The sequence below is a fragment of the Sorex fumeus genome, unplaced genomic scaffold (genome assembly GCF_029834395.1).
Source record: "Sorex fumeus unplaced genomic scaffold, SorFum_2.1 ptg000007l, whole genome shotgun sequence".
NCBI lineage: Eukaryota > Metazoa > Chordata > Mammalia > Eulipotyphla > Soricidae > Sorex > Sorex fumeus.
In genome coordinates this window covers 49244375-49315171 of record NW_026606064.1, presented here as the reverse complement: position 1 = coordinate 49315171, position 70797 = coordinate 49244375, and the positions used below count along the sequence as shown (strand labels likewise).

Sequence of the window (70797 nt, the reverse complement as noted above, 5' to 3'; positions counted from 1 at the left end):
AGGCCTCCTGCATGCGAAGCAAATACCAAGCCCATTGCACTATCTCTCCAGTCCCACGAGCCCTTCCTGGCTCTGTGCTCAGGAATGAGCCCCAGCAATGTTCATGGGACTGTGTGGCACCAGGGATTGAACCAGGCACACTGTATTGTGAGGCACGTTCTTTTTTTTTTTTTTGTGCACATGCCTAGAATGTGCCTGATCTGTGTTCAACTTCCAGCATCACATGGTCCCCAGACATTGTTGGGTGCAGTCTTGGGGACCTGCGAGCACCACCAGGTGTGGGCTCAGCACTACAGGGCCTGAGCAGCATTAGAAACCTCAGGTCCTAATGCTGAACCACTGGACAGTTAGCCAAGAATCACTGATGGGCTCCTTGGGGCCCCCTGAGCACTTCTTGGACCACATATCCCTGGCCCTGGGATCTCTACTCTGAAAGTAGCTGCAAGGGCGGTGACCAGGCATTTGACTCTCATTTAAATCATCAGTCTAACCAGGCTGCTCTTAGTAAGAGTAGGACAGACACATACAGCCAATCTCTCGATGTCTCTGTCTCTCTGTTTCTGTCTCTGTCTCTGTCTCTCTCTCTCTCTTCCTTAATTTCAAACAAACATCAAGTGTTTATTCTATGCCAGGCAGAGTTCTAGGCACTCAAAAAGTGAAGCTGGAAAGATAGTCCAACAGACTGAGCACATGATTTGCACGAGGGAGTCCCAGGTTCAATCCCAAGCACAGAGGCAAAGGTCAGGAGTGATCCCTGAACACAAAGCCAAGAATAGTTCCAAGAACCTCTGGGTGTGTCCTCTAGATATATTTTTGTATCTCCATGAAAGACTGAATTATCTCATCATATTTCCATTGAATCATCTGCAAAAATCAGACAGAACCTGGAAAATAACAATAGATTCCTCTGTCTTCTAGGCAGTAACCTCATCTACAGCTGAATTTAATGTATCCTCAGGTACATAATACAGGGCCCTGACCCAGTGAGAGCATATTTGCGGGGAGCAGAGGGGAGGGGGCAGCACACTTGTTGGTCCTCAGGGCTTACTCCTGGCTCTAGGCTCAGGGATCACTTCTGGTGGTGCTCAGGGGACCATCTTGGGTGCCAGTAGTCGAACCTGGGTCAGCCATCTGCAAGGCAAGCATCATACCTGCTGTGTTATGATTCTGACTCCTCATGAAAGCACTTTTTCCTCACCCACAAAAGGATGAGAGCAGTGATTCACTTAAGCACACATCTACACTTACGGTCTTGCCCAGAATTGTATTAATGCTCCTGCTGTTGGCATAAAACAGTCCCAAGAGATTTGATCTGAGTGCATAGTGATCATCTTATGCTCATTGAACCAACTGAGCAAGAAGTGACCACTGTCTGGGCAGTTTCTAGAACACATGCTTTCCCAGAGAGTGGAAGAAAAACATTGTGACAACTCAGAGATCGAACAAGTCAGTAACACTTTTAGAATTCAGTGACCTGGGCATCCTGAGATAGCTCCCAAAAGTACAAGACACAGTATTCTAATTTTTTTGTTTGGGGGCCACACTTGACTGTGCTTGGGAGCCACTCCCCCTGCTCAGTGGGAAACTGTCGTGCTAGGGGTTGAACCTGCCCCTCCTACGTACAAAAGCATGTGCTCCAGCCCTTTGAGCTACTCTCTGGCCCCCAAATTACCTTACTGACTCTTGCACTTCCCACTCTGAAAAACTCTTGGTAGTCTTGCTGCTTGGAACAAATTATCTATTATACCACATATTATTGGAGGCATAAGCGAAGGGGAAAATTTTATGTGGACTTCATGATGAGTCCCAATGGGAGAATCACTAGCAGATTTCCCAGATTCTGGATTTGGGCTTAAACACTTAAGTGATCTGCACGAACTGGTAACCTAGAGACACATGCCAACCTTCTTGGTTTTACTAGAACCTCACTCTCATGGGACCCTGGAACAACTAGTTACATTCACTTATGACCAGTTAGCACAAGAAAGAAAAGTCCCGGGGCTGAAGAAATAGCACAGCGGGTCGGGCGTTTGCATTGCACGCGGCCAACCCGGGTTCAATTCCCAGCATCCCATATGGTCCCCTGAGCACCGCCAGGGGTAATTCCTGAGCACAGAGCCAGGAGTAACCCCTGTTCATTGCCGGGTGTGACCCAAAAAGAAAAAAAAAAGAAAAGTCCCAAGTATGGTTTGTAGGTGAGTTGATTGCTGTGTGAGTACAAACTGAAAATGGATGGTAGATACATTCCTACCACCTAAATGATACCACAATATCATTTAAGGGTCACCACAAAAGACCATGGTAAGCCAAAATCCTTTCAGTGGCCAGACAGTGAATCTGCCATCCAGTTTATGTGAAAAAAAAAAAAAGGTAATGACTTGAGTTTAGGTCCCAGTGGTGACTGGCTTAGTCAGAGAGCTTGAAAGAGAAAGATTTGAAAATTGAAACAAAGCAGCCAGAGGTAGAGGCCCCTGATTAGACAGATGGGAGTGGGAAGCAGACTAAAGATGTTTGGTCAGCATGTCAATGCCCATTAGAAAGCACCTCCAGGTACAACAGCCAGAGTGCAGGGGGGAGAGTGTTTGCCTTGCACACAGCTGACCCAGGTTCAATACCCGGCATCCCATATAGTTCCCTGAGCACCACAGGGACTGATCTCTCAGCGCACAACCATAAGTACTGAGTGCCACCATGTGTGGTCCAAAAAGCAAATCAGGATGAAAAAAAGCACCACTAAAGGCGAGGCATTAAAAAAAACAGGAAAGTCAAAGTGACCCTTGACTACCACTTTCCCTTCCTTCAATACCCCAATACTGGCATAATGGGTGCCTGAGCGATGGCTGCAGGCACAGTGGCTATTCACAGACCCCAGCATAGGCCCGCACTCTCCAGGGACCATCAAACTACTGCTGTGTTTGATCCACTGGCAACAGACACCACCTCTGAGTCTTTTCTTTGCTGTCATCCATTGAGGAGACCAACTAGCCACCTCAGAAGGAGTAAGACCTACATTTTTATAGTATAATAATTAGCAGAAGGCTGGAGCAATAGTACATCAGGTAGCAAGCTCTTGCCTTGCACGTAGCAGACCTGGATTCAATCCCTGGCATTCCATATGGTCCCTGAAACACTGCCAGGAGTGATTCTTGAGTGCAGAGCCGAGAGTTTACCACTAGGTGTGACACAAAACCCAGAAAGAACAAAAGAATGGAAGAAAGAAAGAAAGAAAGAAAGAAAGAAAGAAAGAAAGAAAGAAAGAAGGGAGGGAGGGAGGGAGGGAGGGAGGGAGGGAAGAAGGAAGGAAGGAAGGAAGGAAGGAAGGAAGGAAGGAAGACAGCAAAGGAAAATTAGCAGAAAATATCTGTTTATTGGGTCTGTACAAGAGAAGCACCCAGTGAGAAAAGATGAACAGATTGGACCATTTTAAAGTTTTATGCAAAAATGAAAAGGAAACAGATTGGAAAAGTTTGCATTAAATTTGTGACTCATAAATGATTAATATGCATTATGACTTTAACATAAAGCTTACTTAACTAACACATCAGAAAAGGTCTGGAACCCAATTAGATACATGTCAATATAATAGCTGCCATTTATTGAATATTTTTCAATGCCCACACTAATTTACAAAATGAATTTATGTACAGAATGTAACCACTATTTTTCACATGATAGCACAGACTATATTACTGACGGGTCTTCTAAAGTAGAGTTTTCAGTGACTATGTAAGGAAATATGTCTTTCTTTTCTTCTTTCCTTTCACTCTTCCTTCCTTCCTTCTTTCCCTTCCTCCTCCCTTTCTCTCTTTCTCTCTTCCTTCCTTCCTTTCTTTCATTCTGCCCTTCCCACCTTCTTTCTTTCCTTTCTTCTTTCTTTTTTTGCAAGAGTGAGACAGGCGTCCTAGGGATGGCTTTACCTTTTCCCTCCATGTAGGGCCTCACCAAACACCACTAGAATGTTCAACCCACCAGCAAAGGAGCCCACATATATTGCATTAAATGAAGGAATCAATTTTATAGCACAACATGGACAAGATCAGGCCAATAATCAAAAATACGCATACACACACACACGCACACACACACACACACACACACACACACGCACCTCTCCATCTATACATAAAATACATATACATATATATATATATTTGGGGGGGGGAGAGAGAGAGGAATTTACTTGTTGAAGCATTAGTTTGGAGAGATTGTAAAAATGGCAACAAATGTTCTCAGTCTGGCAGACCAAGAGGCAGAAGCAAGAAGATTCAACTTTACTATCAAACCCATTGATATGCTTAGGGAAAATGATGCTCCAGGTCTCTGCAACCTTGAGCCCTGCAGAATTAGGGATCGTTGTCATAAAAAGAAATATTTTGGTCAGGACAGTTTTTCAAAGAACTGGAGCCTTACATGTAGTAAAGCCCAAGTTCGATCCCTGGCACCACATGGTCCACACACCCCCCCCAACCCTGAAGCACACTGGAAGTGATTCCCCAAACACCCAACTGGGACTAGGCCCTTGAGTACTGCCAGATGTGGTGCCAAAGCCGAAATTAAAACTAAAAGGGAAAAGTTCTTCCATTAGGGGACACAGGGAAAGAAAAATCTCACTGGACCATTAACAATGGCTGCCTCTTGGGTACTTCATGAGTCTCTTTTGCCAAACCAAGCAGACAAGGGGAGATCTGCTGTCATGGGAGAGGTGATGGGCCAATTAGTAGGAGAAAGAAGGACTGCTGCCACAATGTGGGGTGGGGGGCAAGGAAGAGCATGTCTGGAATACTGGGATCCAGAGCGGTGATGATTGGTACATTCTCACCCAGTTCTGATGGTTACTATATAAAGTGCAGGTGTTATGACTAAAAAAAAATTAAAAAATGAGACTAGAGGACTAATACAGGAGTTGAGGCAAGAGAGAGGATCCCTCAGAGATGAGGGTTCAGACCACTCCCCGATAAGCTGCTTAAACCAGTGAGTGAGGTATTTAGCAGGGCCTAGGATGACTACTGAGGCAAGGAGAAGATGAGTATCAAGATCATCTATAATGCCGGGAGCTGGAGTTCCTTTCCTTAACCTCATCTTAGATGTTTCTTCTAGGAGAGAAGCTGCCAAACACTTGAGGCACTGCTTTCAAACGTCCATGGAAGAGCAGATCTAAATGAGCGAGTGGTGGACCACCGTGGAGGTGGTCATGAACCCTGGGTTCGGCATCCCATATGATCCCCTGAGCACCACCAGGAGTGATTCCTGAGTATCACCAGGTATGGCCCCAAAACAAACAAAGAATAAAGAGCTTGACTCTCAACTGCCTCAGAGTGCTCCCCTCAGCTCGACCCTCAGGGCTCACCTCTGTGAAAGGGAGCCATTTAGCTCCTTCCTAGGGTTGTCCTCCTCCAAGGACTGGGCAAATCAAGGATGGAATGTCTTGGTTCTTCACCCTAAGTCAGGACAGCAAGACCAGCCAATTCAGAGCTCCGTGTGGAGGTGGTTGACAACTTTGTTGAAACCATGTCACAGGCTCCCTCACTCTCTCTTCTTACCTGCTATGGGGGCTGACCCCCAGACGCATCTTAACCAACTGCCTGCATGTCACCCTCCTGCTCTATTTTGTGCCTGAGGAACCCAACCAGTGAGAGTGCTTTCCAAACTGACCTGAGGAAGATCTTTCAGGCAAAAGAGAAGCTAGTGCTGAAGAAACAGAAAAAAAAGTTACAGATACTGTAGTAGGGGAGGATGGAAAAAGATGGAGGTTGGGGAAAACACAATCAGAAACAAGATCTTAATAGGACCTGGAAAGAAACTGCCAGGGTGGGGCTATTTGAACAGAGTTGATATCATGGCAGAAGGTGACATAATTGGAATTAAAATTTAAAAGAACCATCCTGACGATTGCCCTGGGAAATGACTGGGCAGGGGTCCAGGAAGGACAGGGAGGGACTAATTAGGAATCTATTTCAGTAATCCAGGTAAGACAGGATCAGGACTGAGATGAGAGTGATAGTGATAAAGATGATTAAAATAGAGATTTGATTCCAAATATATTCTGCTGGTCAAGTCAGGAGACTTCTTGAGAGGTTATGTGCAGGGTGTGAGAGAACAAATGAATCAAGGATGACTGAACAAACTGAAGAAGAGAATGAAGGGGGAGTGCTCTGAGAGGAGCACGTGGGGAGTGCATGATGAGGGTGTAAATTTTCTTTTCCATGTTGATTTAGAGATGTCTATTATGCACTCAAGTGAAGAGGTCAAATAGCTGATTGGAAATACCCATTTGGATTTTAGGGATGATGTCTGGAATGCAGATACACATTATAGGTGGTCTTGAAACTAGATAAGACCATGAAGATGTAGGAATGTAGATGGAGGAGAGAAGACCAAGGTCTGATAGATGGATCCCAGATGCTCCATATTAAAGAGGGCAGGAGGACAATAAAAGATCCATCAAAGGAGATGTACAAGTGATGGGTTTGAAGCAGAACAATCAGTCAAGAGTGCAGTGGGATACTGGAAGCTAAGAGGAGAAAAAATGTGTCAAAAATACCTAAGTCTATTATTGTGAATTATATCTCCAGAGGTAAAGCTGATGAGAATATGGTGTTCCCCTGAACTTAGTGTTGGTGACAGTAACATCAATTTCACAGGAGGGCTAAGAACAGATAGTAAAGTGCGGAAGACTCATTAAAGGAGCTTCATTGCCAAGAGATGCAATGATATGGTGCATAATGGCAGGGAAAGTAGTTAAATAGTACTTTTATTGGGTTCATTTTGCAGATGCAGAAACCAAGGTTCTAAAAGGTTGAGGGGATCATCAGGCAGGATAACCCTTACCTGTTTCTCTATTCAGAGGGCAGATAGAACATGATGATTGCAGTTGGCATGATTCTTGATTAACGTATCTGCGTGATTGGGGTTCACAACACCCTAATTGCACCTAATTCTTAAAGACATAAATAAATAAAAGGTTGAGGAATTTTTCCAGGTTCTTTCAGTACAAAGTTGTGCCTGAAATTAAAAGTTAAACTCTATGTTTTCTTAATCAATTTAATCTGCTCAGTGGAAGCTTAATTATTTGTCACTAGTGGGGCAGGGTGTGTGTGTGGGTGGGTGTGTGGGGGAGGGGGTGCGGGGTTTGGCCACATCCAACTATTCTACAGGCTCTTTGCTCAAGGATCATTTCAGGGGTTCAGGGTGGGGCTCAGGGGATCAAATGGGGGTGCACAGGATCAGACCAAGATTAGCCACATGCAAGACTAGCACCTTAACCACTGTATTCCGGTCTGGAAATTTTACTTGTTTTATTTTCTTTGGGGTCATACCCAGCTGTGCTCAGGGCTCACTTCTGGCTCTGCTCACAGGGATCATTTCTGGTAGTTCTCAGGGCACCATATGGGATGCCGGGAATCAAACTTGGGTTAGCTGTATGCAAAGCAAGCCCCCTACCTGCTGTATTTATCACTCAGACCTCTGGAAAACTTACTTTTTAAGAAAAAGTAATTATTTATTTGGGGAGACAGTGCTCAGGGAACCCTGGAGGCCATTCTGGCAATTCTCCACCAACTGGACCCATGGTTCAGTTCCAGGGCACAAGGATGTGTTGCTGCTCGGGCAGGCCCTGCAGTGCTCAGGAGCCTCCAAGGCTACAACAAGTGATGCTTGGGGGGCTGGAGGTCACATGGTTTGGGGGTATCCAATCAGGGTCACACAAATGCAAGGCCCTAAACTTTGTACTGTCTCCTAACCCAAAGCTGACTTTTAAGTGCTCTATTACTCACAGGGAGATGAATATCATTAATAAGCATATAATTGCACTACTGATTATTTTCATGAGGTGAATTTCTAGAGGTGGAACTCCTGAGTCAGAGGTACACACATGCTAACTTATGAATCCACATTGCCAATACCTTACGGAAAGGCTTATACGTCCATCAGTCACACGTAAGGTCTGCTTCCCAGCACTAATGTCAACACTGGCGCCTGTCCTTTCCACTCCTTCAATTGCATAGGTGTGAATAGCATTTCATTTTGCACATGTATGATCATTGGTTATGTCTGATCATGTTATACAGGTCGATTTCCCAGCAGCTTCTTTGGCTTCTGCGGTGTTTTTCCCTCTCAGATCTGACTTCCCTCACCTGACCACTCATCACAATTCTTATTTCTTGCTGCAACATGTCTAACTTAGAAGGTAAATGGCACAGAGCTAAATAGAATGAAAAAGCTACAATAATTTTAAAGTAAAAACTTAGGTCTCGGGGGCTGGAGTGATAGCACAGCGGGTAGGGCATTTGCCTTGCACGCAGCCAACCGGGTTTGATTCCCAGTATCCAATATGGTCCCATGAGCACTGCCAGGAGTAATTCCTGAGTGCCTGAGTGCAAAGCCAGGAATAATCCCTGTGCACCGCTGGGTAAAAAAAAAAAATATGTCTCGGGTGGTTTTCCTCCCTGATAGATTGTGGAAGATTTGATTTTATGATGGGAAGGGGATAAAGAGATAGTACAGCAGGTAGGGCACTTCCCTTGCATGCAGCAGACCCAGGTTCAATCTCTGGTGTCCCATATAGTCCTCCAAGCCTGCCAGGAGTGATGAGCACAGAACCAGGAGTAAGCCCTGAGCAAAGCTGAGTGTGGCCCAAAAGAAAAAAAATTTTAAAAAGTTGGGGGAGGGCAAGGTAGATGTGATTGCTTACAAGACTGAATGTCATCCAACGTATATGACCCATGACCTAGGAGAAGATGACCAAGAGTGTTCAATTCCAGAGAATTCCCCAGGGTGCATGGAAAGGCTGCAAAAAAGTTTATTTATTTATTTTCAAATTTATTTGGGAGTGGGCTGCACCCAGTATGCTCAGTGACTATTTGATCTGCTGACTCTGCACTCAGGGAATCACTCCTGACAGGCTCAAGGACCATCATGGTGCCGGGAATTGAACCCGGATTGGTGTGTGCAAGGCAAACATCCTACTCACTGTAGTATAGCTTTGGCCCCTTTTAGGGGCGAGTGGGGAGACGGTTGCAGCCACACCTGGCAGTGCTCAGGTCAGTGACTGTTCTTGACTCTGCTCAGGGGTGACGCACGGATCTGCCAGAGAGACCATATGTGAAGTGGTTATGCACAGCAAGCCTGACCTCCTGCACTATCTCTCAGGCTCCGGGAAGGTAATTATAAAATTATAAAATACTTTGTGGGCCACACTTTTCAGCTTAGCCACGTCTCCGTCCGCACCCCCACTCCCACCATCTTTATTGTACAGCACCGTTTCTATTCTCCTTTTCTCTTCAGCCCTGGTACACAGTTGATAAATGGGTCTGGGTTCATATAAATTAAGTTAACTGGCACATTTACTTATGTAGTTAATCCAGTGTTATACTGTTGGTTGGAGAAAAATTCAGAAATGAAGACTAACAGAAAAAAATTCTTCACTGTACTCTCAAATAATTATTATTTATATTTTATTGAGTTTTGTTTGAGTTTCCAAATCTTATAAAAATGTTTTATATATAAGGATAACCTTCCAGTATCTGTATTGCAAATCATAATGCCCAAAAGGGAGAAGTGGAAGAGGAGGAAGAGGAGGAGGAGGAAGAAGAGGAGGAGGAGGAAGAATGCCTGCAATAGAGGTGGGGGCGAAGTGAGGTGGGGGTAAAACTGGGAACATTGATGATGGAAAATGTACACTGGTGAGGCATGAGTGTTGGAACATTATAAGACTGAAACCCAATCATGAACAAGTTTGTAACTGTGTATCTCACTATGATTCAATTTAAAAACTAATTTTAAAAATTTACATGCTTTACATAGTATATAACTTCACGTAATTATTATTTTCAATGAATAAATCTTGATTCTTTCTAACTTTCTAATTGTCGATATAGTTTATGTGCATCGTCATTTTAAAGTTCTTTATGTGCCTGCCACAGAGTCAGGCTGGGGGCTGGGAAGGAAGCTGGGGACATTGGTGGAGGGTGGTGGGCACTGGTGAAGGGATTGGTGTTGGAACAATATATTCCTGAAACTCAATAATAAATATCTTTGTAACTGTGTAATTCATGGTGATTCAATTTAAGAAAAATAAATTAACTTTCTTTTTTCCTTTTTTAGTTTTTTGTTTTTGAGCCACAATCTGTGGTGCAAAGGGCTTACTCTTGGCTCTGCACTCAGGAATCACTCCTGGTGGGCTCCGGGGGCAATATAAGTGCTGGGGATTGAACCATGATGGGCTGCGTGTAAGGCAAGTACCTTACCTATTGCACTCTCTGGTCTCTCCCTCCCTCCCTCCTTCCCTCCTTCCCTCCCTTCCTTTCTTCCTTCCTTCCTTCCTTCCTTCCTTCCTTTCTTCCTTCCTTCCCCCCTTCCCTCCCTTCCCCCCTTCCCTCCCTCCCTTCCTTCCTTCCTTCCTTCCTTCCTTCCTTCCTTCCTTCCTTCCTTCCTTCCTCTCTACCCTCCTTCTGCTCTCCCTCTTTCCCTCCCTCCTACCCCCTTTCTTACTTTCCTCTACTCCCCACTCTGTGCTTGGGGTTGTTCCTGGCAGTGCTCCAGGTACCATGGGACCCCGGGAGCAAACCCAGACTCCTGCAGGCAAAGCTCCAACCTCTGAGCCATCTTGAATTTTAATTTCTGTAAAATTTTCATTACTTAATCTTTTATCTTTGGACATATAGGTTATTTCTTACTGTTTTCATGTGATAAGGAAGGTCAACAGTAATTCTGTCCTTGTATATTTGCCAGCTATTCCTTTAGAAAACATTTTGACACGTGGATCCACCAGGCCAAAGAGCATGTACAATTTTAGAATTTTTTGAGATATAGTTCTAGTTCATAAATGAGCATTAGTTCTCAATAATATCCTTGCTAAAATAAGAAAGGAGGAAATCACAAGTTTTCTTTAGTAGAATAATTAGTTCTCTGGGCAAGGATATTACTTGAGAAAGTAAAAACATGACAAAGTGAAAACAAGAGATAAATGGATGGAGGGAAGCTTAGCATTTGGAACCAAAGAAGCAGGTCTCTAGCAAGGAAATCTGAGCTTCCAGAAGCTTCTGTTTAGCTTGGCTTCTGACTTTTTGTGGAGGCAGTTCAAGGGCTCTTGTTTATGTCGTGTCTACATCAGCACCCTGCTAACAGAGCGAAGAAATAGAGCAGATCAGAGGTAGACATGTGTTGGTACTCACCAGTACCTGGAGTTTTCTTAAGACACAACTGCAAGTCACAGAAGAATGCTCTGCAGGAACTCCCTTCCCTTCACTCCTTCACTCCCTGAACACCAAACCAAATTCCTTAATAGTTCCATGGGCTCATAACCCTACTTAAAAAAAAGACACCATTCATATGTAAGAAATCTCCTTTGTCATTCACAACTCTTTTTATCTCCAATATCAAAGCCACCAAGAGAAGTAATTCTCTTTTGTCTAGTCTCCTCTGTCCATCCACCTCTCCAAACTCACAGCTCCAGAGTAAGTTTTCATTGCTCTTTTCCTATAAGAAGGTGGCAGCCGCTTGAATGTGCTTTCTAGAAGGTTCTAAAACTTTCTCACAGCTCCACACAGTCTTGGGAGAGTAACATTTCCTCTCCCAAATGACATCCCTTCCAACGCGCAGTCCTTGCTTTGCTTTACAGCGTCATCCCTGCCACCTCCTTTCTTCTGTTCCACAGGCTTGAGCCTCCCCAGCAATTGCCTCCATATGCTTTTGTTCCAGTGTTTTCCCCCACTGTCCTCACTCTGCTTTTCAGTCTGCCAAAGTTCTTGTCATCCTCACATCCCCAATGCAAATCTTAATCCTCTGAAGCTTTCTCCAGGCAGAATTACTCACTCTCTGCTCTGTTCCCATCGCATTTTGTATACACTGCTAGGGAAGCACTTATCATGGTATCATGGTACCTTCATAACAGACATGGTATCATCCTGATAGGCTGGAAGTTCACTGAAGACAGAACGTGTCTCATTCTCATCTTTGAAATCCTAGAGCCTAGCCCAGGAGTTATATGCATGGGCTCCATGGCCTACCCTCTTAAAAAAAAAAAAAAGCCAACAACACTCATTCCCCCTGGAAATCAACCTTCTTTAAGCAAACAAACAGAAAGCATCCCCTCCCCCAACTGCATCTAAGGCTACTGACCCTTTCATGGTTTCAGCATCCCATGGGTGGGGGATTTGGAGGGCACAATATGGTCAACTTTGGGAAAGGTTGATCTCGCTGGGTGCCAGGGATTTAGGAGGTGCTTGGTAAGCATTGGTTGATTGTTCAGAAACAAATTAGATCCCTGAACTCTTATCTAGTGCCTCCTATACTTTTGTATTTCACCCGTTACACTTCATCTGGCCAGAATGAGCATTACCATAAGGCAGAGGTAATGCTCCAGCTCCCCACTCACGATTTCTGTTAGCTGTTGATATCCCAGGGGAAGTGCATTCTTTGAGGGAGGCTGATATCTCAAATTATAAATAAATATGAGGGAGTAAATACTTAAGGTATTTTGCCCAGTTAAACCTACTAAGATTCTTGAACTGGAGAGGACAAAGTTATTCACTTCGTTCCAAATCAAGTACTAAACTACAAGAGTCCCTTGCAGAAGGTGAGAGCATGGTTAGGGGTTAACGCGAATGTTACAAGAAAACAGGAAGATACAGGGCAAGATTGGAAGGGGGCTGGGAAGGACCAGTCTGCAAGGAAAATATAGGGCAGCCAGGGGAGGGGATGCCCGGAGGGGAAATGAATTTTGTGGTGGGAGTGGGGAGGTTGTGAGGAAGACACCCATTCCCGCTCTCCCTTCCTTCAAATATCCTCCTTGCATGCACAGAGCACTAATCCCTGATTCTGGAATTTCCAAACACCTCTGGTGAATCTCCTTTTCAGCCCGGAGTGTCAGAAATTTCTCAATTTCTCAGGTACTTTTTCCTGAGAATTGAATTCACCTGAATCTTAGAAATAAATACATACCTCGTGGCATTTTTAAGAGGGGTGGGTGTTTGATGAAATCAAATGAGTGACAATCGGGTGTCACAACTCCAGAAAGGTTTCGTGTATTGCCGGCTGAGAGTTTCAGTGAGTAGGAGTTTGATGAACTGAAAAAACGAAATGGCTTCCCAGTTGCTCTGCCCTACTACGCTGATTTGCAAACACCAGGCCTTCCTACACTGTTGAGAAGCTGAGAAGCTCCCAGGGTGAATGAACCTGCACAGCTAGTACACGGCATGCACCAAGCGCTTAGGAAGAGAGAGATCAGCTGTCAGTTTACAGTGGTGGCATCTGTAAGGAGGTGGCCAGGAGGGGACAGTCAAGGCCATTTGGACAGATGTCCAGGTGACACTACAAAAGCCTTCCTGGGAACTCTCTGCACCATGGCCCTGAGAGGCCCGGCCTCATGTTTCACTCTAAAAGAGGCCACCACGGAAATGGGCCAAGAGGCTCCTGTTTGGCTTCCTGGAGCCAGAGGTTCCCGCTGTTGAAAATAGAAATGGGCCCATTTGCCTTTTGGGCTTTAATGCATCTTGGTTTCTTTTTGGCTGGACAGGAAGCTGAGTCTGATGGCATCTCTCAAGAAGTTAGATGCATCTTCCTGTTTTTGAAGGCAATTTCTCAGTTCATTTCTCTAGTTTTTAGCCCTGTATTATGGAGGACTCTTTTGTTGTCGTTTCTATTTGGGGGCCACACTGGGTGATGCTCAGGCCTTGTTCCTGACTCTGTTTAGGGCTCACTCCTGACAGTGCTCTGGGAACCAAATGTGGTGCTGACAAACGGACTAGGATTGGTGAAATGCAAGGCATGTGCTTTAACCCCTCCCTGCACTATCTCTCTAGCCCTGCAGGAGTCCTTCAGGTGAGATTGTTTTTATCTCAAATGAGTATTTCCCATTACAGTTCTCCTGTTGTCCAAAGAAGGGGCCTCTCAGGCCAGAATAATCCACCCTCTCATAGCCTGTGGGAAGGCCGCTGAGGACATCCCAACCAGAAGATCTGTTAAGGCCCACACAGTTTTTGCAGCCTGACCTCAGACCCCAGGAAGATCTATCTTCCACTCTCTATTAGCTACCAAATGTCAGGCTAATGCAGGCCAGAGTTCTGTAAACACTCGCCAAAAACCTAAACTCTCAACCTCAGTCTATCAAACCCAATCAAAGATCACTCAAAGGTCCTTTGGTTGATGTGGATCGGAGCCTGAAGTCTGGATCTTCTCCTCAGCCCCTGGGGAACCATATCTGTCCCAGATTTCAGAATCCTGCCCTCATCCAAATCATAATTTCCCAATCTCCGAGGGAAATCTTGTCATCTGGCATTTCAATGGCTGCTTTAAAATGTTACAAAAGGTTTGGCGGAAAACCAAATGGGACGTGCCTGCTTCTGTGGTAGGGCTGGGAGGCCAGCGAGGGCGCCCTGAGGAATCAGGGGCTCAGCCAGCTGGGCTTGGTGGCACCTGTCCTCCCGTCCTGTGTTCTGTCCATATCCTGTGAAGCACCTGTCTGAGAAAGGTCTGTGGAAGAAGCAGAGAACAGACTATGATGATACATGCTTCCTTGGGTCAGAGGCGTGTCAGCTCTTCCCGCTGACTCAGGACGCCTCCCAGCAAGCTGCTTGCTTGCTGAGGCCTGTCTTGAAAACTGACAGAAGATGGTTGTGACTAGCCAGTTCCACCCCGCCCCCCCCCCCCCCCCCGACACCCTCACTTCACGGCAGTTAATGAATGTATATGTCACCCTTGGACTCCTCCCAAAGACTCTAGGTCAGGGGAGAGGGGTTGTCTCTGTGTCTGCTCAGCCCTGTGAAGCCAGGAGCAGATCCCATACTGGGTCAGCTACAGCACCCATAGCGGGTATTCCACGAGCCCATGCTGGGAAAAGAGAAAGAAAAGGACTCTAGCTCCACAAGCTGCTTTGGTTAATGGGATCAGAGCCAAGTGAAATGTCTGCTGGCCACAGAAAAACTCTATTCTCAGGAGAAGGAAGGTGTGAAGTCAGGCCTGGGTTTAGGGGCTCATTCGGTGTTCACTGCTTTGGTGAGGAAGGGAAGTTCTTCCAAACCCTCACCATGGGCTCAAGAGGTGGGTAGGACATTCAATGGGTAGGCACAGGTTCTATCCCAGCATCCCATATGGTCCCCTGAGGTACTCCAGAAGCAGTTCCTGAGCACAGAGCCAGGAATCACCCCTGAGCATGGTCTGGTGTGACCCCAAAAGAAAAATTAAAACAACAACAACAACAACAAAAATCCCCCTCCCCATCGGGGTCCACCACACCCCCTGCACCATTTAAGCTCACAGAATGTCCTGACCTCTTGTAGCTGACCAGTCCAGAGGGTGTGAACCAAGAGTGCTTCTGTCTGGGGCAGGGACAGATTGTGCTACAGCTGGGATCAAGGGCATGAGTACCTGGATAAGGAAACATCCTGATCACGACTGGGTGCTGGTCAGGCCTTCCCCATCAGAGGGGCTGGTTCCCAGAGACTGAGCCCAACAGTGTGTAACTTGACGGAATCACAACTCATTCCTGTTCAACGTTTCTGAGAGATAGTATGCAGGGGAGAAGTGGTGACTGTGGAATCTGGAACCCTGTTGTCTAAGTTCCAGTAAAAAAAGAGGCTAATGCTAAAACCTCCCCTGCAGATCATACCAAAGAAGATGTGAACAGAGACATGAGGCTTTAGAAGAGTGCTATACACAAGGTAGCTGCATCCTAGGTGTCAGATGATGCCATTATTTCCTTTTATGTATTGGGAGTCAGAGGGTTGGACACACCTGGAGCAGTAGAGACTACTCCTGGCTCAGTGCTCTGGGGTAACTCTCAGTGGTACCAGGGGACCATGAAAACTGAGGATGAAACCCGGAAAGCTGAGGATGGAAGCTGGGCTTCCCGCAAAGCACACGGTCCAGCCTCTTGAGCTCTCTTCCCAGCCTGAGCTGCCTTTATTTTGATGCCAAGATCTGCCTCTGTTCTTTGCCTCCACCCTCCACCCCATTGGAGCCACATCCAATTAATGATCTTTCTTTTTTTTTCAGGGGGGGGTAGGAGATGTGGGGGCACAGCTGCCCTTGCTCAGGATTTACTCCTGGTTCTGTGCTCAGAAGTCCAATGGCAATGGCAGGAGCTAAACCGTTGGCTGCATGGAAGGCAAGTGCTTAACCACTGAACTCTCTCTCTCTCTCTCTCTCTCTCTCTCTCTCTATCTATCTATCTCTATCTCTATCTCTCTGTTTTTGGGCCACACCTGGCAATGCTCAACGGTTATTTCTGGCTCTGTACTCAAGAAGTACTCCTGGAAGTGTACAGGGGACCATATGGAATGCCAGGAGTCGAACCCAGGTCAGCTATGTGCAATGCAAATGCCCTACCTACGCTGTACTATAGCTCCGGCCCCTGCTGAACCATTGCCTGAGCCTCACTTATGATTTCTTTCAGGTGCTGAAAACTGGAGCTGTCATGGGTCTCTCCCCTCTGTGTCCCCACCTCTACAGTGTGTCTATAGTGTGATGTTTGTCCTGGAAGGATTCCACCATCCCGGTTTCTGGCAGTTCACTTCCATTTGTAATTTTGTTGGAAAAGTCACTTTTCACTCTCTTCTGAAACTTGGAGGGAGTTCTACAGTCCAGATGTCCATGTCTGCATTTCTCTGCGGATGATGATGTTGATGAGTGATTGAGCCGTGTAAGTTCAGGGCCAGCAAGGCCCCTCCGGGGAACCGAAGTGGGTTGCTGGAGCTTACTTGCCTGTTGAGGAACAGTGCAGGCACTGAACTTTTCACTGTGCTTCTGTAAGGGAGCTCAGCGGCCGGTGACTTCTATGTTCTGTCTGTCTCCAAGGGAGATAAGCTATCACAGCGCTTATTTTCTGAAAAGACACTAATGAAAACGATGGCCCAGGACCTCCCTGGAGAGCGACACGCGGGGTGTCAGTGCTCTGTGCAGTGAAATCCAGCCTTCCCTCCTCTCACCGGAAGCACAGAATCAATAATGTTTTTGCAAATGCAGAGTCTCTAGGACAAGGCGTGAATGGCAGCGGGCCGCCCTGGGAGGGGGAGTGACCGTGTCCCCGGGAGCCTGGTGGTGCGGGCGGCGGCGCACTTTGCTGCAGCCAGTGCCCATCCCGTCCTGGGCTGCCAGCCAAGATGCCAGGGTTGCAAATTTCTCTCGTTTCAGAGGCAGCTTTGTTCCTGGGTTGAGTCCTCACAATGCTGTTTGCCATCTATCTCCATTCTGGTTTCTCAGATGTAAACTCAACTCTCTTTTACGGGGCCCCAGATTGTACCCCAGGCACTGCCCGAAATGCACTGCCCTGCGTGCGGTCTTGTTCCATCTCTTCACCCCCACCCCCCTCATCCCCTCGCCCAGCTCTGTGCAATAGGTGTCCTATTTTAGTCCAGGACATGGACACACAGGAGAGTTCAATAAGCCAGTCAGGGAATGTAGGAAAAAAGGGGCAGGTCGGGATCTGACGCAGAGCCTGGATTCCACCCGCAGGACCCCTTTCGCAGGCTGTGTGCCATTCAGACAGCTCGGAAGGAAGGGGGAAACCAACTGCTAACTCGGCTGGTCTGGGGCAGCGGGGCCTCTGCCCAGGTCAAGCGGAAAAGGCCTGAGATGTAGCTCAAGAGGTCCCTCTGTCCTGGGTGAGAGGGTGAAGAAGAAAGTGTCCCTTGTCCTCCATCTCGTCCTGGAACCCAGCGCAGGGGCCTGAGCTGAGACCTGGCCCACGCCTACCCATCGGAAATGTGCCGGCCTGGGCTGACAGTTCCACAGCCAGGCCCCACATGGCCTGGGTTCCTCCCCTTTCTGGCTCAATCATCAGGGAGAGATCTCCCTTTGCCCAAGAGCCTTTCTGCAGCTCGTTAGTGCGAACCCAAGGCAGTCCGCTGCGTGCACAGCGTGCAAACAAGAAATGGCACACAAAGATGCTCCTGGCCCGCCATGCCTCTCTGCGTTTCATTGTTAGAAGAGGCCACTTTTTTTTAAAAAATTTTTTGATAGCTAGACCCTATGTAGTAAAGGAGCTGAGGTGTGAAGAAAAGTTGAGCCTGCATAATTGCTTGTCACTTGTTTTTGTTTCCAGGTGGAAACAAAATTCCAGCAGATCTAGGGCACTGTTCCTGGCAGAGGTAGGGACCCTATGTGCAGTGCTGGGACTCGAACCCAGGCTGTGAAGAATGGCTCGGTCCATCAAGCTAGCTCACTGGCCCCCCACAACTATTAATTTTAACATACAAAGAAGAGGGGGCCTTTCCTAAGAGTTTTGCTTGGGGAGTAAGGCAAAGACTAGAGGTTCTAGCATAAGATCTGCTCTCTTTTTCCCTCTTGATTATAAAAAAAGCCAGGTTCATTTGGTGGGTTGCCATGTGCCATCTAATAGGTGCTTTCCTGGACACTGAGCTATGAGGAGAGTGTATGTGAAAATTTTAGACATGTTCTTAAACTCAGATGAGCAGGTTGCTCTTAGGTTGTCCCTTAGCCCCTCTCACTGTCCTGCTGTCTGGAATGCAGATGTGATGACTGACTTGTTGCAGCCCCCTTGGATCACGAGGGATGGAAATCAGTGAGTCCTGGAGAAAGTGCAAGTGATCTAGGGTTCTACCTAACATCATTTCACCTTTGTTGCCCAGGGCTGAGTTCCTAGACACCTTTTATAGGAGCAAATAAACCCTTGCTTGTTATTGCATAATATGTAATTTAGTCTTAACTGGTGGATCCTAGTTAAGGACCTGGACTATCTGGCTAGTGAGGGGCACTTGATCCCTAGTGGCTAAATTTGTCTCTTACACACATACACCTGACCTCACAGCCTACACTATAGTGTGATGAAGGACAGAGCGTATTCCTGTCAAAGTTCAGGAATAGAGACTTTTTAGCAAGTACTAAATAAATGCCTAAATTTAGTTCTTTGTTGAACAAATAATCAATCGTGCATTACATGATGGCAAGGGATGGTGTACCGACAATAGACCTAATAGGCTCGATTTTACAGCCCAGAGTCAAATAAGTGATACTGGAGCCACTTAAGTTTTTTTCTCTTGTGGCCCAGAGTGAGTAGGGCATTTGTCTTACACTCAGATGACCTAGGTTCAATCCCAGTACCATATATGATTCCCTGAGCACTTCCAGGAGATAAAAATATTTTTTGGCCCACTCAAGACCCATTTTTTTGTTGTTGTTTCATTTGGGGGCCACCCCTCGCAATGTTCAGCAGTTACTCCTGGCTCTATACTAAGAAATTATTCCTGATGGTGCTCAGGGAAACTTATGGGATGCTGAGGATTGAACTGGGATCAGCCTCATGCAAGGCAAGCACCCTACCACTGTACTATCTCTCCAGCCCCTTATGACCTGGTTTTGCCTGAAAGATTCTTATGAGACTACCTGGTATAGAGGAACAGATAATAGGTATACAAATCAATAAAATACAATATCATAAATCATAAATTTATCTTAATTTTTTTAATTTGGGAGCCACATGTGGCAGTGCTCAGTCAACCATATATGATGCCAAGGATGAAACCTGGTCTGGCTACATGCAAGACAATTGCCCTACCTGCTGTCTGATCTCTCCAGCCCCAACTAATTTTAATTGTTTTTTGTGACCCCCACATGTCACAATTCATGACCACCCCATAGGATCACAATCTAATTTATGGAGCCAGGGAATTACAGTGCAGGCTTGTGAAATATCCTCTTTCACAGTCATACAATGACTAATGATGGGTTTTTTTTTTTTTTTGGTGATGCTAGACATTGAACCCACAGCCTCTGGGGGATGTACCCTACAACTGAGCTGCATCCCCAGCCCTCTTGTGTTGCCTTTTAGGCTTCTCCCCACCATTAAGCAACTAAGTCTTATCTCTGTGGCATCTACCAGGTACCAGGAACTGAGTCCAAGATATATCCTCTCTCCCTCATTGGAAACTTACAAGCTGTGGGAGAACAAAGATGGGTACAGTAAGAGTTACCATAGAGACTTTCCCTAACCTAACCTTGAAGACAGCTTCCTGTCTTCAGGAAAAGCTAAGGCCAGGACAAAACTGCGGCGCCAGTCAGGAGCAGCGTAAAGGTAGTTTTCCACGGCTGATAGGCAATGACTTAATGAGCTGCAGTTTTCTTTCCAGAGCATGACCCAGCAGCTGATTCTTGCTAAGCTTGCAGTGATATTGCCCTGATCAATATTAACAGCCACACCACTGCTGTATCCACAGTTTAGAAGGTCATTTCTTCCCTTTCTTTTTCTTTACCATCATCTTTCTTTACTTCCTCCTTGGGCTTACAGCCAGTGAAGGAAAAGATATGTGGATGGGAAAGCCTGATTCTGTACCAAGCACAGACTTGGGAGTTCCTACCAGGACTGTACCAAGATTAGTTCATGCTTGGTCTGTGCTCTTAGACCTCAGCCTTGGAAGACAGGTTGTACATGCTGGAGAGGTAAAGGATATTGGGGGGAGGGGGGAGGAATGGACAACTCTGTCCCAGTGAGCAGTCTAGGAATCCCATTTGACTCTTACTCCCAGACCTGATACTATCAAGGAAACCCTAGGTCTTCTGCTGCTTTCCTGCTCAATAGAAGTTCAAAGTTTCTATTTACCTTCAAGATAAAACAGGATGGGTGGGAAGTAGCTGGAACCAACTCAAATCAATTTAGTTAAACGCATGTCAAGTTATTGGACAGGTAGTGGGTTAATTTGTTCCTCAACCCTCCCCCTAAAAAAAAACCCAAAAAAAACAAAACAACAACAACAAAAAAACAAAAACCCTTGAACCTGGAGAAGAAGCCAAAATATCAGAGATAGAAGGTGTGAGCACTGTTTTTTCACATCTGTCTTGGGTCCCTCCAGTTTTCTTATTCTGTGATGGAGATTATAGGCTTTTTCTCTTCACAGGATTGAAAAATAAAGAAAAGGTCTTGTCTTAGCTCCTGGGTTTTCACACATGCAATTGATTAGCCCAGACAGATTCTTTTGGTATCACTGCTCAAAAGCCTGTTTTGTGTGAAAACCATGGTGAGGAAGGGGGTGTTGGGGTGCAGGGGAAAGACTGAGCTACAGAGCTGGTGTCTGCAGTGTCTGGGCATGAGAGTGGAGTGAGCCTTGCTGGCGAGGGCGGGTGGGAGAGATAGTACAGGTGCCCAAGCACTTGCTGTGCTGACCTTGGTTCAACCCCCAATGTTGCTAATTGTGGTATAAGCACCATCAGGAGTGATCTCTGAGCAAGCATAGAGCGCCACTGAATGTGGCCTAACACCTCTCCTTCCTGGGGGGGTGGAGGGGGAGAAAAAAATAGTGAGACTCCTGTGATTGTTGTAGGCATTGACCTACCCTGGATGTGGTTGGCAGGAGGCAGGAGCAGACCCTAACTTTGGAGCCAGGAGGATGCCATCCTTCATTTCGCAAGCACATAGAAAGCACGCCCCAGACACCATGCCCTGCAGGATTCATAGCACAGGCAGGCCTCGGCTTAATACCCTTTCTGGTCCTCTGATCCTGGTGAACTTTTCTTTCACCTGAATCTTCATGTATTTACTAGCCAATTCATCAGAGAGTGACTGAGAAGAATTTTATGATACATCATGTCCTTCTTTGGGTACAGTTGCTGTTGCAGAAATATTTATTGACTTTTGTAGAACATAGCTGTTACATTTCTGTTACTTTGGGAGGGGTAGGCAGAGACAAGATGGGATCTTGACTATGTATTATTAGGAGCCTTGGATTCTTATTAGAGATGATCTGATCTGAAAACTCTTTCTCACCTGAGAATAGCCTTGCCTTCACCTGACTTGTTTTGTGTGAAATGCTCTTCTACTTTCTGTTTGAAGGCGGAGTTGGGGCACCTTCGCAGCAGCTTTGAACACAGTGGGGTGGAACTGGGGAGATGACTGACTTGGTTCGACACTGTGTACACCTTCCTAGCCACCTACCTCATGGGAAAGCAGGCAGCAGCCAGGGAGCGTTCCTTCCCTCTGCCTCCCCCACCTGGCCTCTGGTGCCAGGGTTCCCAAGCACTTTCAGCCTCCACATCCCCCTTCTCTTCACCCCTCATCCTATTAGCCATCCCAACCCTTATATCCCTTTAGGTGGCATTCCCACTTCTCCTGCTCCCACAGCATCCTGCTTCTCTTGTTCCCAGCTCTCCCAGGCCCAACCCTCAGAGCAACTCCAGTGCTCTGAGAGATGTCTTCCAAGCCTCATTCCCTCAGATTCTCCCTGTGAGGCCTCCTAGGCGGGTCCATTGGTGTTGGAGAAGCATCCCACCCACACCTCTCATGTCCCATTATCCACCTTCAGCTGTCAGAGTCACAGTGACAATCTCTCCCAATGGAGAAAGCAGGAGAAATTTCAAAAAGAGAGAAGAGAACATCATTTCAAAAGGACATTAAGCTCTATTCAGGGACACAATCTCTAATCAGCAAAATGAAAGGCATGGTGGCCCCACAGGGACTGACTGAAAGACAGCCTGGTGGTGAGAGTGTTCTGGAAGTAGCTTCTCACACGGGGCCTCCCCGCCCTGCCTGCTGGCCCCAAACAGCCCTTCCTGGCAACCAGCCCCACCCTGGGGGATTGGGTCTGGACCCCACCCTGAGTTACAGGGCTTTAGGTCTTCCTGCAAGTGGAGCTTCCTCCCTGACACGGTTTCCAAAGGCTCCCTCACGGGGCTAACAGCAGAACAGAGCTTGGCTGACAGAAATCTTTGGCACAAAAAACACTGTCTGAGTCAGCCCTGAGAAATAATTAACACTCATGATGTTTCCTGGAGCACTGGAGTAGGCCGAGTGCTGAATAGGCAGAGGGTGAAGCTCTGGTTTCTAAGGGGGATGGAGTAGGTAATACTTGGGTATTCTTCACCTGAAACGGGTGAAGGGTGGGGGACCTCGTCACCTATACCTGCTTTCTGTGCCCCCCAAGATTATAGAGAGGGCCCCCAATGTCTCTAGGGACTCTTCCTAAAAACCTGTTTCCATTTAGAGTCTTTTCATAACGCGTGAGTCAGGCGGTGAACAAATTTAAAGAACGGCTGGATTGCTGAGGGCAGAAACAAGAGTTCAGAGAAGATCCGAGTGAGAACTAAGGCCCAGACCAGAGCGACTTCACCACCTGGAGAAGTGAGGCATGAAAGCAAAGTAAATTAGAGCCTCTGGTGGGCATGTGTTCAGAAGCATCCCCATGAAAGGAGAGATGTTTCCTTGAGTCTCAGCACATGAATTGACATGCTTAGACCAGGAGCTGAAAGACTCACTAAGACCATCATGTTGTCTGTGAATCATATTGGTTCTTTCTAAGAAGACTTCAGAATTTCCTGCCAATGTCTCAATGAGTCTTGGTCAAATTCCCCTTTCCTATTTTCCTCCATTTCTCAGCCAAAATTTCTCATCCTCATTTCACAACCAGCAAAGTTAGGAAAACGGGCCCAGGGATGATACTCAAAGTAGCAGCCAAAGAGGAAAAATTCCCCACAGATACCTCCATCGTAGGCACGGAATGAATTCATTAAGTTTCTAATTGTTAAGTGCACTCTTGAAGGGGCATAGTTCAAAGCAAATTAGAGAAAGTCTCCCTCCAACCTGGAGATTTCTGTTGAAATATTGGTGCCATAGGATAGCAGGTAGCTAGTTCAAGTCTCAACAAACTTTTTCTGTAAAGTACTAGAAAGTAAAAGCAAATACCACAGGAGTTGCGACTAAACATTGTCTCTGTTGAACATTCTTCTCTGGGAAAAGAAAATTACAACAAAATCTTGTGGTAAAAGAAAAATACTTAACAGGGCAGGGATGTAGCTTAGCTGTAGAACATCTTGACATGTGAGGTTCTGGGTTCAATCCCTGACATCAGTAAAAAACACAAACCAAAATTCACCTTTCTTTTTCTTTTGGTGTTGGACCCCACAATGCTCAGGAGTTACTCCTGGCTCTGCACTCAGGAATTACTCCTGACTGTTCTCAGAGGAGATGCCAGGGATCAAACCCAATTTGGTCACGTGTAAGGCAAGCACCCTACCTGCAGTACTATCTCTCCAGCACCCAAATGTACCTTCTCTCAATGAGAATATAGTCTTTTCTTCAACAAATAATTCTGAGAATACTGGATACTCACATGCAAAAGAATGAAGTTAGACCTTTATTACACACCACACCCTCCCCCCCCAAAAAAAAGAAAGAAAAAAAAGAAAAAAAGGAAATCACCCAAACCTTTTTAACTTAAGATGGAGTAAAGACCTAACTGTAAGACCCAAAATTATAAAACTGAAGCAGGCAGGCAGGTTGATAGGGAAGGGCCCCCTATGACAATGAGTTCTTGGGAAGTAATAAAACCAACGGCCGGGCCCTCCTCACCCCTATTGCCCCCCCTCCCCTACCAAGAAAAGCTCCAACAGAAATAAAGACCAGAAAATAAATTTCAGAGAGGACCATCAACTGCTCCCAACTCTACCCACCTGGTGCAATGGACTCTTATCTAGGTAGAATGCCCCACATGGGCAGCTTGGGTGACACCCAACTTAAACAAAGGAGGCGCATATATGCTGCCCAAGTTCATGACCTGCTTGTGCCCATGGTTGCTGCTGAGGGCATGTGGTACCCGAGTACATGTGTCACCTGCATCTCCCCTCTTGAGAAGCCTTTGTTCTCTCTTAAATGTGTTATTCTCTCTCTCTCTCTCTCTCTCTCTCTCTCTCTCTCTCTCTCCCCCCTCCCGCCCTTCTCTTCCTCAAGGCTTCCAAATAAATTTTACTTCACTGCTCATCTCCTCCAAAATTCTTTTCTGTGAGGGAAAGGCAGGGACTGGAAAGGCCTATTTAAGACTAGAACCAACTTTTCTCTCCTGCATCAGGAGCAAGGCTCACAGTCTTAGATTTCTCCAATCATTCCTAGGTAGCAGAAATAAATAGAGAGAAAATGGCAGATTCCCTTCTAAGGCTGTCATCTCTCTCCTCCCCACTTCACTTTACTCAGTTGGGATACCACTCGCATCATTTGGCATCAAAACTATTTGGAGAATATATAGGAGAAAAGCTGCAAAGCTTGTAATCACAACTGAGATTTTAGCCATAACACCTAAAGCACAAGCAACAAATGCCAAAATAGATAAACAAGAAAACTTGAAAACATTTTTCTGCCTTTCTGCCTTCTGTTCTTTCTACTTTTTTTTTCTTTCTTCCTGTTCACACCCAGCTATGTTCAGGGTTCTGACTCTATGCTCAGGTATCTGTGCTCATTTGGTCCCTGGTGGGATTCAGAGTATCATATGAGTGTCAGGAATTTAACCAGTATCAGAAGCAATGCAAGGCAGGTGCTTTAACCCCTGGATTATCTCTCTACCCCCACATGTGTGATATTTTCATTTCTTTGAGAATATTAATTTATACCTTGAATATGATCATTCTAATATACTCATAAAGCCTGGCACTTCTGATGCTATTAAAAATAAACAATAAAATCCATTTCCTGGGCTCCAGGGATTGCTCAATGCACTGAGAAATAGAACTCTTGCATTGTAAATGTGAGATCTTGAGTTCAATGCCTGGTGTTGCCACATGCACCATGAATAATTCTGGCAGCTCTGCCTTCTGCAATTCCTTTGTGCTACAGCAGATTTCTAGCTGCACTAGAGCCAGGTATCTGTGTGTGTAAACACCACAACTTATGGGAGTTCCACGGCCAGTGAACACCGACATGAAAAAGATGTATCAACACCACAGGAAGTGCAACCCCTGGCAAGCAACTCGTATGTGAGAGCACAGCTGAAGAGTACAGTGAATTCTTATGCAAGCACAACTACAGGAGTGCACTTCTCAGTAACAAGCACAGGGGCCAAGCGTGCAAGCCCCCAACCTTCTAGGTGAGCCCCCACAAGCACATGTTTAAGAGTCACCACCAAATCTTGGAGCACTATTGCAAGGCAAGTGGGTAACCCCCCAAGTCAACACCACAGCAACTACCGAAAGGGAAGGAGGGAAATAAGAGTACTAGATAAAACCAGTCACAGACTCCCAGTTCCCAGTTCCTCCCCACTGTCAGCGAGTTCCTTGATTCCCCACGTGCGAATGCCCAAAGCCCCCTGGGAAAGATGGGGCTCAGCCAGGGTCACACAAGGCGGCCACTGCTACACACCATCCAGCTGGCTCCAGACCGGTCCCAAGTGCTCCCAAAGCAGGAGGACAGACCCAGCATGGTCTCAGCCAGACCCCACCCCTTCCTGTTGTTCACTGCCTCTTGGTCAATGCTGCCTGACTAGGAGGTCACAAGGAGACCAGGTGGTAGGCGGGGACCCATTGGTTTTAGGACAAAAACAATGGCAGCTCTAATTTCAAGGCGTTGAGCCTCTCCACCTGCCCATTTATATTTTTCTAAAGAGCTGCAGGAACCAAAGGCGGTGGCAGCAGGCACCAGGGCCAGGAATCTCTGAGCGCCCATCCAATACCCACAGTGAATCTCTATCCGAGTCTCCACCCAGCTCCTGCTGTCTATGTCAGCGGGCAAGCAGGGCTTTCCTCTGTCCAAGCAGGGACAGGAATCTGGAGGTGTCTCTGGGCCTCCTGTATACGAGATACCAAGGACACAAGACCGGCCAGATCCCCACTGGGAACTCAACTAAGAAGAAGAAGAATGAACAACAGGATCCATTTTTTTCCATCAGAGCCAGAAATGTTGTCCACCAACAGTGGAGAGACCTCTTTATGCCTGGTCCAGGACTCCATCTTTGCCATGGCCCTCTCTCTTCCCTCTTCCTCCCACCAAAAATGGTGAAGCCCCTACATTGAAACCCCTCTGAGGTATCATCAACACACCACTTTCAGAGCAGAGTGGGTCCATTTCAAAAGGGCAAGGGGTTTAGAGAGTTAGGGTGGAAAGTATCATTAGGTCTTTGGGGCCAGGGCTGTGACTCAGCAGTAGAACACTCACCTTGGGTGCGGGAAGTCCTTGGTTCGATCCCTGGCACTTGCATGATCCCTGATCTCCACTGAGTGATTTCCTAAGCACCAAAGGAACAGGCTGGTTGTGGCATAGGGAGACAGACAGACAGACAGCCTTTAAGATCTTTAGAGCCTAAGAGTCACATATTTCTCAAAGGGTATGATTGCCAACCCTGGCAGAGTCTGAAGAACAAAAGAGAGAGGACTGTTTGCATAGGGGATGGTGACTGAGGACATCAATGTCACTTCCCTGCTGTACTATCTCCCTGGCCACACAAGCACCATGTAGATGGCATCTGAAGCTCAGCATACAGGTTCCGTCAGATAAAATCCAAGACCCACAGCTAAAGCAGCTGAAAAAAATGAAGATGCGTTTTTGATAACTGCCCCAGATCTGACTCCTTTAGCTGCAGATACAGGCCAAGACCAAAACAAAAATTTACATTATTTTGCATCTTAAACAATTTATGACTCTTCAAAAGGTGCTGATTGGTGAGTAGCAATTAACAGCTAAGAAATCACTTCCAAATTACCAATAATTGCTATCATTTTAAGGGGAGGGGTGTTCTTCACTTTCTTCCCTCTGCTCTCTGTCTTTATTTTTTTATTTCTGTTTTATCCCTGTTGAAGTGCTGGGGATGGAAATGTCTCTGCTTCTTATCTATTTTTTTATTACTATTAAGGCACTGCGATTTATAAACTTATTTTTAATAAATTTTTACTCTGTTTTTTAACTAACAAATATAAATTGACTATAGACAAGGTGTAGGCTAGGAGCCATGGGGTGTAAAATATACCCCAGTCAAGTACTTGTTCGAGATACTCATAATTTGGCTAGGGTACATGGTACATCTCAACGGGAAGTAGAAGTTCGGGGAAAATGTCAAAGTGTGATATGCCTTGAATTGCCAGCTCTTAAAAGCTAGTTAGGCTGGATGCTCAGGAAGTTCGATTGTAATTTTCTTGAGGGTTGTAATCTACCCTTATCCAATGAGATGCTTTCCTCTACATGAATGGCTCCCACACTTGGACGTCTATGAAGTGTTGGCACAAGTACTATGGAAAAAAGTGCTTTGTGGCCAAAAACAAGTGGGAAACATGCAAATTTCATCAGATTTAAATTGCAATATAAATGACATGTACATTTCAGATGTAAGATGTGTGCTGCTCTCTTTATAGAGGAGCCTCACTGTGCTTTCAAAACCAGTGCAGAGGGGCGGAGAGACCGCACAGGAGCTAAGGTATCTGCCTTGCATGCAGCTAAGCCTGGTTCAAATCCCCAGCACCACATGTGGCTCCCAGAGCACCACCAGGGATCACTCCTGAGCATAGAAGCAGAAATGACCCCTGAGTAGTGCTGGGTGGGTGTTGCTGAAACCCACCCTCCCTCCCCAATAATAGACCAGTGCAAATCAGCACAAGGGAGCGTAGATGAGGGTCCCAGATTTGGCCATGAAATTGTCCCATTGTCCCTCTCCTAGGAACTGAGAGGTAACTCCGTGGGCTGAAGTGCATGTGTTGCATGCGTTCATTCACCTGAGGGCACAGCCTGGGTTATCTGATCACCACCAGGAGGGGCCCCTGAGCACGGGTGCGGGGATAGCCCCTGAGCTCTGCCAGGAGTAACCAAACAAGAAGAACAAAAAAAAAGAAAGAAATTGTTCCTCTTCTTCCACAGTCAATTTAGATTAGGCTCTTTCCATACACGGGGATTCCATACAGGCAAAATCGCTGTTTAGAAGGCACAAAATGAGAGGGTGCAGGCCTCATTCTCTCCGTGGAGTAAGATTCCCCAAAAGTCCAGCTCATTGTATCCTGCTTGCCTTAGTTCTCCAAAAGCACTTTGCATCATCTATTTAGCACCCTATATTTATCTATCTCCTGTCTGTTTATGTAGTTCCTTACTCTCACACTACCAGTTCAGTGTAACAAATAACAAGTGCTCACAGATAACAAATTGTCTGACTGTTTAATACAAACCATCATTGTGGATAAGAGCAGACCCTCGATTCAAGAGGCCAGAGTTCAATTTCAAGGCTGTGTGATCTTGGAAGAGTTACTTAACCTCTCTGGACTTTCTGTTTCTGCAACTGTTCCTCATCAAATGGCTAAGTGCTTTCTTTCAATGCCCTGCACATAGCTCACACTGGATCAATGAGAAATCCTATGTGAGTTCTACTCCTGATCACCAAGTAAAGAGAATCTGAGCAGGGCTCAGAGAGCCCGTTTTCAAGGACAGCTTGCAATGCAGGCCCAGACACAGTGATATTGTTGATCTCTTCTAAGCACTTTAAAATCTCAACAGAACCGTTTTCACAGGAGTTCCTTGACATATGTTGGAATCCAACATAATCCCCTTGGCGAGGGGTTACTGACCTGAAGAAGATTCCATGCTAGGGTCAGCCACAGGCTAGAAATAGAAATTGGCTCCCTGGTTGCCTCTTTGTCTCGGTGGCTTCCTCCCACTGTGGTTTTGGCACAGAGGAAACCGCCAGGAGTGATGCAGCAACTGGAGTGAAGGTCAGAGCGCCTGTGTTTAGCGAGGCCTTGCTGGTGCCTTTGTTCCTCCGTCCTCCCACCAGCTTGCTGGTGCAGGAACCAGTCACCTGGCCATCTGTGAACACCTCGAAATAGTCTTCCCTGACTTCCATTCACCCAGGATCTGCCAAGGTGTGGGGAACAGGACGCCTGGGGTTGCTCTGTGGCTGACAGCAGCTCCCTGACCATAGCCCTGTTGGCAGCCGCACCTCCTTCCCCTCATCTTGGCTACCTTTTGTCACCACAGCAGTCCCACCAGCTCCAAGGAAAGACCCCACCTGTCCTTTGTTGCCACCCCCAGCAAGAAAACTTGTCTGCAGAATCATCCTGGCCCAAGCATACAGGGAACATGTTAGAGGCAGCCACTTTGATGACTGCAAGTGTAGTCACGTGCAGACAAAAAAAAAGCAGGACAGAAAAACCAGATGGCAAAGTCATTGAGAAAATTCACCGTGTGTGTGTGTGTGTGTGTGTGTGTGTGTGTGTGTGTGTTTTCGACCCCTCTCTGCCCTCCCTCCCTCTCCAATTACTCACAGCTTCTTGCTCTTACAATGAAAACAGTAAATAATTGATGTGGTACCAGACTGTGCTCAGAGTTTCCTTGGCTCATCCCGGCTGGCCCCGCCCTGGGGACTTTGCTACCTGAGTCACTGGCAGAATGGACAAATGAGGCTTGAGCCGACCAGGGAGAAATCAAACTATGCTGGAGCTCCTGGCTTCTCCAGGGGTGGGAGAAAGGCTCAGAGTTGGTGACTGAGGATGGCAGAAGAGGCTCCATCTGCCAAACTCGCCTGTGGGAGTGATATGGAAGACAGAGGGAGGGTGTCAGGAAAATGTCAATGAAACAATGAATTTAAACCCAACTGTCAGGCCGGCTCTGTTGTAAGGCCACAGGCACTGGGTTCTCCTCTTGTGCACCTGCGCCTCCTTGGCTTCCTTCATACCCACCTTTGGGTCAGAATTTCATTTTTGCTGTTTTGGAGTGTTTTTTGTTGTTGTTGTTGTTTGTTTGTTTGTTTTTTGGTGGGGGGGAGTGGGGCACATCTGGAGATATTCAGGGTTTACCCTAACTCATCCAGGGATCACTTCTGGCAGGTCTCAGGGGACAACATGCAATGTCACCATTGAACTCAGGTCAGCGGCTTAGTACAAGGCTGTACTATGTGTTGTATTATGTCTGTCTGGTCTTTTGTTCAGAACTTCTAGAACTCTCTAGTGCCTCTTTTCATTTTTATTTATTTATTTATTTATTTTTAGTTTTGCAGGGTAGGAGAGCACAGCCAGAGATCAAATCCAAGGCCTCTTAAAGGCAAAACAAACCACTGAACTATCTCCTTGCCTCTTTAGTGCTCTTACTATAGAGAAAATCGAGTCATATCTTCTTCTGGGTCTCTATGCTACAAGAATTTACAAAATACTGCTGAACAGGTAAGACACGTACACAAAAGTGCTGCTTTTGCAAGAGAATGTGCCAGAAGACTGTCCTGGAACCATTTTCGCAAAAGTATTCATGCTTACAACAGCATTCTAACACCTAACTTGTATCACTGAGCATTAATATTCATATCAAACAGGAAGAGCAATTTATGGCTTTTTGTATGTATTAAACAAAGTTTTTCCATATATCCTTACATATCTTGTTCATTCAAAATTTAGAAGCCATCCACAGAAGAGGCACTTTCCATTTTTGTATGCCCACCAAGAAAGGAAAAAACAAACAAATTTCCATCTATTTTAAAATGCACCATGATTTCAGAGACACTCAAGAGTGAGGGGTGAGGTCAGAGCAACAGTACAGCAAGTTGGGAATTTGCCTTCCATGTAGCTCAGTAGGTTCAATCTCCAACATGCCATATAGATGCCTGAGCACCACCAGGAGTGATCCCTGAGCACAGAGCTAGGAGTAAGCCCTGAGCACCTCCAGGTGTGACCTCAAAACCAAAACTAATAAGTAATAAAATGTAGGGGGTAATGAGCATCTAGATTAAGGCAACAGACCCTTAAAGTGGGTTCTAGCTCTAAACCAGAGAACAATGCTCTGCATCTCCACAAGTCAAGAGTCGTTTTGGGACCAGAGAGACAGAACAGGGGTTAAGCAGTTGCTTCTACATGCAGCCAACCCAGATTTGGTCCTGACACCATAAATGCCCCCCCTGAGCGCCACCAGGAGTGACCCCTGAGCATACATCCAGGAGTAGCCTCTGACCCCCACCAGGGGAGCGCCCCTAGGTGTGGACCAACCTGCCCCCACCACTAAAATAGTTGACCTAACTGAAGCAAAACTAGGAGAAAGGAGAAGGGCATAGACAAGTTTCATGTTTCAGTGGCTGAGACTTCTTTGGGGGTGATACATCTCTGCTCTCTGTTGATCCTCTACTCTCTGGGGTTGCCAAATTACTTGTTTTCTTTCTTTCTTTATTTTTATTGAATCACATGAGATACACAGTTACACAGTTGTTCATGACTGGGTTTCAGTCATACAATGTTCAACAGTCGTCTCTTCACCAATGTACCTTTCTCACCACCAATGTCCCCAATCTCCCTCCTACCACCACTGTCAGTCTGCCTCTCTCTCTCTCTCATATCTCTCTCACCTCTCTCTCTCTCTCTCTCTCTCTCGGACATTATGGTTTGCAATACATGGAAATGAAAGGTTATCATACATATCACTTTACCTCTTTTGAGCACTCAGTTCTTGTCCAGAGTGATCATTTCTAACTATCATTGTCATAGTAGTCCCTTCTCTGTCCTAACTCGCCTCCCCCAACAACTTGTGACCAGTTCTCCTGGCCCTCATTTCTATTGCCCTTGGCATTAGTCTCATACTACCTTTTTTTTTTTTAAATCTCACAAAGGAGTACCATCATTTTATGTGTGTCCCTTTCCTTCTGACTCATTTCACTCAGCATAACAAACTCCATGTCCATCTATTTATAAGCAAATTTTATGGCTTCTTTTTTCCTGGCGACTGAATAGTATTCCATTATGTAGATGTACCATAGTTTCTTTATCCACTGATCTATTCGTGGACACTTGGGTTATTTCCAGATTCCGGCTATTGTGAATAGTGCTGCTATGAACATAGGAATGCAGATGGTTTTTCTGCACTGTGTTTTTGGGCCCCTAGGGCTTATTCCCAGGAGTGGTATTGCTGGGTCACATGGAAACTCAATTTCTAGTTTTTTGAGGAGTGCCCATATTGTTTTTCAAAAAGGCTGGACCAGAGGCATTTCCACCAACAATGAATGAGAGTCCCTTTCTCCCTGTATCTGCACCAGCACTGGATGTTCTTGTTCTTTTTGATGTGTGCCAGTCTCTGTGGCATGAGATGATAACTCATTGTTGTTTTGATTTACATTTCCCCAATGATTAGCCATGTAGAGCATTTTTTGTGTGCTTTTTGGGTTGCCAAATCATTGAGTGCACTCTTACTTTTGTCATTTTTGGTTTGGGGACCACATGCTTAGGGGCTATGCCCTGGCTCTGTGCTCAGGAGTAGCTCCTGGAAGTATCACTGGCTAAAGGGACCCAGTGATGCCAGGGATCAAACCTCAGCCTCTGCTTTCCAACCCTTTGAGCTCTCTCTGGGTCTTGCAGGAAGGGCAGCAGGGAAGAAGATGGGAGTGCCTTCCTGCCCAGATTTTTCCCTTCCCTCACCTTAGACAGCCCACCAGTTGCACTGGGAGCCAAAGCTGGAAGAAGACTTTGTGGAGAAGGCATTTGATATGAGTTCCATCTTCTATCCAACATATGTGAGAGAAGGAACTCATTGATGATGTCACCTGGTAAACGGTGCAGACTATGGACAGCGTGACTGTAGCAGGGAGCAGACCTTGCTCTTTAAGACTTAGGGATCTGGAACTTTCTCAGGCTGGCAGGGGACCATACTTAGGGTTTTGAACTTGGGGATAACTGATGAAAAACAGCATTTTCAGGAAAAAGACAGGTTTACAGAAAAGGGATAAAACCCAGCATTTCAAGAAGACAAATGGGCAGTCATTTCAAATTCAGTGGAAAGAGGTCAAAGTTGAAAATAGAAACTAACATTTGAGTGCACCATTAGAAAGAAGATTCCACAGAAAGAGCTGTTTATGACAGCAGTGGCACAGATAATGGACTTGGATGATAACTAAAGTAACAGAAGAATTTGTCTGTAAGTATATGGAAACATGAAAATGATAGAATAGTGCATATATCCTTTCACAATTTTTAAATTGAGTGTTCATATTTTAGAAATTTATTTATAATTATTTATGTACATAGCTTTTATATAGGTTGTCATTAAATGGATATGTCATGAATAATTTTTCCACCTTTTCCAGTTTCAGGTAGTATAAACAAGCTTGTAATGAACATTCAATTGTGTGTTCCAAGCATAGCATGTATACTCAAAACCCAACAGTTAATAAGTAGTTCCCAAGGGTCCTCATTTCTAAAGGGTAAGATACAGACCCTAGGTTGTAGAATATACCACTTGGAATACTTTCTTTTCTTTTTGTTTGTTTTTTGAGCCATAGCTGGCAATGTTCAGGGGATTATTTCTGGCTCTGCACTTAGGAATTACTCCTAGCAGTGCATGGAGGGACCACAAGGGATGCTGAAAATTAAACCTGGGTTGGCAGTATACAGAGCAAACGCCTTACATGCTGTACTATTTCTCTGGCCCAAAATATACATGTTTCTAACTCACACTGCCAAATTCCTTTCTAAGTACATGTAGTAATTTCGAGTCTCCATTGCTACCAATACTTGACGCTGCCAGACTTTTGATTTTCAGCTAATCTATTGAGCAAAATGGCATGTGTTCTGGATGCCTTCTCCCAGTCTCTGGCTTGTCTTTAACACTTCCCAGGGTGTCCTTAACTTTGCTGATCGTGGTGGTGGAGGTAGTGGTGACAGGGGGCACAGTGCTGGAGTGCAGGTGGGGATCAAAACAGGACTTCACACGCATAAAGCATGTATGTGCTCTACCTACCACTGAGCCTTATCACCAGACCCTTTCATTTTTCTTATTATAAAAATGTTCAATGATCCACAAAGGTGAAGAGAACAGGATAATTACATCATGTTATCCATTATCTACACTCGATTATCAACAAGGCTTTGTCTCACTTGTCTTCGCAATTTTTCCTTTTCTGTATTTCAACCAGCATCTGGGGTTCTCAAACCCCAGACTGAAAGGCATTCTGTGCCTATATGCTTCAGAAGCCTCTGGATCCCAGTGAGTATTTTCTTCCATCCTCATCATGTCATAGACAGCACCTATGAGAACTGAAGAACTTTCCTTCAGAGTGCCTGAGAGAGGGGAAATTGGGATTCATGGATGTTTGTCATGGGGGTCTCAGCTTTCCCACTACCTCACACAGGGTCCTGCTGCCTAGCTAAGATGATGAATTGTCCTTCCTTTGGGTAGAGAGACCAAGACAGGGGATTCCGTTTTTGCTGCCTCTTCAGGAAACAGGTCACCCTTCCTCCCTGAGGGAGAAGTGGAAAGCTTGCCCTGTCTGTGCCCCTGACCCAGCTTGTGACCACTTGAATAACAATTTCTCTGACACTGAGAAAAGAACCAGCTACATTTAGGGTAAGTGAGATATGTGGGGGGTGGGGGGGGCGGGTATTCTATCCCTGTGTTTTCCGGTGCTTTCCAGGAGGCCATTACCAATCCACACAGAAAACTCACCACCAGAAGGAAGAATGAAAGGAGGAGGAAGCAAACAGAGAAGCATAGTTGAAGTCAGGATGGTCTAGGACAAGAGTTAGGAAAGTGGGAAAACAGATCGTTAGGGTTGAGAAAATGTTCAAAGTATGGAGCATAAGCTTTGCGCACACACACACTCTCGTTCTATCCCTGGCACCACGGGGTCCCCTGAGCACTGCTGGGAATAATCCCTAAGCATCATCCTCTTGCCCAGTACTGCAGGGGGTGACCCCAAAAGAAAAAAGAGGAGGAAAATGAAAACAGACATCTACTGGGGAGAAAGAAAGGAATTTAGTACAAACACTAGAATAAGACTTCTAAAATGTGTGTGTTCTGGGGCTGGTGAGATATGGAGCTGGGGTTAGCGTGTGGCTGGGGCAGGTGGGACCGTGGTTTGAATCCCCGCACGAACTATGGTCCCCTAAGCTCTGTCAGGGGTCACTCCTGAGAACAGAGCCTGGAGTAGGGCCTGAGCACCACTAGGTATAGTCCAACCTCTCCCCCAACAAATACATCAATTCATTTTTTAATGTGTGTGTTCTATGAGTTTTTCTTATTCATAGAGAAAGGGTTCATGAGTTTCTCCTTTATTCTGCTGAATGTGGCAAAAGACCCCAAACCACGAGAATTAATGGGAAGACAGGAGAAGCCTTGGATAATACACCAGTGATGTAATGTCTGGTTTTTGTTAAATATCCCATATAGATTACTCACTTTTGTTAGAGAAAAGGTAAATGCACCGTCACATCATAAACAGAAATCCTGCTGAAAACAGGGGCCCCCATTTGGTTCTAAAACTGGGGAAACTACTGTCCAAAAGATCTGGATTCTATGGGGTGATGGGTGTCCTGACTGAAATATAGCTCTGGTATTTTGGCACACTTCTTCTTGTGAGGGACCCAGACCACCAGATGCACACTAGGATGCTCCTGTGAGACAAACCAGAGAGAAGGTCCATCAGAGCTACTCTCCTGTCTTTGGGAGAGCTCACGAGGCAGGGCCAGGCCCCAGCAACCAGACTCTACACAGCACCTCAAGTCCTCTGAGGCTTTGAGTCTGTGCTTCCGGTTCAATCAAGCACTTTTCATTGCTTTGGTGGCTCCTCACAAGAACCTTTGCAAGAATCACAGATTAAAGGGCTGCAGAAAGAGAGTACAGGAGTTAAGGCACTTGCCTTGCATGTGGCCGACCCTAGTTGACCCCTGGCATCACCGAGGGCTCCTCAGCAGTGCCAGGGGTCACTCCTGATCACTATTCAGGAATAGCCCCTTAAGCACTCCTGGATCTGGCCCTCTCCTCCCCAAAACAACAGCAAAACCCACAGATTAGAATGAGGCTCAGATTAGTAAAGTAAACTAGGCAGGGTTCTCTAACTGGAATACGTACCCCAAATTTCATCTTTATTCGAGTAATCCAGGGTGGGGATTAAAGGTATTGAGCCACACTCCCAACAGATGAGGCTTGTCAGAGGCCCGAGAATCACTTTCTGATGTCAGGGGGCCTGTGAGGGGTTCTTAGCCAGGATTTCCCAGGTTCCTGCGCTCAACCCCAACACCCTGTATGTACCCTCTCACTAAGTCCTCCCCCAAGGCTGCAGGCAGCAGTTCAGACCACAGTGGGCCATGTGTGCAGTGCCAGCTGCTGGCCACAGTCCCGTCCCGTGGCCCTGCACAGCAAGGCGACTCATGGGGCGCCAGGGACCTGAGCCATTTCCCCAGGGAGTCTTGCTTCCCTCCCTGCCACCCCACACTCAGAGCCTCTGTGGCAGGGTCCTTGAAATTTCATTTCACAACTTCCTGGCAGATTCCGGGGCAGCGGAGGGTAAGCTGGTTAGTGTCGACTGGACTGCCAAACAGGCCCCAGAGCTCCCCACAGACTTCCTCCTCCCCCACACCGTTGCCAGGCCAGCAGGCCTGTAATCTTGGTGGTGAGCTCGGAAACCTTGCCAGGAAGTCTCTGTGGGACCCGGGAAGGCTGCCTGTGATAATGAGCAAACAGACTCTGATGGGCTCCCTGCTCCCCTAGTCCAAGTGAACAAAGTCTCCTCCTCTTCCACTGTAACATGCAGTGAGTGTGTAAGATCCCAAGATGGCAAAACATCATGGGCATTGAGATGTGAGAGAGAGAGAGAGAGAGAGAGAGAGAGAGAGAGAGAGAGAGAGAGAGAGAGAGAGAAAGAGAGAGACTTATGAGTACAAGTAGACTAGGAAAGCAGGGACAGATGACCTGTCTGAGCCCTGTCTGAGCTGCCTCCTACACTCAAATGAACAGGTGGAATTGATAAGACACTTCTGAATCATGGTATAAGTTTAAGCCTTTATAACTGGAGAGATAGTACAGCAGATAGGGTGCTTGTTTTGCACATGGACGCTCCCAGGTTCAATTTCTTATACCGCATTTGTACCCTGAGCTCCGCCAGGAGTGATCCCTGAGCAGAGACCAGGAGTAACTGCTGAGCACAGATGGGCCTGGCCCCAAAATTAAAGTAAAGTAAAGACCCTCCCGTTGTTCATCGATTTGCTCGAGCGGGCCCAGTAACGTCTCCATTGGAGATTTTGTTGTTACTGTGTTTGGCATATTGAATACATCACAGGTGGCTTGCCAGGCTCTGCCGTGTGGGCGAGATACTCTCGGTAGCTTGCCGGGCTCTCCAAGAGGGGCGGACGAATCGAACTCGGGTCGGCCATGTTGGCTGCGTGCAAGGCAAACGCCTTACTGCTGTGCTATCGCTCCAGAATTAACTAAACAAATTAATTTGGGCCTTGGATTGGGTGAGATTTGAGGTGCCTTCTGGATACCACATTCGCCATCCCGTGGCCTTCTCCAGTGAAGACCCCTGGAATGCTCCCTCAGGAGATAAGCCCTGCCACCTGCAGAGAGCTGCAAAGGAATTCTCCAGATTGCCACTGTTTTTCAACTGACCCCAAACCCTGGTCTTATGAGGTTCATGCCACTCCTCCACCCTTTCCTACTAATTGAATTGTATGCTTTTATTGCCACAGTATGGACTCTCCCCAATAAAATCATGTTGTCATTATAGGCACTTGGCTTGAGTCCCAAACTGAAAATCATTCTGGTACAAATGGCAGTTAGCAGTGCTCTGGGGATTTGAACTTTCTATCCTACCCACCTCCATGGACAAACTCAGCTGCATGCAGAACCTGCTTCAAAGAAGTGGTGAGGCACAGACATGCTTGTAAAATCTGGAAGAGCCTGGTTCTGCACTGGGGAATGTCTGTGCTCAACACGTCTGACCTCATCATCCCGGCCGGAAACTTGGCCTCTGAGAATCTCAGCTCATCTCACTGTGCTTTTTGATGCTCCCAGATCCTCCTGCTGCACAAATCACCAGCTCCCAATGAGGTCACAAGCTTTAGTAGTCAGTCTGAGAAACTGCACAGCATGGAGACATGATGAATCACGTGGAGGCAGACGGTGCCCCAGCAGAGACTGTGGCCGTTGGTCAGACCTAGAGCCTGTCTTCTCCCGCCGCTCTCAGTTGCCTGCACTTCAGGCCAGGCTGATGGGCAACAGTGGAGAGAAAAATCACAACTACCCTGTACATTGTACTTTAGAGTTTACAGATACATTTAAAATGTGTTGGGCTGGGGGTGGAGTGGGCGGAGTGATAGTACAGTAGTACAGTGAGTAGGATATTTGCTTTGCATGTGGATGACCCAGGTTCAATCCCCAGCACCCTATATGGTCTCCCAAGGCTGCCAGGAGTAATCCCTGAGCACCGCCAGGTGTAGCTCAAAAGCTAAAATAAATAAAATTTTAAAATAATAAAATATTTCGGGCTGGAGGGAGAATTCAATGGGCTGAGCACATGCTTTGTGTGCTGCAGACTGGGGTTCAATCCCTCTCACTGCCTGGTTCCCCAGTATGGCCAGGAATGAATCCCCAACACAGAACAGAGAGTAGTAGTCCCTGAGCACCACCAGGTAAGTTTTATTCCCACTTTACAAAGGGTCAAACAGAAGTCGTAGTTAATCAAGATCAACTGCTTCTATCATAACAAACCCTAGACACAAATAGTTTTCCTAGTAGCACGTATCCTGACCCAGGACCTTTATACAAGGTGCCTCCCCTCATCTGAGTTCCAACTGAGTAGCCCTGTGGATTCTAAGGCTTTAGGAAACATCTCAAATCCATGCAAATAAGTCAAAGGTCTGGGTTCATGCTTTGCATGAGAAACTCAGTATTCAGTCCCAGCACCACATGGTTCCCCAGAACATCACTAGTAATGATCCCTGAGCACTGTGTTAGGAGTGGTCCCTGAGCACTCTCAAGGTGTGGCAAAAAAATAAAATAATAAAAACATTTCCCAAATATAACATCTGTACAAATATAACAGAGTCTCCTGCCCCCGCGCCTGGCTGTCCTCACCGGGGCCCCTTGAAGGGGGGAGGATTGAGTTTCTCTCCGCCCCCCCCTCCCAGCCCCGAGCAGAGCCCCAGCAGCTGAGGACCTCCGGAGCCAGCCACGGCCATGCTGGGACCACTCTCCACATGTCCGGACGGGCCTCATGCATGAAAGAACTGGCAGAGGAACCCAGGCATGAGGGTCCCAGGGCTGAGGTCTCCAAGCCTACTCGGATTGGGACTGGGCCTTCTCCACCTAGACCCTCCATCTAGGTAGGCGTCACATCTACCAGCTGCCGCCAGTGCCAGGTTGGTCCCATCAACGGCCAAGATGCAGAGACTATAAAACCCAGCTCCTGGAAGCACGTGGCCACATTTGTGGCCACGTGACATCTTATTATCTTATTTTCCTTTGGAGAACCTGGCAGGTTACCAAAAGTATCCTGCCTGCATGGCAGAGTCTGGCAAACTTCTCATGTCATATTCAATATGTCAAATACCAGTAACAATAATGGGTCTCATTCTCCTAATCCTGAAAAAGCATTGAAATGGCTCTTTTAAAATCTCAGGGCTAGGAAGAAGGAGACATAACTGGTGCCTGCTCAAGGCAATCGATGAACAACAGGATGATCGTGATCGTGATTGTGAACATCTGTACTATGCCTGACATAAGCACTGTAAGTTGATTAATGAATTTAATCTCCGTGAAACACTAAGGCGGGCCTAATCATTATTCCTGTCCTCCAGCTGAGAACACTGATGCACAGCAGTTTTGCACACAGTCCCCCATGCTGACGTGGCAGGGCAGGACACTGAGCCCAGGTGTCTGTCTCCAGAGTCTGATCACCACATGGCACCAGCCTTCACTTTGCTGTGCTTTGGTTTGGGGCGCATGTTTTGCAGTACGTCACACATGCAAGGTAAGTGCTCTACCACTAAGCCGCACATCCCAGCTCGGGTCTCGCTTTGTTGTACAGGCATACCAAAGTTTACTTTGCATTATTGTGTGGTTATAGCTTGGAGATTTTCACAATATTTCCAATGTTTATGTTATTCCATTTGCTATGGTGATCTGTGATCAGGGATCTTTAGTTCTTTAATTTGTTTGTTTTGGGGTCGCACCTTGGTGGTGCTCAGGGCTTACTCCAGGCTCTGCACTCAAAGATCACTTCTTGTGGGCCTCGGGGAACTAGAGGGGTTACCAGGGAATGAACTGAGTCGGCTGCATGAAAAGTAGCTCTGTGCTATCTCTCAGGCCCCTCAGGATTCTTTTTTGTTCATTTGTTTATGTTTTGGGATCATACCAGGCAACATTCAGTGGTTACTCCTGGTTCTGCACTCAGGAATTACCCCTGGCAATGCTCAGAGGACCATATTGGATGCTACGTATCAAACTCGGTGATACGTAGCATCCAATATGGTCCTCTGAGATGTAAGGTAAATGCTCTACCCAATGTCCTATCACTCTGCCCACCCTCCCCCCGCGTTGTGATTTTTTTGATGTTAATATTGTAATTGTTTTTGCTGCACCACAAACTGAACCCCTATAACATAGTGACTTTATTAATTAAACGACTGACTATTCCACCCACAACCCTCCTAGTCGCTCCCCCTCTTCCTCAGGCCTATTATTCCTGAAGAGAATATTGAAATTAGGCTGATTATAAACCCCACAATGGGGCCAGGAAGATTATTCAAAGGACAGGAGCACATGCTTTGTATGCTGAAGCCTTGGGTTTGGTCCCAGCACTGCATGAGCCCCCACATACTGGCAGAAGCATCCCCTGAGCAATGCCAGGTGTAGCCTAAGAGATAAAGAGGGGGAAAAAGAACCCTCAATGGTCTCTAGTGTTCAAAAATAAAGAAAGAGTCACACGTAATTCTCATTCAAAATCAAGGGCTAGAAATGATTAAGCTCAGTGAGTAGTTCTAGGCTTCTTGCATCAGAAAGCTAAATTGTGAATTCAAAGGAAAAGTTCTGGAAAGAAATTAAAAGGGCCACTCCACGAGCACACAAATGATAAGAAAGCTAAACAGCCTTAGGGCTGAGAGTGAAGCTTAACAGCCTTAGCCGGGAGCTAGGGAAAGTCTAAGTGGTCTGGATAGAGGGTCAAACCAGCCACAGCATTCCTTTTTGTCCTAGCTAATTTAGAGCAGGGTCCTAACTCTTTAATCCAAGGAAAGCTGAGACAGGCGAGGAGAGGTTGGAAACCAACAGAAGGTGGTCCCTTGAGGTGAAAGAAAAGAAGCTGCCTTCTGAGCACTGGCATGCCAGCCAAAGCAGCAGGGCTGATGGAGATGCTGCAGCAAGTTAGCCAGAAGTAACTAAGAGGAAGGTGCTGTAACAACGGACCTGCAGCATTGGTGCAACAGCCCTAGATGAAGAAGGCTTATTCTCACAGAAAACACCAGCTATGACTTTCATGGCTAAGGAGAAGTCGGTGCCAGCGTTTTATAGGCTGATTCTCCTGCTAGGGGCTAATGCACCCAGTGACTTGAAGCTAACACCACTGATCAAATCCTCAGAACCCTGAAGAATGATGCTAAGCCTACTCTTCCTGTTTCTCTATAAATGGGACCACAAAGCTGAAGAAGGCACATCTGCTTACAACATGGTTCACTGAATATCTGAGACCTATTTCTTAAGAAAGGAAAAATAAAACAGTCTTCTTAAAAAATATTACAACTCAGGAGGCCTGAGAGAACTTAGTGGGCTGGAGCATATGACCAGGTTCAATTCCTGGCACTCAGACTCCAAAGTGGTCCCTGAGTGTGACCCCCAGACCTCTCAAATAAAAAAATAAATACAAGTAAAAAGAAAATAATACTGCTCATTGATAATATTCCTGGTCACCTGAGAGCTATGATGGATATGTATCAGATAAAATTTTTCACACCTAAAACATAATATTCATTCTGTAGCACATGGATCAAAGAGTGACTTTTGACTCTTTTATTTGGAGAGCAGGAAGGTGGCTCCCAAGCTGTGCTCAAGGGTCCCAGAGCAACTCCCAGCAATACTCAGACAACCAGGTCAGCGGGCTGAATGTGAAGTTCTAAGGGTAGAGTGGTACTTGGGCCTGATGATGCTGGGACCAGCATGGCCATCCCAATAGGGTGTGAGGGCCTCCAGAACTACATCCAGTGATGCTGTGAGGCTCAAGTGGTGCCAGTGCTTGCACTAGTGTCAGGTACATCCTAACACCTGTACTATTTCCCCAACCCTTCAAGTCTTATTATTTCATAAATATGTTTTGTAAGACTATAGCTGCCATGAATAGCCATTATTCTGATGTATCTGGAAAAAATTTCACTGTTGTAGGTGCCATTAAGAAAACTTATGTGGGAAGGGGGGCATTCCGGCCCGTCCTTCACGCACTACCGAGGTCACCAGTTGCTCCCCACGAGCAGCATTTCGGCACAGCCACGGCCCCAGAAGCACAAGGACTTAATGCAGAACCCAGCAGCTTGGAGCAGAAAAGTGAACGGACTATGCGTTAATCCACGCCACCATGTCTGCCCAGAGGGGAAAGGGTGTTGCTCCCTTCCTCCCTCTCCCCTCAGGAAAGAAAGATGGCAGCCGCTTGGGAGCCTTGTGGAAAGCTAGGTATGAGCTGGTGGTGACGGGGCAACTAAAACCTCATGGGAAGGGGGGCGTTCCGGGTTTGTCCTTCACGCCTACCGAGGTCACCAGTTGCCCCCCACAAGTGGCTCTCCAGCACGGCCATGACTCCAGAGCACAGAAACCAATCTCTTAATTATCTGACTCTCAGTAGAAATACTTCCAGGGTTAATAAGTAAAATAGCAGAAATCCAAAACCATCATTTAATTCTTGAACCCAGCTGTAGAAAGCAAATCATTTCACAATGCTTTTTCAGCAAGTCTGATTTGGGGGGTGGGGGGTAAACTCTAAATAATAATGGTGCATCTTTTATCGAAACAATGAATCTAGTCAAAGTAGATAGAGTGTTAACTAGAATTCATCTGCCTCACAGGCATTGGGAGGGGCGGGGTGGGGGTGGGGGTTTATTGGGGTTCTTCGTGGTGAAAAATAAGTATTGGTAAAGGGAAATGTGTTTGATATTTGCATGACCGAGACCTAAACCTGAAAGCTTTGTAACTTTTCCCACAGTGATTTAATAAATAAATAAATTATAAAAAAAAAAAGAAAACTTATGAAGTGGCCAGAACTATAGTACAGTGGGTACGGCACTTGCCTTGTATGCAGGAGACCTGGGCTTGATCCCCAAGCCACCAGGAATAATTCCTGAGCACAGAGCCAGGAGTAAGCCCTGAGAGAGTTGAGGAGGTGTCTGCCCCCCCAAAAAAACCTTGTAGAAGTTAATATAGGTATAAATATATTTAAGACCTTTGGTTGAACAGTGGATTCTTTGCTATAAGTCATGAAAGAAAAAGTAAATAAATTGAACATCATCAAAATAAAAAAACTTTTTGCTGTTGTTTTGGGGTCAAATCAGTGGTACACCAGGACTACTCCCAGCTCAGTGCTCAGGGGACACTTCTAGTAGTGCTGGGGATCAAACCCAGGCTTCCTGCTTGCAAAGAGTGCCCTCAAGCTTGTTAAACTACCTCTATATCTCTGGTCCCCCAAATAAATAACTTTTCATCTCAAAAGTCATTATCAAGGATTGGAGAAATAATACAAAGTCACTTGTCTTGCACACAGCTGATGTGGGTCCAATTCCCAGCATCACATATGTTCCCTCCAAGCCTTACCAGATGTGTTCTCTGAGCACAGAGTCAGGAATAAGTTCTGAGCACAGTCAGTTTTAGCCCCAAAACTCAACTTCCCACCCACCTCAAAAAAGAAAAGAAAGAGACACGATCAAGAAAATGAAAAGATAAGCTACAAAACAGGAGAAACAATTTGTAAATCATTATCTGACAAGGGACTTGGATCAACAATATATAAAGAGGTCTTGTCACCCAATAATAAAAGGACAAATGACTCCATTAAAAATGAATAAGGGAAATCAGTATTTCCTGCTCTCCTTCCTTTTACATGGCTGTTATCATGGTGACCAGGGCTTGAACACTCTTGATTGTGGCTCTTACACTTTTTGCTGCAGAGCTTTTGGCCACAGCATCTGCTAGGGATTCCACACTCCTTCATTGCAGGGAGTTGAATTCCTTTCATCGTGGTGCTTGCACAAGTCCTGGTTGTGCTCAGTGAAGGCCACACTCCTAACTGTGATACTCTCACACTTTCTAATTGTGGTGCTCACCAGGGATGGCGCACTTTCACCATGCTCATAGTCACCAGGCAGTCCCCAGAGAAGGCTCACTCTGCTTTGACATGGAGTGGAGAGGGGGTCTCGGCTCTCGGAGCCACTGCTGTGACCTCTCTTGTCATATAGGACAGAAGGATACTTAATTGTGAACTTGTGACTCCATGCAAGTAGGGCAGGCATCATTAATCACTTAGCCAACCCTGTTGGTCCATCAATAGTTACTTTTTCGGAGAAGATTCCAAACAGCCAGTAAACACAGCATTATCAGCCATCAGAAAAATGCAAATCAAAACCACCATTCCTCTCCACTCCCTCAAGGATGACTGAAAACAGAAAAAAAGTAATAGCAACTGTGAGTGAAAGTGTGAAGATAATGGAACCGTCAGGTACTTCCAATCAGAGTGTTCAGTCATCCAGCTGCTTTAAAAAATGGTCTGGAGATTCTTGAAATGGTTCAACTCAGTTTCCATATGACAGAAATTTCACTCTGAGGTATAGAGCCAAAGGAAATAAAAACACATGTAGAGAGGAAACACTTTCCATATAGGAATGTTTACAGCAGCATTTTTCAAAAGAGCTACAATGTGGGAAAATAACCCAAATATCCATCTGTTGCTGAACAGATAAATAAAACATGATTTATTCATACAATGGAATATTAAACAGCTGTAAAAAGGAATGAAGTTCTGAGACAGGCTTTGACATATGGGTGAACTCAAACAGATTTGTTAAAGGAGAGAATCCGGTGCCCAGGAACCTCATACTGTATAATACCCTTTCTAGGAAATGTCCCAATTGGCTAAGGATCAGAGAGACTATAGATTTGTGGTTGTTAGAGCTCCGTGCATTGGGAAATTGGAAAATAATGAAAAAGGAAGTGGAATTTCCTTGAAGGGGGGAGGAAATATCCTGAAGTTGATTACATTGATGGGGGAGCAGCTCTGTGAATGTATTAAAAGTCTCTAGATTACGTGCTTTGGGTGGCTCGTACGGTATGTGAGATATTTCAAAAAGCCGTGAAAAATTGAAGATAAATAAATTTCCCCAGTCACCCACCCTGTAGCAACCACAGCCCTGCCCAGTCTGTAACCATTGACCCAAAGGCCCTCATCCAACAAGCAGAATCTGAGTAGGCAGGTTTCCATGACGGCTAACATTTTTTAGCAATAAAGTCTCATTTAATAAAGCCTCATTTGATACTAAGGTAAGTTTCTTGGGGTTTTTTGACAAAGTGTTATTATAGACTTAATAGACTACAGTATGGTATAACTATAACATTTTTGTTGGCTTGGGGCACCACATCCCTCAGTGCTCAAAGGCTATTCCTGGTTCTGAGCTTGAGGGTCACTTTGAGAAGTGCTCAGGGGAACCATCCGGTGCTGGTGATTCAATGAATGCCAACGCCTTATCCCCTATACTATTTCTCTGGCCCAGCATAATTTTTATGTGCTCTGGGAAGCCAAACACTTTGTGTGACTGGCTTTATTGTGGTATTGGCTTTACGATATGGACTGGAACAAAACCTACAACATCTTGAATGATTCCTGGAAGTGCACACAAATCTCAGACATTACTCATTAAGGCCCTGGAAGGCAAGAACTGTCTTTTTATCCTTATTCCTAAGTGCTGAGCACCATGTCTGACACAGTGCAGCTCAGTCATTGTCTACTGAATAAACCCATGGAAAAACTGGGAAAAGAGGACTGCCAGGGGAAACCACTTGGTGCATCTACCCTGAAATCTTAGAGTTCAAGCTCTTGTGAGTTTGGCGGCCAAGTGATAGTATAGTAGGTAAAGCCCTTGCCTTGCACATGGTCAACCCGGGTTCAATTCCCAGCATCCCATATGGTTCTCTAAGCACCACCAGGGATGATTCCTGAGTGCAGAGCCAGTAGTAACCCCTGAGTTATCACTGGCCCAAAACCAAACCAAACAAACAAAAGTTCTGATGAATTCCTTGCACTGCTTTTCCTTACTCCATCACTGTATGGACTCACCAGGGTGGGACCCTGGACCCTCAGAAGACCCTTGAGATGGCTCCCCACTCTGACTCAGTCTCCCAGGTGGCACATCTGTAACTTGGCTCTGGATTAAGAGTGTCTCCATCTGAAAACAAACCTGAAGCTTCTGGGCTCACAGGCCAAGGGAAAGTCAAATGATGAGGACTTTCCAGAACATCCGGGTAAGTCAGATGCTCGGGTTGGGACAAATCCAGAGCATGTCCTCCCCAACCCCCCTAAAGGGTGACTAGTTGCAAATGGAGCTCTAATATGAGCCATCTGGTCTGGAGAAATGACCAGCTGGAGGGCACTGGAAACTGCCCAGGGAGCAAACTTATCTGGGGGAAATGATGAGTCAGCGCTGCCCAGAGACAAAGGCTTGAACAAAGTCCTTTGCAAGAGGCCTCCGAGGCTCTCTTCATGGAGTAGCCAGAGCAGGGGATTCATGTCTTGTTTATCACTCGGGTCACACTTCTGTTGAGAGTCCAAGGCCCAAGCTAAGCAGGAACTTAGAGCGTGAACTGGAGGGCAAAATGACACAGTTGGTTGGGGAGGGTTGTTTCTCAGCCAGGGGTGAGACTGCACAGGGTCAGTTACATACTGGTGCTGAAGACAACTTTCTTCCTCATCTTCTCTCAGTCATATCACTAATCCTCATTTAAAGTAAAAAGCAAGAGGCTGGAGCGATAGCACAGTGGGCAGGGCGTTTGCCTTGCACACGTCCAACCCAGGTTCGATTTCCAGCATCCCATATGGTCCCCTAAGCACCGCCAGGAGTAATTCCTGAATGCATGAGCCAGGAGTAACCCCTGAGCATCACTGGGTGTGACCCAAAAAGCAAAAAAAAAAAAAAAAAAGGTAAAAAGCAAACCAATGTTCAGATCTAATTATTGGCCTTCAGTCTTCCTTCTTGGCAGCTGCTGTCAAAGCTCTTGCCAAAATGTTGCTTCACCAACACCCTGGTCCCCCAAAGACTCAAGTCAGTGAGGAGAAGGCTCTGCAGCCCCACAGGGACAGCTGTAAGGCTTCCCAGCACCTCAAACAGGACATAAGGGTTTAAGGTTGGAATTTCAAAGTCATCCCTTCCCTGAGTCCCATAGCCTCAGAATCTGGAAAAGGTGAAAAGGAGGCGCCATTCCCCTGGACCTGCTCCAGATCATGACACAATGACCATCAGCATCCACTGCCCTAATTGCCACCCCCATCCCAGGAAGTTACAGGCTTCTGAAAGTCCTGTTAGAGCTTGTAGTGAGAGCTCCGGGTCAGCAGACTCCAAGGCCATTTCTGTCTGGGCTTGTTTATAGCTGAGCAGTTTCTAGCAGGCCAGGAGTTCTCTGAAAGGGTCCTGGAAAGCTTCCTGGGTAGAGGAGGATTCTCTGAGGAAAGGGGACTCTGCGGAGAGGGGGATTTGAGGAGAGGGGGTCTGAGGAGAGAGGGGGGTTTGAGGAGAAGCGGCCCCTAAGGGAGGAATAACTGAGGGGAGGGGGCTTCTGAGGGGAGGAGGTCTCTGAAGAAAGGGGAGCTCTGAGAGGAAGGGGTCTGGGATGGGAGTGGGGTCTGAGTGGAGGAAGCTCTGAAAAGAGGAAGCTCTGAGGGGAGAGGACTCTGAGGGGCACTCTGAAGGGAGGGTGTCCAAAAGGAGGGGATCTGAGGGAAGGAGGCTCTGAGGGGAAGGAGAATTCTGAGAGAAGGAAGTCTTTTAGGGGAGAGACTCTGAGAGAACGGGGGTCTCTAAGGGAAGGGAGACTCTGCGGGGAGGGTTCTGTGAGGAAGAGGCCCCTGAGGGAAGAAGGTCTCTGAGGTAAGGGGGGCTCTGAGGGCAGGGGGCTCTGAGGGGAGTGGGCTCTGAGGAGAGAACTGGAAAGAGCTGGAATTCTCTAGGTGCCACTCTGCTGCTGTCTTACAGGCTCTGCCTCTCTCTCTCTCTCTCTCTCTCTCTCTCTCTCTCTCTCTCTCTCTCTTTCCTCTGCTCCCTGGTGAGTCTCTGCCTCAGAGAAGAGGTAACAGCCCTGGAAGGCTGCTGGGGCCTTCTCAGACCTCTCTGATGCCTTCATGTTGATTCACTCTCCAAAGCTCCCAACCACACTCCATCCACTGTGTGGTGCCAGGAAAAAGGCCCAGGCACAGTTCCCCGGGCAGTTATGAAACTCAGGAAGCAACTGGGGTGATGCTGGCATGGAGTTTTGAGAACAGTCAGGTACTGTTGGTGGGGTGCAGAGTAAGTACAGAATACCCTCAGATCCACACAGGCACGTCCCAAGCTTGTGCCAGTAGGACCTTCTGGGGGCTGGGCTGGTTTCCAGGTGGAATAGAAGGAAGGTGACTCCATAGACTAATAGTGACCAGACCCTAGAGAAAGGAGGCTCAGAAGCCGAGATGGCCATGTTTCCCAGTCCACACCCCAGCGTTACGTCAGCCTAACTGATCTCCAATACATACACCTTAGACGGCGACAGGAGGGAAAGAAAAATGCCACTGGTCAGTGACTAAAGAAGACATTGTCTAAAAGCTCTGGGGAGGGAATAGTGTCTCCATATGTCAACATGCTGCTTACCAGCAAATATTTACCAAGCTTAACTGTCTGAGGTGTGTGGTGACAAAGGGCCTTGCCCTCCCAGCCCCTGCCCAGAAGACAGGACGAGGGCAGGGCACTCAGCAGGAGACTCGACAACCAGTCACGGGGCTGCCTCTGCTCACACTAGACACGTTACACCTTGTCCTTGTGCCGGACACAAAAACTCGGGTCTCGGGTATTTTACTCTCTCCAGTTCACACAGGCTGGAAAGCTGGAGAAGGTGAGAAGGGAAGAGGAGCAAAGGAGAGAAACAGGTGAGAGTATAATGAGGCCTGGGGAAAGTGATAACGGGGTGAGAGGCAGGAGAGCTGGGAGGAAGCTCACAGACTGCAGGGGAAGGACTGGGCAGCGCCCAGCCCCATCAGTGGCCATTGTCCCTAGCCTGGCCTTGTCATCCCCTCTGTCCTCCCAGCTGCCCTGCACTCTGGGCTCAGTAGCTCTCCTTCTTGGTTTTTGTTTTAGTATTGGGACCACACCCGGTGATGCTCAGGGGTTACTCCTGACTCTCCCCTCAGGAATCACTCCTGGCAGTTCTACGGGGACCCTATGGGATGCCAGAGATCAAACCCAGGTCGACCATGTGCAAGGCAAGCACCCTCCCTGCTGTACTATCACTCGGGCCCCTTGGTAGCTTTCGTTTCCCCCTCACCCGGAAGAACATTCCTATGTGTGTCCTGCTTCCTCTGGCCCAGGGGCCACACTAAGCTTCAGGCCCATCCCGCATGCTGTGCCCTCTATAAAGAATGGAGTCAAGGAATGGGAAAGAACTTCCCTGACTGGTTCCTGTGTCACCAACAGCAACAATGCCTCTTTGCCAACCAGTCACAATAAGACCACCCTAGTTCCAGGATTCCCCCTCACCCTTCCACCCATAGGTTGGCTACTCATGCTCCCTAAAAGCTATTTCTGTGTCTTTGCCCACACCTTCTGGTGTGCAGGGGGGTGGTTCTTTGTTGAGGAGAGGGAGGTGGAGAGAGAAGGCTGACAATGATACCAAGGATCAAACCCAGGGCCACCAGGCATGCAAGCATAATTTGACTTTTATCTTCAAGATCCAGGGTCAGAGAGCTAGTACAGGTGCTATGACTAACACTGCCTCTGTCCCTGGCATCACGCATTCTCTGAGCTTCGCCAGGAGAACCTTTGAACACTACCAGGCGTGGCCCTGGAATCCCCTAAGCACCTCGAGGGTGGCCCAGGCCATCCCCAGCTCCAGAGGGCCCCAGCAGAACCACATCCTTAAGCCCTCGGGCCAGTTGGCTGAGAATTCTTGGGAGAGGCCCACTTGGGAGGTTCCTTCCCACCTCTACCCCAAAGAAATTTAACTTGGTTTCATTTAAAAACAAAACAAAACAAAACAAAATCCAGCCTGGGGATGTGACTAGATGCCAAAGTGTATGCTTTGCATGCATGAGACCTAGGTTCACTCCCCTCAATTCCGCACAAACAACAACAGCAAAATAAAGCAAAGGCCAGTGCCCCTCTGTATCACTTCTCCTGATGCCTACCGGCCAGGAGCCTGTGCTCAGAGTTGGGGAAGGGAACCTCACTCTAGCCCATCGAGGACAGGTAGATGCCTCGGAATGTGATAGGCTATGCTGATTGACTGGTTGGATGGGAAGACTGAGGACGTGACAACTGTGATGCATCCTGACTCTGCAGTCCCCATTCCCCAGGCCACCCAGAGAGTTCCCACTGGAGAGCCAGCTGCTGAGTGGAGATGTCATCGGATTTATTAATTAACACAAACACCATTCATCCAAGTGCTCTGGGGCATGGTTTAGAAAGGAAAAAAGAAGATTCAGAACATTTAAAAAGTGATAAAAATAACCTCTCTAGCAGCCTAGAAATAACTGAAGTTTGATTCCATTCAGGGCTTTTTGTCCCAGAGGAGAGCCCCACACTCATCCCCGCCCCCACTTTCCCACCTCTCCACCAGGCTGCTCTGGGGTGAGCAGAATGCCTGCCAGCGATCGCTAATTGGGTTAATGGAGTGACTGTGTAATTGTTCTCCGCACAGCCCAACCCTCCGCACTGGCCCTATTCCGACTTACCTGCCTCTCCTCCGCTCCGGGATGGCTAATATACAACAACAACTTCCATTGTGGTCCACCTCTGGGACTTTGGGGCTTGAAGTCAGTTTCCCTGAGGCAGAGAACAGAAGATGCTGCTATTTTGGTTTGTTTCATCGACAATGGGGCCATTCTCTAAGGTTTCTGGGCACTTCGGGCTGCCGGGGGTGAGGAGGAAATCTGAGAGGTGATGGGGACGTAGGCCAGGGAGCTGCGCACTGGCAACTGGGGGGCGAGGGTAAAAAATTCTGACCTTTTCTAACCAGCTACTCGGGTTTGCATTTCATTTAATCAGTTTCAGATGAGACTGACAAGTCAGGAGCTTCTGGAATTTGGTTGTCTGCCCCCTCAGCCCCATAGCCTGTGGCTGCTGGTCTCTCCAACAGCCAGAGGCCAGCCAGCTGGGTTTGGGCAGCATCTGACCTAGTCTGACCTCAACCCCCACCCCAGAGGGGCAGTATGGGGGTGGCCTTTCAGATCCCCAAGACTTGATGGGAGCTGGAGTCAATCTCTCTCAACACCCTTGTAATAAACAAAACTTTTTTTTCCCTCTCCTATTGTTTTTTAAGGTGTGTTGTGCTTGAAAATCTGTTTCACTTTAAAGGGATTATTACCTGCCCAAAGTATGGAAATGTCAGCGTTCTTGGAATAGGGTGTACTTGGGACAGGAGACAGCATCCTGGAAGACTCGTGGGGGGCCCTTGGCTGGGGAGAAGGGAACAAGGCTGCCACCCCACTACACCCTTATGTCTCTGAAAGAGGTTTTATTGCTGAGGGGGATTTCCATCTCCACCTTGGCCCTTGCCTCTCTCCTGCTCCCCATTGCCTGGCTCAAACAATCCAGAATCTGAACTGCTCCTGGGGGTCAGATCTCAGGGAGGCTCTCACAGAAAATGTGCAGAGAACAGGTTTTGGTATTCCATATCTTCCTGCCTTCTATTCTCTTGTTTTTCCTTTTCTAGCCTGTCCCCCCAAGTCCCCGCCTTCTGAAAACCCCAACACCTGGGCGGGCAGGGCTGCTCGGATCTGCATGGTTTCCCCAGTGCACTTAGCTCCCTCGAGAATTCTGTCTTCAGCTCTGATTAGCTGTAAAGGGGCCTGACCGGGAACCAGACGCTCACTGGGCCTGGCTTTGTCTTCACTGGAACACGCTGAGTAAGGAGAAGCGCATGGACAAGGAGCTTAGATAAGCGATCGATGAGTTAAACTGGCCATCAAAGAAAGCCCCCGGCACTCTGGAATGCAGTTGAGACTGAGCAAAAGGTCACCAAACACCCCAACCGCCCTCCCGGCAGAGCTGGAGGCGAGAGCAAGAGTCGGGGCTGTGAGTGCGCACCACTGCCCTCCACTGGACACGCGCGACGCAGCCCCAGCCCGCCTGCACCAGGCACCTGAGGCTTCCGGCCACTAGGCAAGCAGCTGCTAGGCAAACCGGTTTCTTGGTTCGTTTCCCTCCACGACTGTTTCACATCGACTCCGTGAAACCGGCAGCATCTTTAATTCCTGGCGTAGAGCAGGGTGACATTCCACGGGGTGACACTTGTTTCTGGCCCCCAGACAGCACCCGCTCAGGTGTGATGATCTGACGGTTGTTGACAAGGAACCCAGGTAAGAACCAACAACTGCTCTTTGTGGAGAACAGCAACGGCAAGGCAGTTTTTACCAGACAAATGGGGCAAAGGGCGAGAAGAGCTTCCAGAAGAATGAAAAAATATCAAGTCATTTCTACTTAAACACAGTGAATTACCCACCTGTCTAGTCTGGAGATGAGAGGAAGAGGGGAGGAAGCAGGTGGCAGCCAACCCTGGTGGGTTTGTGTCTCTGACTTATGCTGTAGGTACAGGAGTTTGCAGATATGCCCCGTTATCTCTGTCCCTGACCTCATCAGCTTAGAGGCCACTTGCCCTGCCTGACTCTGGCCTGTAAACCCTCTAGAAAGTATAGAATCCCTGGCAGTCAGAATTGTTATGTGAATGACAAATAATTTGCAATGGCAGTACTAAAATAAGTCAAAGAAACTTAAAAAAATTAATAGAGACATTGTATTTATTACTTACAACTGGCTTCAGTTTGCTGTTTTCACGTGCCACAATTAACACCGGCGTTAGCCCTGCCTTTGGTGAGTGTTTACATGAATATATGTGAACTCTGGGAAGAAGCTAAACTGAGCAGAAATCAAGGAGAATCACAATGTGAGCAGAAACTCTCAAACTTACGTAACCTACCACACCCCCCTTTTCAAAAGAAAAAAGTCTAAGCGCTCCCTTAAAAATCTACCATCTTATGGGGCTATTGGTGTTGGAATATTGAAAGTCTGTAACAAATCATCATGAACAACTTTGAAAAAAAGTTACCAAATAAATAAATAAATGCACATTACATAGAAAAGGTAGTAGGAAATTTATGACTATGAAAAAAATAAGTCATATAAATTTTAATCTCCAGAAAAAATAAAATCACTTTTAAAAAATTAAAAATAAAATCTACGATCTTAAAGTGAACAAACAGAAAGCCACCCACCTCCCCTTCAACGTCACTCAAGGCCACCAATGCACCCCCTGGATCACTCCAGTGCTCCTTCACCAGAGCCAGTATTGCCCAGTTTTGGAAACATTGCTCCATGGTGAAATAAAAACCTGGAAGTTTGGAACCCAATGCTGAAGCACCAGAGAGCAGAGTAGGCCAGGACAGGAGAAGCAGAAGGAACAGAGAATAGTGTCACATTAGCCAAAAGTCAGTGAAAGAGCACACAGCTAGTGGCCTCAATAAAACTAAACTATCTAGCTTAGAGAGGACTGGGGAGCCAGGCAGAGAGAGAGAGAGAGAGAGAGAGAGAGAGAGAGAGAGAGAGAGAGCAAGAGGGAGAGCCAGCAAGCGAGAGAAAGAGAGAGAGAGAGAGAAAGAGAGAGAGAGAGAATAGCAGCATGGTGGTTATTGTCAAAGAAGGCAGTTTCAGGCCCAGGGGAATAACTAGCAGACTGAGCATGAGCTTTACAGGTGGGAAGCTCAGGTCTGAGTCCTCTGCATGGACCGTAGAGCACCAGCAGGAGTGATCCCTGAGCACCAGTTGGGAGTAGTTGCCGAGCACCACTGGGTGTAGTCCAAAAACAAAAGAAGCTGCTGGCTGAAGTAATAGCTCAACAGTTTGGAGCACTTGTTTTGCACGAAGAAGCCCAGGGCTCAATCCTGGTGCCTTCGGTTCAATCCCAAGCACCATCTTGATCTCTCAAGTACCGCCAGGGTTAACAAGGGCTCTGCTTTTCACTCTGTACCCAGCTGTACTCCAGTCCTCTAGCTTCAGTCATGACAGTTCCTTTCTCCACATGTTTTTTGGTCCACACTGGCTAGTGCTCAGGGGTTACTCCTGGTTCTGTACTGAGAGAGAATCCTGGCGGTGCTCAGGGGACTATATGTAGTGCCAAGATTGAACTGGAGTCGGCCGCATGCAAGGCAAATGCCAGCCCTGTTGAGTCTCTCCCACCCGTTAGTTACATTCTCTCAAAGTCACAGCCTCTTGTGTGGAACAGTGGCTTACCACTTGTGGGACAATGAAGAGCAAAATCCATGAGCTCTCTCTTGTGTCAGGCTCATAAGGGAGCTTGCACAGGCCCACAGTCACTTATTTAGAATCTAGGAGGCCACCTGTGTTCTGGAAGTGAGTTTGTTGAGAGTTAGAAAGCTAATATGGTGACACGCAGGTGTCTTAAGAGTCCTGACTTCTGCCTGACATCAAGTGCATCACATGGAGAAATAAAACCATCGACAGCCCATGAGCAGTCAATCAGGTCTCCCACTAAAGGAATTACTGAGAGACTTTTGGGGTGTTTTTAGAGCTTTTCAGAGTTCCAGAATTGTGATGTGGTGCCTACCCTGCCCCACCACGAGAATTATTTTGAGACTCAAATGAAATATGTTGGTGAAAAGGAACGACTGCAGAGGTGCAGAAGCCCTGCTATCTTGACTGAGGGGAAGGGAATTTTTCCTTCCGCCACTGTGTGTACAAGAAATTTGTAAACAATGTACTCAGAAGGCTTTCAGAAGTCATTTCTCCACAGCTGGAAAGAATAACCATTTTTTTGAATGGTTATTCTTTAATGGGCTGGAGCGATAGCACGATAGTACAGCAGGTAGGGCGTTTGCCTTGCAAGCGGCCAACATGGCCGACCCAAGTTCAATTCCTCTGCCCCTCTCGTAGAGCCAGGCAAGCTACCAAGAGTATCTTGCCCGCATGGCAAAGCCTGGCAAGCTCCCCGTGACGTATTCGATATGCCAAACACAGTAACAATTGTCACAATGGAGATGTTACTGGACCTGCTCGAGCAAATTGATGAACAATGGGAGGACAGTGACAGTGACAGATTTTTTAATGAAATAACATTGATTTATAACACTACATGGGTCTCACGTGTATTGGTTGCAGAGACTGCACTATGTACATCACAGAAAAATAACTTAATAACCTCCCAAGATACAGCCTGCAGGTATGAGCCTCAGGGTTCTTTGTTCAGAGGACACCAGGGTTACATGAGGCAGATCTGGGAGCAAGGTATCTAGGACCAGGGATCAAACTCAGGGCCTCACACATGCTAAGCTCTACCCCTCGAGCTAGCTCCCTGGACCTGAAAGTCTCTTATTTACTGCCCCCCTTCCTGCTAATCTGGGAGTTCTGCAGGTCAGGCCACATATCTGTCTTGCTCGTTGTCAGCGCTCCAAGGCCTACTAGAGCTCTCTGATATGTGTTTGCTGAATTGCCTCTATGTTCCTCATGATGGCAGAAGGCAATGTTGGTATTACCATAACTCTTACTGCTTTCTTTCCTTCTTTACTTTGTTTATTTGGGAGGAGGATTATAACATACCTAGTATAGTATTCAGGGACTGTTACGCTCAGGAGTAACCACTACTGATACTCAGGGAACCATTTGTGGTACAGAAGCTGAGCAGAAGAAGCCACGGGCAAGTCAAGTGCCTGTACTGTCTCTCTAGCCCCTGCCTTGAGTACTTGTGAAAACAATTCATCCTCACCAGAAACTATTGCTTCTCTGAAATGTTAAGTCCCCAAATCTACTCTACCCATAACTTTAACTCTGCTTCCCTCTTATATTATCTCCAGATTTCTTTGAGAGTCAGTCTTTAACCCCTGCCCTTTCACCTGCCTACCTAGCCTGGTTCCAGGATTTATCACTTCAACATTCTATTTTTCACTTTTGTCCACATTTCTGGCCTTCGTCCTTCTGCCAAATCCCGGCTCTCTGACTTTTCCATTACAAGACCCAAGCTTTGGATGATATTGAAGAACAGGCCCAAAAATGTAGGAACTGGTGTTATTCCCAGAACCTGGTCACCAATTTCAGTCAGGTTTGCAGTTCTGCTTGACAGACTCTTCTTGAGTTTCAGTTTTGCTTCCTCACTCCTTTCTCAGATGGTTTTACTTCCAAAACGTCCTTCAGGGCTCCAAACCTACCCTGGCTATCTTGAAAGATGGCCTTACCTCTGTGTGACTAAGAAAAGGGACTTTCTTGCTCTGTGTCTACTAACTCACTTTTTTTCCCTCTTTTTTTTTGCATTTAAAAACAAATGGTTTATTTCTACCACATGAGTATATTGGAATCTGTCTTAGACTCATATTTCAAAGGAACAATAGTACTGGGAGATATGTAATAAAGAATCGATTGACATGATAATGGGGAGTAGAGAATTGTCACTGTGAGGAAAAGCTCAGTTGAATTGAATATCCAAACATGAAACAAAATTAAATGGTGCATGGCTTATATTTAGCAAAATCAAAGAAAATTCCCACCACAAATTGAGTATTTTTTCTTTTGTATTCATTTCGGTCTTTCCAGAATCTGAAAAATAAAAAAAGCACACCTGGAATGAATTCATCAGAAAAACAGGAAAGTCACGCATCTGACCTTTACTTGGATTTTCTTAGAATATGTGCTATTTCTTATATCTTTTAAAAAGGGTATAGGGACTGACCTTTATATATTGGTTTAATGTCTTTACTTTTGTAAAGCAATTGATGAAAGCAGAAAAAGTTCTAGACCTGAGTTAACCAGAGGTGATTTTTATTTTTAAAGTCTGCCACCATGCAAATTTGAACTTCACTGCTGTCAGTCACATGCTCCACATCTCCTATTTGGGAATTAAATACGATTTAATTTGTAAGTACTTACAAATTACAAAGTATTTTAACTTATAAGTATTACATATGTGTGTTTGTGTCATATATCTTGGGGTGACGCATAGTAGGCAAGAATATAGTAATAAACAATTACTATTATAAAACTATTCAAAGAATGCATAATTTGGGGTATGGATATATAAACTGATCCACTTTTTCCTCCTTCCCCACCACCTCAAAGACACTTGTGACTCCTCTCCAGTTTTCATTCAACTGGGCCTTTGACCCTCCTTTTTTTTTTTTTTTTTTTTTTTTTTGCTTCCCTAAGACCTTGCTTCCTCCTTCTCTGGCTTTTAGTCACTTTACCAGACTTCTCCCTGCCTCAACAATTGGGACCACACCTGGTGATGCCCAGGGCCACTCCCAAGGGTGCTCAGTGGACCATGGGATACCAGGAATGGAACCCAGCACCCCCGTCCTATGAAAAGCATGCACCCCAGCTGCTATCTCACATTCTGACCTCTGTCTACAAACGCTATCATTTCTATATTAACTGCTAGTCACACCTTTCCTGCACACCTCAACCATGACTCTTTCTCCCACTACAGTCACATCTCTCGTGAAGGACCCAGCATTTGTTCTATGTATGATCCATTATGTCTGATCCCTTCCTGTACACTCATCACATGGCTCTATCCTCCACTACAGTTGAATTTCTGCTTACACGCCCCATCCATTACTCTCTCACCTGTGCAGTCAAACCTCCATCTACTCTCCACCAAGATATGATTCTCAAATGAATGACATGTCGTCCAATATCAGCCTGTCCACAGCGTTCATGACCTCATACATCCCAAAGCCTGCCCTCACAATGCAGCCATCACACTAGGACAAACCATAGCCAAAGCAATTACTGTTCAACATAACCATGGTTAGAACACCTGCCACAATGGAAATCTGCCAAAACACACCATCCATGGTTTCAGAACTTGCTAAATTCCTACTGCTTCCTGCACACTGCAGCCATAACACTAGTGAAGAAACTTCTCTTCATCCCCTCTGATTTCTTCTCTGACAGTTGTAAAGAGAACTTAGACATTCTATCTTTAAAAAAAAATAATAACACCCTTCGGGTTGGAGCGATAGTGCAGTGGGTAGGGCTCTTGCCTTTCATGCGGCCGATTTAGGTTCAATCCCCTACACCCATACAGTTCCCTGAGCCTGCCAGGTGTGATCCCTGAGCACAGAACAGACCCAGGAGTAACCACTGAGCACCACTGGAGTGGTCCAAAAGCAAAACAAAGAGAAAAATAACACTCGTTAGGGCAAGGAAGATGGTTCATACTTTTCATGCAGGAGGCCTGGCTTGGTCCCACTGCATAGTCCCCTGAGAGTAGCCCACTGGGAGTAGCCCCTGAGCACTGCCAAGTGTGACTCCAAAACAAGATCAATGGGGGAAAAATCACCCTAAAAAAGTACACAGAGGTAGGATGGGGGGTTGGAGGGGTGGCAGGAGGCTTCCAGGGAAATTGATGGTAGGAAATACACACTAGTGGAGGGTTGGATGTTGGAACATTGTATGACTGAAACTCAATCACTAAAGTTTTGTAACTGTATCTCATGGTGACACTTGATTCAATAAAAATAATTAGGGGCTGAAGCAATAACACAGCTTTGCCTTGCACGTGACTGACCCTGGTTCGATTCCCAGCAACCCATATGGTCCCCAAGCACCGCCAGAAGTGATTCCTGAGTGCAGAGCCAGGAGTAACCCCTGAACATCTCAGGGTGTGACCCAAAAAGTAAATAAATAAATAGATAAACATAAATAAATAAAATGGGCCCTGATCTTCTGTCGTTCTGATCGATCTGTTGAACATGATATATTTATAAAGGTTTTACTTGTGCTGTCATTATTTTTGTCTATTGTGATCACAAGTGACTATTTTCCCCTTGTGCTCAACTGACCCGACATTAACGATCGCATAAAGTTTTCGGTTGCAATCTTATGTGTATGTCTATCCCACTTTACTGGATGTGACAGCTAAACCCTAGTGTCTCCGTTCTTTCTCGCCAGTTCTCATCACTGAGCCATTCAATCTTTGTGAAAAGAACCTGCACTTTCCGAGCTACAGTGCAGCGGGTTAGAAATCCGTCTCTACTCCAGTCCTACAGGGGGCGCTGTAGCAGCCGCTCTTTGTCCTCCTGCTCTCTATTGCTTTGGGTTGGCGCCCAGAGCGACAGTCTCAGGGCTCCGCCCCACTGGCAACAACCCTTCTTTCTATTGGGCGAGAGATGTCGGGGACATCCAATGAAACGTGGCGTTGGTGCGAGGAGGCGCCACCATCTTTAGCGGCTGGAATCCTGGCAGCGGTAGGTGGCTGCGGGAGGTAGGGAGGCAGGTGGGCCGGGTCGTACCTTCGGGGTCCCGGCCTTGCCGCCCACTCCTGTCCTGCTGCTGACCACCATGCCGCAGTACCAGACGTGGGAGGAGTTCAGTCGCGCGGCGGAGAAGCTCTATCTCTCGGACCCTATGAAGGTGAGTTGCCGGCTGGGCTGGGGCTCCGGGTCCGGAAGCGTTCCCTGGCATCCGCTCGGCCTCCGGAGCGAGACCCACACCCGAGAAGGATGGGCATGGACGGAGACAGCCCCCTCCAGGTCTCAGGATACTGACTGCAGTTCCCTAATAGTTTGAGGCCCTGAAATCGTTGGAAATCGGTGTCATTTCCGTGCCCGAAGCAGCTCCATAGTCCTCCGCCCCCAATCCCGAACCTCCCTTGGTGCTTTTCGTGGGTTTACGTGTCTCTAAACCAGGGCTCCTCCCCCTGCTCCTTTAGCCTCGTGCCCCTCACTTGTCCTGGTGCCAAGTTTTCTCTTTTTTCCGTACTGACAGGGCGAAACGTCGTGTAAAATAAAACGGTGTTAATTTTTTCTTTGTCGCCTCTGAGACATTTTTTTTAAGAGGAAAAAAAATTTGGTGGCATCCACACGCCTGAGAATGGTGTTTCTTCTTAGTTTTTCATGACAAGGTTTAGAGAATATGACAGATGTGAGCAGAAACGAGGGTTGCATGCTTTTTTTCTGCAAAATGGCACTTCTACTGAAATGTTTGCACACAGTTTTAGAGGGTCCCTGGATCCCTGAAATGTGTTCTCGTGGTTCTCACAAGAATATGTTGAAGTGGATTGGGGGGGGGGGGGTGAGGAGGGGGAGGGGGCTCAAGTTCATTAAAAGTAAAGGAATCCCAGTGATTTGGGTCTTGATCCTCCTCCCCCACCCCCCAGTGTTTTTTTTTTATTCTTTACTGTTATATCTAAAAAATGAACCAACTCCTTGTTAATTAAAAATCCTCTAACTTTGTTTCTGGATAAGTAATAAGACTCCAAAATATTTTTGGTTCTATTCTTTACAGCAAAATGATGTAGCAATAAATGAATCAGATGCTTTGGAAATCGAACACTTATGACAAACACATGCCTTCTGCCTCCTCCATTTGATTGACTTCCCTTGTTCCTGGGGCCATTTGTTTCTTCATTCATTCAAACAGTGTTATCATGAGAACACTGTGGAACATTTTCATCACAGTTCTGAAAAACATCCTTCCAATTATTCCTTCAGATATTTAAGAAATATTTTAAGAGATGGCGAAGAATAAGTAAATTCATATCAAGAGTAATCATGTTTTGAGACAGATTTTATAGTAAAGATGAAAGGAAAATGGTAATCACAGAGTATAGTGGTAAACAGAACATGTCTAGAACATTAGCACAGTGAAAACATTTCAGCTCTTGACCCAGTGAGAAAATCCTAGGTGTGTGAATTTTTCTGTGTCCTTATGAAATCTGCAGGGGGTGGGCACTTGTCTTAGCAGTTTTATTGGGTGCCTTCTATGTGCAGACATTTTCCATCATACATATTTGTGTTTTGTAAACAGTTACAACTGCTTCACAAGGTAGGTGAATAATCAGGTGCATTAAGTGATTTGCTTAGTCTCAAAGCTAAAATTTGAATCTAGTTCTCTGTACATCTATCTTCTTTTTTCAGTTTGTGGGCCATACCCAGAGTGCTCAGGACTTACTCCTGGCTCTGTGCTCAGGGATCGCTCAGGGATCGCTCATGGCAGGCTCAGGGAACCATATGGGGTGCCAGGGATCAACCCAGGTCGGCCACATGCAAGGCAAGTGCTTCTTGCTTCAGAAGATGTAAAGTTTATTGGGAGTTAGTTTCTTTCATTGAAATATGCTACTACCTGAATCATTTTCTTGACTGCCTACCTCTAGAAATTTGAACATGGCATGCAGTAAAATACAAGGTTTAATCCAATTTTTGGAAAAATTGTTGATGAAGATTTTCTTTTCTTTGTGGCGGGGGTAGTCACACCTGGCTATGCTCAGGGGTTACTCCTAGCTGTGCACTCAGGAGCACCTGGCCATGCTCAGGGGTCAATATGGGATGCCAGGGATTGAACCTAGGTTGGCAGCATGCAAGGCAAATGCCCTCCCTGCTGTACTATTACTCTGGCCCCAAGACTTTCTTCCAAGACAGTTCTGCTTCTAGGTAATAATGCATCTTATGCCATTATAGTAAGTACATAATCTTGCTGAGTGCTTGAGTTTGCACAAGCCTCCTAAAAGTTGGGGAAGGTGGCAGTGCTCAACTTTGTATCACTGTTTCCTGAGGAAAGGATCTGGACTTAACTAGCTGTTTTTTCTTTGCTTTTCCTTTCATTTCTCTATGGCAGGTGTGTTGCTACTGGAAAGTGGGAAAAGCCTCCTTTAATGCAAGAGTATATATCTGATTCCCTGCAAATTAACCCGACAGAAGACAAATCAGCAGGAGGAATTTAGAAAGCAATCATATGCCCAAACTTGACAATTCCCAAAGAATTGTGTTTCCAAGGGGGCTCAAGTTAGGACCTTCTTACCAAGGGGTGATTAGTGGGCAGAGATTAGTACAGGTAGAGTACTTATTTCCATGCAGCTGACCAGGGTTCAGCCTCCTGCATCACATATGGTATCCCTGCCCTCCAGAGTGATTCCTGAGCATGGACGGAGCCCTGAGTACTGCTTTTTTCAGTCTTGGGGCCATACCCGGAGTGCTCAGGACTTACTCCTGGCTCTGTGCTCAGGGATCGCTCAGGGAACAGACCTGAGCACTGCTGGGTATGGACCCTTCAATAACAGACAAAGGGTTATCTTATGCAGGAAAGAGGCTGCATAAAAGGGTCTGTGGGGAGCTGCTCTGGAGAGAGTACAGGGCTAAGGTACTTGGCTTGCATGTGGCTGACCTGGCTTAGATCCCTAACACCTCATTTGATCCCCAGGGCCCATCAGGAGTGATCCTTAAGCACAGAGTCAAGAGTAAATGCTTAGCACCATGAGTGTGGCACAAAACAAAATAGAGAGGAGTGTGGGACTTCTGGTAGGTGGGTGGGGTTAAGTTGTGGGAAGGAAACTATAAATTAGCACTGTAGCACTGTCTCCTTCACAAAGCTTTATTTATGTCCTGTTTTAGCCTTGAAAGGGCAGATGGTCAATAGTTATAACAGTTCTTTTGGTCACACCCATCGATGCTCAGGGGTTTTTCCGTGGCTCTGCACTCAGAAATTACTCCTGGCAGTGCTCTGGGGACCATATGGGATGCTGGGGATCAAATCTGGGTCAGCCTCATGCAGGGCAAATGCCCTACCCGTTGTACTATTATTCCAGCCCCTTGTTTGAGGTTTGGCAGTGAACAGGGACTCATGTAGCACTGGAGACCGAACTTGAGCCTCCTGTGTGCAAAGTGTGAGCTTTTTCTCTCATCCCCTCAGAACAATCCTTTATATCAAGGTGGTTTTTTTGGGGTAGCATACTTGTCCCCTTTAGTTTTTATTGTTACTGGTGAGACTTGCCAAATCACCTTAAGAGCCTCAGATATTCCCCAAATGTGGGTGAGTATCAGTAATATAGGGTGTATATCTCATCAGAGTGACTGTAAATAAAATATCTAGCTTATTTAAAATTTCTTTAAAATAAATGTATTAATAGGAATGAATTAAATTGTTGTTTCCTGCTTTATTCCAATCATATGCTTATAGTAAAGATGCCTTTAGATATTTTGACTATTCTCAAAATCATTTTTAGACTGAACTATTATGAGGAGTGTCTCCAGCTTCTTGTTTCTAAATATGTGGGTTTTTTTTTTTTAATTTTTCTTTTTTTTTAATTTCAGGCCCGTGTGGTTCTCAAATATAGGCACTCTGATGGGAGTTTGTGTATTAAAGTAACAGATGATTTAGTTGTAAGTATAATCTTTTATTTTGTTGCATACTTTCAGATTTGAGTTGTTTGAAATTATGTCAAATTTATGCAAATTGGCCATTACGATGCATATTTTACATTTTGTTCCAAAATCAAGACCCTCGTTTTACAAACTTTTATAGGCTTTTGGGGAAGTACTTTAACTTGCTTTATTAATGCAGTATGTAAAATATGTAATTTAAAAATCGCTCTTTTCAAGCGGGATAGACACAGAAAGATTGCATTCATCTGGGGAACATAAAGCAACAAAAAGGGAGAGTGACACACAGGAATGGCTGAGATTAGTACCAGGAATTTTGCTCCATGAATGGAAGGCCAGCCACAGGCTCTAGGTGAAAAGGAAGCTCAGATAGAGAAGAGAGTACCAAATGAAGGGTGTTGTGAGGGCCCTCCCAGGGTGGGAGAAGCATGCTAAAAGTAGTCGATAGACCAAACATGATTGCCACGCAAAGCCTCTCTTGCAAAACACAGTACCCAAAAGAAGAGAGAGAGAACAAGGGGGAATACCCTGCCACAGAGGCAGGATGGGACCGGGGGGGGGGGGGGGGGGGGGGAATGAGGGTGGGGGGGATGCTGGGACCCATGGGGATGGATGACGGGCACTGGTGGAGGTATGGGGACTTGATCATTGTATAACTGAAACCCAAGCACAAAATTTGTAAGCCTATAACTGTACCTCATGGTTTTTCACTAATAAAAAAAAGAAAAAAAAATAAATAAAAAAAAAATAAAAATCGCTCTTTTCAGACCTTAAGCAAAAAGAATCAAGAGACCAGATATTAGAAGTAAAAGTTTTGTGGCTGGAGCTATAGTATACAGCAGATAGGACACTTACTTTATACACAGCTGACCCAGGCTCAATCCCCAGAACCACATATGGTCCCGGGAATTATTCTTGGAGGTGCTTGGGGGACTATATGGGATGACAGGAATCAGGCCTGGGTTGGTCACATGAAAGGCAAACGTCCTTGTCCCATCTTTATTATTAATGTTTCAAGTTTAAGATCTTATGATCACTACACTGGTGGTTTCTTTATATCTCACATAGGAGAGAGATCATTCTGAGCCTTCTCTCCCTCTGACTAATTTTAGTCAACATGGTACTCTCCAGATCCATCACATTGCAGCAAATTTTGTCTTTAAAAAAATGTTTTGAATGCATAATTTTATTTTATTTTATTGCTTTTTGGGTCACACGGCGATGCACAGGGGTTACTCCTGGCTTATGCACTCAGGAATTAACTCTTGGCGGTGCTCAGGAGACCACATGGGATGCTGGGAATTGAACCCAAGTCTGCCACGTGCAAGGCAAACGCCCTACCCGCTGTGCTATCACTCCAGCCCCCTGTTTTGTTTTTAATCTTATGACCATTGTAGTTGTCTTTCATGGACCTAAAAATATTTTTCTGTCAAACTGAGTGAGAATTCTTGTACAGCACATTCTCTTCCTCCCTCTCTTGCTCTCTCTCTCTCACAGCACTTCCGCTACAATTAAGTGATGGGGTTTCGAGGGCATCTTTTCAGGTGACTACACAAATTTTGATCATGTTAGGTAAAAATAAAGATTTAGTTTTTATAGTGAGTAATTTAAAGGCTGAATGAATTCAGATGAGTTTTGCACAGTAAAGTTGAATGCTCTTTGTAACTATGCAGTTAGTTACTATTGTTTAAAATTCATGAATAGCCAATAAATGTAACATGGCAAGAAATAGTTTGATTTAAAATTGTAAATGCCGTGTGAGTGTGTGTACATGTGTGTGTGTGTAAATACCTTCAGAAAATCAAGATTTGACAGGTATATTTGGTTTTATTTTATTTTTTTATATTTGGTTTTATTTTAAATTATTGTCACCACCTTTTCAACTTCACAAATAGGAATAAGGGATTTAAGATTTCTGTTCTTTTTCTAATATAACTGAATTGTTTCTAAACTAATCTCACTCAGGGAGAAAATATCTAATTCTAACTAACCCTTGAATTCTTTTCAATATTCCACAGCTGGATATTTAACTGGGCATTTTGATGTAATACTTAACTGGTCATTTTTGAGAAATTTCTGAGAGTTTTTAATTCACAAGAATTGTGTTTAAAGATTCTATAGAGTACTCGAACGTGGTTACCAGGGCTTGAAAACTTAAGCCTGATTTATTTAGTGTGACCTGCAGAAGCAACATAGTAAAACACTAGTGGGAAGGACTCATTTACCTACAGGTTTGCTAAATTTTCAGTGATCTAGTTTTTCATGGTTAATGTGTGCTTTCACATTTCTGACAGTGTTTGGTGTATAGAACAGACCAAGCTCAAGATGTAAAGAAGATTGAGAAATTCCACAGTCAACTAATGAGGCTTATGGTAGCCAAGGAATCCCGCAGTGTTGCCATGGAAACGGACTGAACGGTTTGAAATGAAGACTGCCATGTTCTTAGGAAATAAATATCTTTTTGAATTTGAGAAAGTGCTGGGACAGAAAATACTTTATGTAACTAAGTGAGCTATTCAAAAGCCTAGAAATAGCTTTTGGGAGGCCTTTTAAAAAAATGTTTACTTTAGAGAGCTAAGAATGTAAATGCTTTCAGCAAGAAAACCTTTATTTATTTTTGGAACTAGAATAAGAAAAGCATGTATCTTGGAAGCTTATTGTTGATTACTTAATGTTGGGCAAAATTATAACTGTTTCTCTGGTAGATTTGTATTAGTAATTTGAAAATTGGGTATCAGGAAAAGCCAGTTCTATCTGTATTAGAGAATTTAATTTTTTTTGGCTGAATTAATATTTTTGAAAGCAAAAAATTTATACAGATGATGACCAACAAATATAAAACAGTTGACTGAAATTAACCACACAACAGCTGCATATAGTGGTGTGACCTCTATAAAAATTATGAAGACAAGTATGCGTTAAACCTTTCAAATTTAAACTATATTTTTTAATATGAGGGATTTGTTGAGCAGACTTACTTGGAATCAGTTTTCAGTCCTCAAAAACAGCTGTAGTCATTTTAAATGCATGAAAAGAATGATTCGCTGATGGACCGAAGACAAAATATTATAGAAATATTTGCCATATATGTCTTGTCTATGGTGTCTCAGAAGGGCTCAGGATCATTTGAACTGTTTGACCTTTGCATACCTCTGATCCCTCCTTTCTGTACTTAACCCCGGGGTTAAGCATGGCTGACAATGTTATGTTTTCCATTAAACTATATTTTTCTCCCGTTCGTTACCTGAATTTCACTACCTAAATGTCATATTTACATGTTGATTCTTACATTAAAATATTTTTTATTAGGAACTTGTATTAGGCAATGTTTTGACATGAAAAGTTTCATTTACCCAGATGACTTACTTGTCAGAGAGGTCAGTAAATAAAATGTTATATAAATAAATTTCTCTTGAAGTTTTTAGTTTCTCAATAATCATCCTTCGGTGAGTGATATGTAGTATACAGTTATTCTAAATAGTGTAAGTTTTATATTTTGTGCATGTGTGACTTTTCAGATACCTTAGTGTATGTTGATGACAAAGTCTTCTTAAATAACCTCAGATCATGTTTCAGACTCCTGTCCCTCACCTGGGGAACATAAAATAACAAAATAGGAGACTTAACACCCAAGAATGGCCGAGATTAGTAACAGGAATTTTGCTCCATGGCTTGGAGGCCAGCCACACATGCTATGGGAAAAGGGAGCTCAGATAGAGAAGGGAGCACCAAATAAAGGGTGTTGGGAGGATCCTCCCAGGATGGGAGAAGCATGCTGAAAGTAGACTATAGACCAAACATGATTGCTACCCATTGCCTCTTTTGCAAACCAAAACACCCAAAAGGAGAGAGAGAGAGAGAGAAAGAACAAAAGGGAATGCCCTGCCACAGAGGCAGGGTGGAATGGGGGGGTGGGGGATGGGAGGGATAGTGGGATCCGTGGTGGTAGGAAATGGGCACTGGTGGAGGGATGGGTATTTGATCATTGTATAATTGAAACCCAAGCACAAAAATTTGTAAGTCTACAATTGTACCTCATGGTGTCTCACTAATAAAAAAAAAAATTTTTTTTTAAAAAAAGGAAAGAGAGAAGGAAAGACCAACCCCCCCAAAAAAATCCAGCCCTTTCTCTGTTAAAAAAAAAAAAGTCCTGTCCCTGTCCACATCCCCTGTTCCCTGTTGTCCACATTTCCCCTTCCCCCTTCTGCCTCCGAGTAATGGAATCCCTGAGGTCTTGGAGAGATATTTTCTTTTTCATATATTACATGGTGTAGGAAGCAGAGTTTGTTCATTTATTTTGGGGGAGTATGCCATACCTAGAGGTGTAGGGGACTGCTCCCAGTTCCATGCTGGGGCACTGTGGTACCAGGGATGGGTTTTGGAGCTTGGCATGTACAGCTTGCACTCCAGCCCTCTGAGCCCTCTCCCCAGCCCTTCCACTTCCCATCTTTATCTTGCCGGAAAGGACGCAAAAGGCCTCTGGGTTCTTTGGGTCCTGGAAGCTTCCCAAAGAGTAGTACCGAACAGAGTCCAAAGCCAGCTTCCTGGGTGTAGTGCTGGCTCCCCAACTTCCTCTCACAGTCAACATAGACAAGATGCCCCTCTAAACTTCCGTTTTTAAAAATCCCTCTGGAAATTGGAGTAACAGATAGTATTTAAGTTAATGAGTTTGTTAAAGTCCTAGAGCAGTGCCTGGAACACAGTAAAGCCCAATGCAGTTGCTAGATTGTTTTTCAGGAAAGGGTGTAAGAAAACAGCTCTAAAGTTTTGTCTTAATTTCTAGTGTCTATCTTTTCTGAGTTTGTCTACTCAATGCTAGTTTTGGCAGTTGGGAAACAAAACAAGATTTCCCCCACTGAGGGTGCTTAAGGGGGCCGCCGGGGACTGAAATCCTAAAGTCTAAAACTTGTGTCTGTGTCTACACAACATTGAATCATTAAAACTTGTCTGTCTTAAAAATCATAAATAATGCAACACAATCATAAAACCTTTTGACATACGTGGATTTTTTTCCCTTTTATAGAAAGTCTTTCTAGACAGTACAATCATACACATAGATTGACTTGTAGCAAGCTCTTGTGATATAGTTTAACTTTCTTATAAAGACTTCCTGTCTTTAGAGGACAGAACTTCCAAACATTGCTGATAGCTATCTTTATTTTAAATATTGAGGCTGGAGAGAGACTGTTTGAGGTGTTTCTTATAGGCAGCTGGCCCTAGTCCATCTTCAACGCCACATACAGTCCCCCAAGCATGGTCAGGGGTGACTTCTGAGTACTGCTGGATATGACCTAAAAAGCACAAAACATAAAATGTATATAGTGTGTGTGTATGTGTGGTGGGTGGAGCCACTGTCAACTCTTAAGTCATTGAATAGGAGCAATATTGGCATTTTGTAATGGATATTTTTTGTTCTCCTTAGAATAATAAAATATTAACCGTCTGAAAACATTGGAAGTATTTGAAAATAATTTCAGTCGAATGAAATATGAAATTAATTGCCCAATTCAGTAAACCCATATGTTCATCTAAAATCATTTAGAAAACTTAATATTTTATGTATCCTTAATGTTTCCTCTTTAGTTTATAATGCCTTATTGCAGTAATGGCTGTAAAATGTTTAATATTAAGTCTTTAGTTTATAATGCCTTATTGCAGTAATGGCTGTAAAATGTTTAATATTAAGTCTTTTAATGAGGGAAATGTATCTCTGCTCAACAGTGTATATAGCACAGGGAAGATGTACAGATCCTGCCTTACCTGTGTGGGAGCCTTTGTGGTCCTCAGTGCACTAGTTTTGAGTGGCACTGAAGAGCCAGGGTCTTCTGAACCCCACTTGGGTGGTCGTCCAAAATTATTTTTACATGATCAGTGTCACTGTCACTGTCCTCCTGTTGTTCATCAATTTGCTCAAGTGGGCCCAGTAACATTGTGAAACTTGTTACTGTGTTTGGCATATCAAATACATCATGGGTAGCTTGCCAGGCTTTACTGTGCGGGCGAGATACTCTCGGTAGCTTGCCGGACTCTCCGAGAGGGACGGAGGAATCGAACTCAGGTCAGCCGTGTCAGCGCATGCAAGGCGAACACCCTACCAGCTGTGCTATCGCTCCACCCACATGATCACTTAAATGGTCACAGTCACGGTCCTCCCATTGTTCATCGATTTGTTCGAGTGGGCCCAGTAACGTCTCCATCGTGAGACTTGTTGTTACTGTGTTTAGCATATCGAATACATCATGGGTAGCTTGCCAGGCTCTGCCATGCCGGCGAAATACTCTCGGTAGCTTGCCAGGCTCTCTGAGAGGGGCAGAGGAATCGAACTCGGGTCGGCCACGTTGGCCACTTGCAAGGCAAACGCCCTACTGCTGTGCTACTTAAATAAAAAAATAAAATCTCATCAAAGAATACAATGAAATTGGAAGTTTTAGAACTGAAAACATGCTGAGCAAAATTTAAATCTCACCAAATAGACCTTAGGAAGGAAAGAATAAACTTGTAAACCAACTTAAGAACTGTAAAGATCTAAGAGCAGAGGAAAGTCTGCAGCTGTGCAAAGCTACAGGGGCCTTCAGGACGGTCATAAAAGATCTAGTATTTATGCCATTGACATGGCAGAAAGAGGAAAAATGTGCTGAAAAGTGTTGAAAGTAATATTGTCTCCATCCCAAATTTTGTCAAAAAATAAGAGGTTACTTGCTTTGCATGCCACTGCTTGCAGTTCAGATCTTGGCCAACATATATGGTCCACCCAAGCACTGCCAGGAATTAATCCTGAGCACACTTGGTGTGACCCCAAAAGCCCAAAATAAAGACCGGAGGGATCCACAACCATGAACTTGAAACTCGAAAAAATTTAGAACACAGCATAGTATCTCTAGGGCATCAATGGTTTGGTGACTGGATCTCTCCTCAATTATGAAGAGCAGGAAGTATTGGCACATTTCTTTTTAAAAAATATGAAAAAAACAAAACAAAAAACTATCAGCCCAGACATCTACATCCCATGAAGAAAATGCCT

General features: G+C 45.7%; 1 protein-coding gene, 1 long non-coding RNA gene and 1 other non-coding gene across 3 annotated transcripts; 2 read left to right on the top strand and 1 right to left on the bottom strand.

Moving 5' to 3' along the window:
- Window positions 1-6805: 6805 nt before the first annotated feature.
- Window positions 6806-6942, top strand: LOC130017183 (U8 small nucleolar RNA). The gene has a single exon (XR_008791344.1). It is a non-coding gene; the product is annotated as a U8 small nucleolar RNA (small nucleolar RNA).
- A 15947-nt stretch (window positions 6943-22889) lies between these two features.
- On the bottom strand, window positions 22890-52622 carry LOC130038777 (uncharacterized). The gene is made up of 3 exons (XR_008794781.1): window positions 52490-52622; window positions 51351-51441; window positions 22890-23054 (listed from the first exon to the last, which is right to left on the bottom strand). It is a non-coding gene; the product is annotated as an uncharacterized LOC130038777 (long non-coding RNA).
- A 7211-nt stretch (window positions 52623-59833) lies between these two features.
- Window positions 59834-67014, top strand: SRP9 (signal recognition particle 9). The gene is made up of 3 exons (XM_056133069.1): window positions 59834-60033; window positions 63708-63776; window positions 66071-67014. Exons 1-3 carry the CDS (start codon window positions 59962-59964, stop codon window positions 66188-66190), a joined length of 261 nt encoding a protein of 86 aa, XP_055989044.1. The 5' UTR covers window positions 59834-59961; the 3' UTR covers window positions 66191-67014.
- The last annotated feature ends 3783 nt before the right edge of the window (window positions 67015-70797 follow it).

What these genes read in the sequence shown, in the direction of transcription:
- SRP9 (XM_056133069.1), top strand. Translation starts at nt 59,962, where the DNA reads ATGCCGCAGTACCAGACGTGGGAGGAGTTCAGTCGCGCGGCGGAGAAG. An exon ending in ATCTCTCGGACCCTATGAAG is followed by an intron (nt 60,034 to 63,707) that starts GTGAGTTGCCGG and finishes TTTTAATTTCAG; the next exon opens with GCCCGTGTGGTTCTCAAATA. An exon ending in AAGTAACAGATGATTTAGTT is followed by an intron (nt 63,777 to 66,070) that starts GTAAGTATAATC and finishes CATTTCTGACAG; the next exon opens with TGTTTGGTGTATAGAACAGA.